This window comes from Pteronotus mesoamericanus, unplaced genomic scaffold (genome assembly GCF_021234165.1).
Source record: "Pteronotus mesoamericanus isolate MK-2021 breed Mesoamerican mustached bat unplaced genomic scaffold, CSHL_Meso_final contig_246, whole genome shotgun sequence".
Taxonomy (NCBI): domain Eukaryota; kingdom Metazoa; phylum Chordata; class Mammalia; order Chiroptera; family Mormoopidae; genus Pteronotus; species Pteronotus mesoamericanus.
This window is the reverse complement of record NW_026555104.1, coordinates 11,668,832-11,728,264: the sequence shown is the minus strand read 5'-3', so window position 1 is coordinate 11,728,264 and position 59,433 is coordinate 11,668,832. Positions and strand designations below refer to the sequence as shown.

Genomic DNA, 59,433 nt, shown 5'->3' with positions numbered 1-59,433 from the left:
AGTCGGCGCTCCCGTTGGCTCCTCACGGGCAGATGTTTTACCTTGCTCACCACTTTACTCACACATAAATGGTAAATACAGCGGGTTGAGTGAACAAAAATGCCCTATATTCTGACAGCTATTTTCAATGAAAAGTTTATACATAGTTCCAAAGTTGGCTTCCCTATAACTTGCTCAACAGGGGTGAGCAGAACTGGAACAAAGCCCCCGTGACCTTATTTCAATACTCAGCAGAAAGGTCTAAATTTCGTGAAGGTGGCCGGCATCAGGAGAGTCGAAGAGGAAGGGCAAACCGCAGAGGTTTATCCTTTGTCTCGCTGCCTGCACCTTTCTGGTTTCAAATCAGCCCAGCCCAGTGGGAAGCCCAGGGCCTTTGGACTCAGGCAGATAGGCTGACTGTGCCGCTTGGAGCCTGTGTCAACAGGGACGAGTTACTGAACCTCTCTGAGTTTGGTCTCCATGCTACTTGTATTGAAGAGTCATACTTAAATGTATTTGAGAACTCAGTTTGAAAAAGAGGAAATATATTATTTATTTTAATAACATTTATAGCAAAACAGAGCCAAAGGATTTATACTGCCTATTACCCATATAGTGGGAAAAGAACAGAAGGGAATGCAGTAATATCCCTGGTAGATGTTCAATAAATGGTAGTGTTTACTAATAACCTGTTCACACAGAGCTCCTGCAACATGCCCAGTTTGGTGCCAGAATTGAGGGTTAAAATAATTCCCTGCTCTCCAGAAGCTTACCACTTAGTTGGGAAAATAAGATGTACACACGTGAACCAGTTGAAAAAGAAGGTGACTTTTTGTGAGTGAGGTCTAGTAAGTGCCGTCACAGTTAGGAAAGGGCTTGATGTTGGAGAAGGACAGGAAACGCAAACATCAAAGACGAGGTTGATCAGTTTACCAAAAACAGACTATGGGAAAACCTCCCTATTTGCGGAGGCACAAAGTTATCTGGAAGTTAGGGGTGGGGGGTGGGGAGGAGAAGGGCAGAAGAGAATGAGTAGCGCATTAAGTCTTGAGCAGGCAAAACAAAACTGGAGGTAGGGCTGTGAGGGAGAGGAACGACTTCAGGGGCTGGTAGCAGGGGCCTTAAGTTCCTCTTGATCAGATTCTGAGCAAAGCTCGGGACTTCACCTCTTGGTTCCCAGCACCCATGCTAGTAAATGAGAGAGAACATTTGCCTCCTTCTTCGGGGTAAAAATGTTTTACAATGGTGCTGAGCAACTTGGCCCCGTTTGGGAAGGAAGCACGGCTGCACGGTGTCCCCCGGAACCCCTTCAGGGCGCCTCCCTGTCTTGTGATAAACTTGGCACCCCTAGAATGCCTTCCTGTGACCTTCCTCCCCTGCTTGTTTTTTTTTCCTATTATAACTTTAAAAAATATTGCCTTTCTGAAAAAGTTTTATAAAATTATTACCTACTTGTGGCAAATATTTAAGGAGCGGAGAAGGGTATACAATGAAAAAGGAGGGTTCCCTTCCACCGCTCACATCCCTTCCCCTCAAGGCTCTTACTATTCCTACTTTCTTTTGTGCACTTAGATTGCAATACACACATCAGTCTCTCTCTCTCCCCACCCCCAAGTTGGATTAAAACTTGTTCTGTGTTTTTCTTTTTTCTCAACTGAATAATTGGGGAGGTTCACAATGTTCTTGCCCAGATAAACCCGCCTCACTCTTTTTCACAGCTGTGTGGTACTCCGCTCTTGGATAGGCCATGATTTGCCTACCAGTCCCCAGGGCCCCGGTTTTTATGGCACTAAGTCTGTGAAGAGTAAAAGACATTTCCTTAGTCATTTGTTGCCAGTAGTTATGTTTATGGGGCCTGCAGTGCGCTGACACAGTGACAGGTGTTGAGACATGGAGCGAGGCAGAGCCCCGTCCCCCGGGAACTCAGAGCCCAGAGCAGGGGGCGGACTCTTGGGAGAAGCCATGGGCTGCGGCAGACCTGCGAGCCCACGGGGCTGCGGAGGCCCCTCTTGTGCTCAGGGCAGCTGTGGCTTCCACTTCTCTGCCGAGACGGAAAGTAAGAACAGCTGTCCTTCAGAGCGTGGCCCAGCGAAGGGTATTTACAGTTCAGGGAAAGAATCCTGTAGGAAGGCAGTAAAAATTTAAAAACTCTGGCTCAGAGATATTACAGATAGAGCATGGGGTACTCACAATACCTATAAAATCCAGGCGGAAAGGTTTGTTTAGCAAAGGCAGTGGGATCATAAAGAATGGGAAAGAAGGTGACCAAAGACATAACTGATCCACTTCCAAACGGTTTCTGTGTTCCTCAGGGCTGAGCCCGACCCAACCTCCCCTTCCTCTCCCTACCTCAAGCGTGTCCCCCTCCTGGCACCCCTAGAGGGGCTCTCCCTCCCATCCCCTGTGCCTTGTGTCATCTGGCTCAGAGGCGGCCTGCCACATGGAGGCTCCCAAGCAGACCTCTCTCTGTGGGGACAAGACCAGGGTTCACCGTGGCAGCAAATCCTGCCCTGGAGGTACCATACTCCACGCACAGATGAGCATGAATGAAGTCACCAAGATTACACCACCTCCCAGGAAAGACAAGGCAGGGGAGTGCCTAGAAGGAAAAGAGCAGGAAGACACTGCAAGGACTGGGAATGCTGAGGAAAAGCCCACGAGAAGGGGCAGGCCTCGTCTCAAATTACAGAGTAAACAGAGTGGAGGCAGGAGGACCAGAGGCCACCCGCACTTCCTGGGGACAAGGCTTGGACTCACAGTCAGCCTGGCCTGGCTCCATCGGGGAACGGTGCTGAGCCTCGAGACACCCAGGAAGCGGGTCTTCTTGGTGGTGTGTTTGTGCGCGGTGAGGGGAGAGGGCTGGGGAGGGGGCAGACGCATTAAATGTGCTCCGTCTCTCAGAGTGAAAGACTGTTTACCCTGCAGCCACACAGCAGAGGCCCTGCTGCTTCTGGGCAGGAGTTAGTGCAACAAAGAGACATACTTGCTGCACCGTGATCTCCTGGTGCATCTCTGCACCCAGTTACCCAGGTGAGCGGCATCTTTGACAGCCAGCTCCATCACGCCCCCTGCCCACCCATGACGCAATGAGCTTCGAGGTTTCTTCTGGTTCCTGACTTCCACCTCTCCCGTTTGTGCTGGTGCTTCAGCCTGACAGCTGTACTCAGGTCTAAGGTACCCTCCTACCTGCAGCCACTGCTTCCCCGCCCCGCCCCGCCTCCCCCCGCACCCCCCCCTCGCCGTACCTCTAACCTCTAGTCCAAGTGGATCAAACCATCGGCCGCTTCTCTGAGCACGCCCTTCTCGTGCCTCAGCCTTCCACGGGCAGCACTACCCCTCTCCCGACTCCTGACAGCAGGGCTTGTGTCTTCCTTGCTGGCGCCACCACCGAATAGGGGCTCAGGTCAGGAAGGAGCTACGGTGGAGGTGGACAGCTGGGGGGCTGTCCTTTATGGGACAGTAGGTGATGACATCTGTCCACTCACTTTGATTTGATGGTGGGGATGGGCAGTCGAGTGGAGCTGGACAGGCAGTGAGAATAGGTGCCAGACTGAGGACCTTCGCCAAGGAGGGAGTCCGGGTGCTGGAGAATGACAGGGCGGTGGTGGCGATGAGCAGGCGAGGGTTAGCCTGAGAGAGGAGAGAGGCCGGGCTTGCTGAGGTGAAGGTGAGGCAGCCGAGGCTAAGTGGTGTCTGTGGACGGCACCCTCAGGGACGAGAGGGAGAGAAAGCACAGGAGCAAAGAGAAGATGGACCGTCTGGGACAATTTTGTGTAAACTGCACAAGGAAGGCAGGGAGGAATGAGGAAGGTCCAGTCTGTGCAATCCTCCTGTCGTCTTCTGACAGCGCCTCTCAGCCCGGGAGCGGGAGGGCAGGAGCCTGGCCCGGGGTGATCCGGGGCCAAGGAGAGAGGCCAGGAGGGAAGTCTCCCTGGAGAGAAGGGGCCCCTCGGTGCTGCTGCAGGCGTCAGCCCCTTTACCCCAGCCCCGCAGGCGCTGCTGGCCACCCTTCCAGTTGCTATTTTACAGGAAAGGGACCCGAAGGCCATAAAGGCTGAGATTAAGGAACTCAACTTGTGCGGGAACAACTCACAAAGACAGTACAAGGTCAGAGCTGGGATTTAATCCGGGTTTGTGGGACTTCCATCCTTCAGGCACCCGCACCAAGGAAAGCAGTTCCAAGAGGGGCCCAGCGTGGCTGGGAGGGAATAAGGACAGGATCTAGAGAGAAGGCCAGGAATGGAGGAGTCAACCATTCATGGGGTGGCGGAATGGTGTTAAAAAGTCATGTTGAGCCAGCGTGGGGAACAGACTGGGTGGAGACAAGAGTCTTAACGAAAGACTGAAGTCACTCCATTGCCTCCCACAGCCTTCGGCCCCCTCCCAGTGCCCCTTCCTCCCTTTGGTGCCCCTCCATGGAGCCACACCTTACTTTTGTGTGACTCCTTTTTTAGATGGTACTTTCACGTTTGTTTATGAAGGCCAAGCAGAACCTGGGATGCAGCAGACTGTTCATCTGAAAGGAGGAGCCCCCGATGCGGGCCCTGCCACCCCAGGATTTAGCCAGAAGTTCCCAAGCGTGCCCAGGAATCTCCAACCTGGCTTTGTTTGCCACCCTGAACGCCAGCCGGCTCACCAGAGGAGCCGGGTGCTCTCTCCTTGCAATCGCCACCCTGATGCCTAGGTGGCACCAAAACCCCACACTGATTCTTCCCAGGTTGGGGAGCCGCCCACGCTGGGGTCGGAGTGGTTCCAATCTCGTCTTCTCAGACGGCGGCTCAGCTCTCGGCTCGGCGGGACATGAGCTCAGCCCTCTGGGATCTGATCCTCCAAGTACAAGGGGACTGCAAACTTGTCATTACTATTTCCTTTCTACCTTCTGGCTTCTGCTCGGTCCTTGTCTCCTCTGGGGACAGGTGGGCGGGTCAGCTCGTGCTCTCTCAGCGCAGCTTCAGGGCAAGTCCTGCACCCATTCTTTTCAAATGTAAAAAAAGAAAATTACCAAAAAGATAATGTAACGTGAATTTCCTTTTTAAACTTGTTTAAAAAAGTTATCAAAGTAACTTATTCATAGGGCTCAGAACAATAGGCTCCCGTTCAACCCCTTTGGATATTTAAAATACCGTAGTAACTGATGCACTCGTCCAACACCATAAGCACGTACGTTCTTTGCAGCTCCCTACACACACAGGATGGGGCAAAAGTAGGTTTACTGTTGTCAGTACACAAAACACAGAGCTTACTCTTGTGCTCTTATGAATCATTGAATTATTTTCCCTGCAAACAACCCTAAACCTACTTTTGCCCTACCCTGTGTATCTGTTCTTGACTGCTTTGAACTGGGGTTTGTTCACAATGTGCGGAAGAATTCTCCCTTCCTTCATTCACTCATTCACTTACTCATTCGTTCGGCCAGCATTACTGTGAGCCCCTGGGCTGGGCACGGCCGAGCACCGCTGGGGGCACGAAGGGTGGCGGGGAGTTGAACACGGCCCCTTCGGCGGAGCTCGCACGCAGCGGTGGAGCCGGATTCGCTCAGGGAGTGCCAGGTGCCGTTAAGCCCTAGGGAGAAAAATAGGGCAGGTTTCTTTAGGAAGGGGTGATGCAGAGGTGTCGGTGGTCGGGACCGATCGCTCTGAGGAGTGACAGCAGCGGGAACTGGTAGGGGAGGAACGACACCTGTCAGCTGTGGAGCAGCCCCCCTCCCCTGCAAGGTTCAAGAGCTGGAAAGTTGGGGTCCTTGGCTCTGCTTGGCCTGCTGCCAACCCCTCACCGCCCCAGGCTTTCTCTCTTCCTAGTGCGCCGTCCCTCCTAGGGAGTGTGCGTGTTTGTGTGTGTGTGTGTGTGTGTGTGTGCGCGCGCGCGCGCGTGTGTGGGGGTGTCTGCGCGCGCGCCTGTGTGTCGGGGAGGGGTCCTCTACCTCCCCGGGCCCAGCCCCGCCTCCCCTTCCCACAGACCTCCGCCCTGCCGCCCCCTCCCCCCGTGAGCCCTCCCAGGAGGTGCCCCCACCCCAGGAGGGACGCCGAGCCGGGGCTGTGGGGAAACGTGAAGTTTGCGCGGCTCAAAATGACGCAAAAATTCTTGAAGAGCTCTTTGGCCGCGGATATCTAGAGATCTGACCATGTGAGGGGCCGAGAGTACAAATACGGCCGCTTGAGCGCAGCTCCCGCACAGGCAGCGGTCGCCCCCGGTGCCTCGAGGGTGCGAGGGTCGCCCCGCCTCAGTGCGCTCTGGGACCAGCCTCTCCACGGACTCCCAGCAGGTGGGTCCGCTTTCCTTCTTGCTTCTAACCCATACTTCTTTGCAGAACTTCACCCCTGTCTGCCGCAGCGGCCACCGGCGAGGGCGTCTGTGCCCCTGAGCGGGGGGCGCCCGGATCTGCGGCCGCCCTTCGGGAAGGACGAGTGTGGACTGAGTACCAGAGGAAAACTCTGTAAGGATGGCCTTAGGCAAAGTCTGTCCGGCGCCTGGGGAAAAGTTGCTTTAGGTTCACCCCATAGCTCCTGCTTGATCTTGACTTACTGCCGTCGCGTGTCGGTGGCTTTGTGCAAAGGCATTTCTGCGGGGAGAGTTCTGGTGGACCTAAAAGCCCAACTAGAGAAATCTCTGAATGGCACTTAAGTGGGACGTGCGCTTGGGTTGTTTTCACTGGCAGAGTCGCTGCACGCTCAGACATCTCACCGGCCATTCAGAATTTATGTGAAGCCCAAACCCAGCCAGCTCTTTTATGCGGCTGAAGTGTGTGATCATCGGTTGCTTGAAAAAATGTGTGCGTTCAAGTTTCAAATTTGTTTTTGAGAAAGCTCTTTGGAGCTGAAGAAAACTAAGTATCACATTTCCTTTTGCACTGGGTCTTCTGCCGAATGAATTCCTCCTTCCATTGGGGTTCTAAAGACTTGGAGGAGGGTAGAATTTCTGAGTCAGACATAACAAAGGCTTGTGTGTATGTATTTTTATGGTCAATTTTGTCCAGAATAAAACGAACCAGGTCAATGGATTATTTATGAGCCTGCTAGCTCTCATCATAGTAAGATGAGAGCACATCTTTAATGTGTTTTGCCTTCAGTTACAAGGCAATGAGTGTCTAAGGAAGCAACGTTGGGATATGTGTTTTCTGCCAAGGAGGGGCACTCTGGGGCGTATTCGTGTTTGGGATTCTAGGAGTACAGGGAAACGCACCGCTTGGGCTTTTTGTCCCATCACTTTCTTCTGTGTGGAGCCGCTGACGCCCAAAGGTTCAAGATTGGGGTGGAGGCGGGTTCTTTGGGGCTTGTGCAAATTAACAAGCCTTTGGGGGCATGGGTTTTTCTGTTTTTCACTGAACCTGAGTGAGAGCAGATTGAGACTGCTTCACAATGAATCAAAAGACCCCTCCGCACCCTGGCGATCCATCTAGGACATTTTAGAGATGTAATACCAGCACAGATATTCAATTCATTTTTTTTCCAGTCTCCTTGCTTAAGAAATACATATATAAGCGGTGGGTGGTGGCGTGGGAGTAGCGGTGGGATACGTTGAAGTTTTAAGAAATCGGTGAAAACCTCAGAAGTTCCTCTTTTGGGGGATTTTGAGATGTCTGAGCATTTTGATGAAAGTTGGAGAGACCTGGCAAAGAGCTCACCAATGGGTGAGATGGCAGTGGAATGGGGTGCCTGGCTGGCTGGGGGTGCGGTGGGGTGTCGTGGGGCGCGGGGTGTCTCTTACATGAGGCTTGCAAAAACGCTGTGGGTGACCCTGCCAGAGAGAAATGCAGGTAATTCCCGAAGCTAAGCCAACAAGTGACAGTTCTTTATACTCGAGGAACGGCATAACTTGAGAGAACAAAGGCAGGGCTGCCTGAAGAAGTTTAATTTTAATTAAGCTTAATGAATCAACAGGATATAGTGATGACTTGACTTTTTAAATAAAAATGCCTGGATGGCCAAAGGGGAAATGCAGTCATTTTCCTGTCACTTTAAGAAATCACCTCGTACCTTTGTTATTCTGGGTCGCAGAACGGCCCCTCTGGGTCTCTGAGGCATCAGTTTAAGTGAGGGGGAGGAGGAGGAGGTCGTGCACAAGAGGATCTCCAAGTCTCCCGGACTCATTCTGTGACAGGGACCCTAACCTTTCTGCTTTAAGCAAATACAAGTCGAAGTGATGGGGCAAAATGCCTGAGGGCCAGGACTCTCTACCCAGATGTTACTGTCAAATCAGGGTCCTCTGGGGACCTCCTGGGTTTCACTCTAAGGAGGAGGCTTTGCACACTCTGACACATGCAAAAGTCAAGTTCTGCACCTCAACCATGTCCCACCACCAGGCCCAAGTTCGCCGACTCCCTGCGTCCTCTTTGCAAGATGCCCAGGGTGTGGTGCAGTGGAAATGGCCTTCAGCCAGGGCTGACGTGGGCTGTATGACTTTCTTTTCAGGCACTGGGCTGTCGCCAATCGGATACACTCCCTGAGGTTTGTACACAGAACAGGCTGGATGTGTAGTCAAAGGTCTGATAAAGTGCCCCGTCCCTCATTCCTGAGGCACATCACGCTGACTTATGCTGCTCCTGTGAGTCCAGGCGCTGCCACCCCAACCCTGGACCAAGGGTCCTTGTCAGTTTCTGGGTTTAACTGGACAAAAGAGCACCCTAAGGAGAGCAAACTGTCATCTTTCTAGGAGGGACCTCAGGTGGAAAACAGATGAAACTAGCCTTTAAAAAACACTTGATATGAAGGATTTCCCCTGAGCAGGGGCATGAGCTGCCTTTCTAGGTGGGCACAAGACCCGCTTTTGGCTGATATGGACCCCTCATTTCTAGGCAGAGCTCGTCACTCTGACTTGGGCCCCCCTTCAGAAATGGCCTCTGAGTGGTGCCACTGTGAAGGGGGCATTGCCTCCAGCCTGACCTTTGTCCATGCTCGCTCCCTGGGAAGATGACTGCCCATTTACTGAATGTCAACAACACGTTGTTAAGCCCGAGTGGTTTCCCAGCCCTGTATCTGCTGGGGTGACAAAATGAGTAGAGATAAGGCAGCCTCGTTTTCTTCTTTCCTTCGGCTCTCCTGGCTGGAGCCTGGCAGCCGCCCCCTCGCTGCCAGCCCAACCCTGGACCAAGGAAGGGTTTATTTGTTAGTGGGTATTTAAACCATAGGCTTTTAAAAAGCTGCAACTAGATAGCCTCCCATTAGCCTCTGAACTGCAGAGTGAGAGATGAACCGTAACAAAATGGAAACATGGAGACGATGACCCAGGACCAGCTCAGTGGCAGATGGCACGGGGAAGGTCTCCTGGGATCCTGAGGTCCGGTTCTTCGTATCGTCATTTGACATAGGGAGGGAAGTCTACGGCCATACCACCCTGAACGCGCCCGATCTCGTCTGACATAGGGAGGGAAGAGGTGAGAAGGGGCTTGGGACAAGGTCAGGTGGCAAATCTGAGAGAGCCAGCATTCTCTGGGAGCACCCAGACCTGGAGGCTGGTCGGTGGGCTCGGCAGGAGGGAGCAAGTTAGTGGGCCTTTGCCCTATTGTGTTTTTATGTGGTCTTTCTGGGCATATTCAAGAAAAAAAGAACATTCTATTTCCGTTGTTACTGAGCTGCTGAATGAAAATAGAATAAACTGAATCTTTTGCTCTAAGAAGCTCCCTCGATTGAGGGAGGGGCAGCGCTGGAAGGGCCTTGGAGGGGATCTGCTCCAAGTCCCCTGTGGCTTGCTCAAGCTCGCCCACAGCCGGAGGACACAGCCAGGCCTGGAACCTGAGTCTCAGGCTTGCCTTTCTTTTTTCTTCCCTGGGCGTGTTGTTTTTAAACACTAATCTAGTTAGCTGGCTCTTGCCCTTGTCTCAGAGGAAAAGAGCCGGGGCAGGGAGGAAAGGGGAGGGAGGGCTTGGGGGAAGAGGAGATAGGCTATTCTGGGCGCACCACGGCAGCAGGGAGATTTGACCCACTGGAGGTTTCCCAGCTCCTCTGAGGGCCAGAATTATTTTTCTCCCCTGACTTTTTAATTTTGAAAAATTTCAACTGAAAAGGCAGAGAAGTGGTCCGGTGAACCCTCACCCAGATTCACCAGTTAACACTGTCACATTTGTGCATGTAGTTTCTCTAATTCTACTCATGTCTAAGTTTTACACATGTAATGTACACATGATTTGATACATTGTATATATTATATGATATAATATAATAATTATACAATTTACATATGTATATAATTTTTGTGTTGAACCCTGGAGAATTTGCAGACATCCAAATACCTCTCCCTAAATACTTAACCCCGTGTCTCCTAAGAACAAGGGCATTCTCCTAATAACCTAGCTGCATTATTATCACAGTTGGGAAACCTAACATTGATAAAGTATTATTATTGACTACACAGCCCATATTCAAATTTTCCCCACTATTTCAATGATGTTCCTTTTAGCTTCGAGGGTTACTTTTTGAGACTGGAAACTTGTAGGGATTGGGAACTATCTCTTGCCCTTATTTCAGTATGTCTGACAACTACATTGGTACTGGGTCGTGATGAACTGCTTTTCATGAATGTCCCCAAACTGCGTGTGTGGCTCCTTGTAAAGCTCATTTCAGAACTTCTTGACCTAAGAGTATAGGCATCTGCAATTCAAGCAACAACATGCAACTCACAGACATCTTGTGGCTGAAGAGGTGGCCACAGGGGGCACCCATCACCCTGTCCGCTCTGCTGCCGGACCCTGTCTCTCCCCACACTTCACTCTCCCACCCGGAGAAATGGACCCCGTTCCCCCTCTCCTCTCCTCTTCACCACTCGGGTTTTATTTAATTGCACCTCAAATCCCTTTCTCCTCCTCTTCTCTCTCCCGCCTTGCTCAGCTGCCACAAGTAATTCCACCTTCATTTCGTAACACACTTTCCCTGGGGCTGGCTTTCCTCTCTCTCCTCCCTCCTCTCCCCGTCTTGGCTCCCTTTGTGGGTCTAATCCTGTTTGTTTCACACAAAAGTCCTCTTGTAATATACCTATGTTAAGGAAAAGAAAATCTGTTTGGAAATGCTCCTTCGTTTTTTAATCTCAATTTTTATTTATTGCATAAATTGCATTATGACAACAATAAAGGAGTGTTTAGAAGGCGTAAGTGACGCTCCTAATCCTGCTTACTCTAACATGTCACTGTTTGAGTTTCCCAAGTCCCCTCTCTGGCTAGTCCACATTGAAACATATGACAGGGACAGACTGAATGCAGTTTTGTTTTCTGCAAATGGTTAAGTTGTGAAGTAAAGAGTAATAAGGAATTCATGTTATCAACTTCTGAAGCTCATTTTTTAAAGTTATATTTTATTGCCTATGCTATTACAGTTGTCCTAATTTTTCCACCTTTTCCCCCTCCACCCAGACGCCCCCAACTCCCTCAGGCAATCCCCACGCCATTTTTCACATCCATGGGTCATGCACATATGTTCTTTGGCTACTCTATTCCCTATGCTGTACTTTACATCTCCATGACTATTCTGTATCTACCAATTTGTACTTCTTAATCCCTTCATCTTCTTCACCCATCCCCCTAACTACCCTCCCCTGTGGCAACCATCAAAGCATTCTCTGCATCTGTGATTCTGTTTCTGTTCTCATTTGTTCATTTATTTAGGTTTTTATATTCAATTGTTGATAGATATGTATTTATTGCCATTTTATTGTTCATAGTTTTGATCTTCTTCTTCTTAAAGAAGACCCTTTAACATTTCATAATACTGGTTTGGTGGAGATGAACTCCCTTAGCTTTTTCTTGTCTGAGAAGCTCTTAACCTGTCCTTCAATTCTAAAAGATAGCTTTGCTGGGTAGAAGAATCTTGGTTGTAGGTCCTTGCTTTTCATCACTTTGAATATTTCTTGCCAATCCCTTCTAGCCTGCAAAGTTTCTTCTGAGAAATCAACTGAAAGTCTTATGGGAGCTTATAGGTAACGAATTGCTTTTCTGTTGCTGCTTTTAAGATTCTCTCTTTGTATTTAACCTTTGTATTTTAATTATGATGTGTCTTGGGGTGGGTGTCTTTGGGTCCATCTTGTTTTGGACTCTGGGCTTCATGGACTTCTTTCTATGTCTATTTCCTTCACAAGTTAGGGAAGTTTTTGGTCATTATTTTTTCAAATAGGTTTCCAATTTATTGCTTTTTCTCTTCTCCTGTCAACCTCATGATGCAAATGTTAGTGTACTTGAAGTTGTCCCAGAGGCTCCTTACACTATCCTCATTTTTCTGGGTTCTGTTTTCTTCTTGCTGTTCTGATTGGTTGTTTTTTGCTTCATTATGTTCCAAATTGCTGATTTGTTTCTTGGCTTCCTCCATTCTGTTGTTGATTCCCTGTAAATTGTTCTTCATTTCAATTAGTGTATCCTTCATTTCTGACTGGATCTTTTTTATGCTGTTGAGGTCCTCACTAAGGCCCTCGAGCATCCTTATAACCATTGTTTTGAACTCTGCATCTGATAGATTGCTTGTCTCCATTTTGTTTAGTTCTTTTTCTGGAATTTTGTTCTGTCCTTTCATTTGGGCCATATTTCTTTGTCTCTTCATTTTAGCAGCCTCCCTTTGTTGTTTCTATGCATTAAGTAGAGCTGCTATATCTCTCAGGCTTGAGAGAGAGGTCTAATGCAGTACGTGTCTTATAGGGTCCAGTGGCACAGCCTCCCCTATCATCCAAGCTGGGTACTCAAGGCATGTCCACTGTGTGGACTGTGTACACCCTCATGTTGTAGTTGAGCCTTGATTGCTGTTGGACATCCAAGGTCAGCTACTGCCTCTGTCCTGTTCATGGTCACACAACATTAGCTACAAAGCTATTGGCAGATGGCTGCTACATGTGCTGTGCTTAGAGGTTTCTAGGCAAGACCAAGTTGTGAACCAAGGCTGGCTGCTGCTAGTGCTGGGTTTGGGGCCACTTAACAAGAGGGACAGGACTTGCTGAAGCCAGATGCTGTTTATTTGAGAGAATTTAAGAAAATCTGAAGCATGGACCAAGACAGGCCCTTTGTATGGAAAAGCTTGGAAACAGCTTGAGAGGGCCTGAAAGTTGATTGTGGAGGAGCCTCAGAGAATCACCAGGGTGTGGCAAACAGTGTGAGCCAGGCTGATGGAATCTCAGATAGATATGGCACTGGCCTGCCAGCTCTTTTGGGGGGAGGGCTCGGAAAAGGAACAATGGCCTCTACCAGCACTTCTGTCTGGAAGAAAGCTCCCCCACAGCTCTCCTCCTGATGCTGGACAATTCACTTCCTCCCTGTATGTCTTTGATGCCTTTCAATCTGCTGCCCCCATGCTGGAACTCGTAGGGAGTGAGTTGGAGTAAGTTTATGCATGGGCCCTTTAAGAGGAACCGTCTAGGATTCCAGTGGTTTCTACCTCCTGCAGTCTCAATCCTCATTAGTTTTTGCAGGCAGAAATTATAGAGACTTATCTTCTGGGCACTGGAACCTTGGGCTGAGGGGGCCAGGTGTGGGATATCCCTCCGGATTTTTATCCACCACACATGGGTTTGGGACCAGCCCTTTCCATGTCTACTCCCCTCCTGCCAGTCTTGATGTGGTTTCTTCTTTAATTCCGCGGTTGTAAGACTTTCAGCTCAATTTCTGATGGTTCTGAATGATGGTCGTTCAATAGTTTAGTTGTAATTTTGATGTGGTTGCACGAGGAGGTGAGCTGTGTGTACCGACACTGCCATCTTGACCGGAAATTTAACTTAGAAAGCACTTTGAAGGTGCGTAAAAGATACCTCCAGGTAATCTATATAAGAGTTTCTGTACTTCTTTGTCCTTCTGTCCTTCAATTTAGTTCCCTTCAAGAACCATAAAGAACCCTGACCAGTGTGACTCAGTTGGTTGGGTGTTGTCCCGCGAAGGAAAGGGTCCCTGGTTCATTCCCAATCAGGGCACATGCCTGGGTTGCATGTTCAGTCCATGACAGGGAAACATGCAAGAGGAAATGGATCGATGTTTCCCTCTCACATCGGTGTCTCTCTCCCTCTAAAAATAAATAAATAAATATATATATATTTTTTAAAAGAAGCAGAAAGAATGTTAAAAAAAAATAAAAAAGAAATAACTCCTCATCAGTTTCATTGTCAATCTACCCCTTTTGTAGTAGGTAGCAATGTGTTCTACAGCTCACATCTTAGATAATTTAGTATTTTTATGGTTAAACTAGGATTCTGCAGTTCCCGGGCCCTGTGCCGAGAAAATCTGAAATAGCCCCTCTGTGCCGGAGCTCTGCTGTGCACACACCGGCTCGGCAAGTATCGAGCACAGAGGCGTATGAGCCACGGCCCCTGCTTCCGGGGGAATGCAAAGCCAATCTATGCAGAACAAAACAAACGAACAAAATACTCATAATACATGATAATGATGAATGATGGGGTAGACCGAGATCATCTTGGACTGTGGTGGTGAAAGGAAGCTTCATGGAGGCGGGTGGATAGAAACTGAAGCCAGGCCTCCTCACAGGATGCAGGGTCATTAGAGGGAGCGAAGGTGAAGGGTGAGGAGGCTTGCTGGCCCTCCTGCCCCTGAAAACCTGGAGTGCTTGTGAAAATTCAGCACCCACACGAATCTCTTGAATTAGACTCCCTGGGAGCACAGCCCAGAAATCTGCTGTTTACAAGTTTCCCAGTAACTCCAAGCCATGGACTGAGAGGAGCAGGCACACACCAGTGAGTTCCAGTGGAAGGGGAGAGAGGCCCCAGCTTTCGGCTCAAGCTGCCCGCTTGTTGTGCACTGGGTTATGCATCACTTAGCCTTGCGCGCCTCTGCTTCCCTGACTGGAGTGTGAAGCAGAAGAGTAGAATGGGTTGCATATGCATGGTGGTGTAGTGACCATCACCTCAGAGTTAAGTGTCTTTCATACTTTAAAAAAAAAAAAAAATTTTTATTTATTTATTTTTAGAGAGGGGAAGGGAGGGAGAAATAGAGGGAGAGAAACATCATTGTGCAAGAGATTCATCATCAATCTTGCCTCTAACACATCCCCAACTGGGAACCTGGCCTGCAACCCAGGCGTGTGCCCTGACTTGGAATCAAACCAGTGACTTCAATCCTCAGGCCCCGGCACTCAGCCCACTGAGCAACACCAGTCAGGACAATTTGTCATACTTTTATTTAATTTCCACAACTGGTCTGTCCCCATACATGGTCTGTTTTATACACGAGAAAATGGAAGCTCAGAGAGGTTAAGCAACCTTGCCAAAGTCACATAGCCAGTAAGGGGTGGATCTGGGATTCCAGAGCAGATCTTTGAGACAGGAGAGCTGTGAGGTGTGGACACACGAGAAATATAAAGTGATACCTCAGGACTTGGCTGCTCATATTCACTAGAGGAGGGCTATTCATGCCTATCGAGGCCACATCCATTTCTTTTTATTTAAGTCAAAATGAATAATCCATTGTACTTTTGACCAGACTCTGGAGTGATCTCAACCCCACCACCAAAGGCCAATCCTCAAGATTTTACACTCTGTGTGGAGAGAAGCTTGAAGCTATCTTCCTCCGGGCAGAGAAAGTTCTGGACCAAGATCCTGTTTCTTTCTCATGGTAACCAGCCCAAATGGCCCTGGGGTTTTTAGCCTGTTTAATTCCTCTCCAAAAAATTAACCTGACTGTCTCGTACAAAGAATTCTTTGAGATGACTGTGATTGTAGAGCTCATTTCTACTTGTGTCCAAAAAACAAGCAGATTTTCTCTACTCTCTCCATTCATATCATGAAATCTCTTTATTTTGTTTTAAAGGTAAGACAGGAATCCCTGTGACCTCTGACCTATGACACACACCTCAAAGAACTCAATAGTCAAAATCAGATATTTATATTTTACCTTGCTTCAGTGCAGTCCATTAGTACTCATAAGAATACTATTTACCTCTTTATAATAATAGCTACTTTAGAATTAAAGCTATTCCTTGATTCTTTCAGGTTGAAAGTTTAAGTTCAGAAGTTTTAATTCTGGTCTTGTCTTAAAAAAAAAGTCCCTTCAACACATATGAATCCCCCTTCTTACACTGTAGAGCTTATGAGCCAGAATCAACTTACATTCAGGGCCCTGTGACAGAAACTGGCCAATAAATAACAACAAAAGGAAGGCTCTTAAAACCTGAGGGTGCCCTGACTGGGTTGCTCAGTTGGTTGCACCATCATCCCATACACCAAAAGGTTGTGGGTTCAATCCCCGGTCAGGACACATACCTCGGCAGCAGTTTCAATCCCTAGATGGTATGCGTTTGAAGGGGTAACCCATTGATGTTTCTGACATCGAGGTGCCTCTCTCTCTCCCTCTTCCTCTCTCTAAAATCAATAAACATATCCTCGAGTGAGGATTAAAAAAGAAAAAAAGCAGCAACAACCTGAGGGCTAGACGAGCTGCATCACATCCTCAGAGACCTTGGTTTACAGTGGGAGGTACAACAGCATGAAAAATAGCACCAGCCTCCCCCTCCTCAAGCGTCCTGTTTGTTGTCTTTCCCATCAGATTTTGGTTTGGACCCTGAACGCCATGTAGGCAGGACTGTGCCTGCCTTGCCTCCAAGGACCTAGCACATAGCAGGCAAACCTGACATCACTGCCCAGTTAGGTTGGATCCATGGCAGAATGCCGGGTTTGGTATTTACCATGTTAGCTGGTGTCTGAGCTCTGTAATTCCTGTCACCCTTGGTAGGTGTGCCTCTTGGGACCTTTAGACTCCCTTTGAATAGTGAATGCAAATTGCCACTTGGCTATATGACCTGTAATTAATCTTATCTCAGTGGTAGACCTGTAACTCACGGTGGTTTTGTTTTGTTTTTGAAATGGAAATCGAGCTGCTGAGAAATGAACTCACTTTGATCTCCCCATGTGAAGTCAAAGTCCAACATTTCTGTAGTGTTTCTGCTCAGATTGTGCTGATGAGCATCAAACAGACACGAAGGGGCAGGCGTTTCCAAACAACTGGGTGGTTCCATGACTAATCACTGTAACTGTAATTACATACATGTTCAGACACTGGTTCCCCTGGCTACAGAAACAGGGTTTGTGGAAAGAAGAATGGAGATTTGATCAGAGGTTTAAATAGAAAGTGTCCTTTTTACTAAGGGGGTGGGGCAGTGTGGCAAATTAGCCCAGTCCCAGGGCTGAGAAGAACGAGTGGGAACGGGGAGCCCACTGTCAGCCCGTCAGCTGCACCCCTGCTGCCGCTCGTGTGTGGAGATGTGGGGAAGAAGCTCCTGCCACTCAGCTGTCATCCCACCCAGGAGTGTGGCCTGGGACCACAGCGTATATTCAGGGTGCAAAGGAAGAAACCTTTTCTAGCCATGGAGACACTCCAAGCCTGAGCGGAGGAGGTCACAGCTGCCATATTGACCGTTTGCAATCTCTCTACCCAGCAGGATAAAAATATCTTTCAAAGAAGAGAGCTTTCAAGAGAGAATTCTTGGAAACCAACCTTAAGGACTCTGACTTCTCTATTCCTGGGCCAGCTTGTTCTCAGTCACTGCTATCTGCTGGCCTCAGTGGTGAGAGCTGGTCAGTGCTCCATAGAATCAGGAACCTGGGCAAGGAGTCGCGATCCACAGGCAGCATCCTGCCGGCAGAAGGGGTTCCAGGCCAGGCCATCTGCTCCTGGCAGACCGATTAGTAGCCGGTCAGGAGAGGCCTGGGAGTGAATTGGAGAAAAGATATGTGTCTCTACCAGTTTAGTGGCTTCAAGTGGCTGTGACTTCTGTTTGCAACCCAGGTTCTGTGATCGGGGTGGGAGCACAATAAGAGAACCCCGGAAAGCAGAGCTGAATGGAGAAAGACCAGCCTCTGGGGCGAAGCAACCTGAGGTGACGAATTGGCTGAGGGATGTTCTTAACATGTTTTCTTACAACTCAGGCCATTTTAACCTGCTGATAATTTTTTGTTTTTAAAGTTCTGCAGATATTTCAAGAAATGAGACCTTTGTAATGCTCAGAACAAAAATAGGGAATAGTGTATATTCTTGTAGTAGCTGCTCATGACAGTTGCCAAGAAATCAAGATCAGATGCCTTGGGCGCTGAGCCCCTGAGGACCCTAATGAACACATACTGCCCCCTAAAAGTTCACGAACACACACATTTTCAAACTTCCCTGCAGAGCGCCCCAGGGAGAAAGTCAGTGAAACCTAGAATAAATCACCCGACCCCTGAGGCAGGAAGGTGACGAGTCGCTGGTATGGCTGAATGTTCGTTCCCCTCCCAGTGTATCCTCGGAGAGCGATGATGTTTTCCTTCCATAGACCATGGCAGCCATGCCCAAGAAAGGTTGGGTGATGCTTTGCTCTTTGAGCTTCAATTTAAATGAGAGGAAAGTTGCGGTACTACAACTTTCCTCTCACCGGAAGAAGGAAATTTTGGGTATAATTTTGAAAGTAGAGAAAGAAAGATCAGGCAAGAGGGGCCTCAGCTGGGGGCGGCCTCTGTCACTGAGTGCCATCTGGCACTTATCGTAAAGCTCTTTACCTCTGCCATCTGGTCTTCCAGTTCTTGGGCGTTTAGTGTGGAAATCATGTTGCTGATAGAGGCCAGGGAGCAGCGCAGAGGCCTCCTTCTTCAAACAACACAGCCAGGGACCACCAAGTGCAGGTTCCACTTAGTTGTATATTTAAATGTATTGGCATCTTATAAAAATGAACTTTAAAAAGTTTCTTGGCCTCATAGTTACTTATAGTGAGTGAGAAGATATGTGGTTATTTTAAAACTTCATCAAGTCCAGTTGAGGTTCCAGGGGAGGGGGAAGCAGGGAGAGGCTGGGCAACAGCATAAACAGGAGAAGGATGGGGTTTTATCTAGACCATTCTTTGTCAGAAATTTGTATTCTTCTATGAGTGGTGTTTGTATCCTTGAGCTCAGGAAAGGGTCAGGCGTGGGAACCAAACAGCTAGATAAGGTAGAACCCAGGACACCTACTCGACCCCTTTACACACACACACACACACTCACACACACACACACATACACACACACTCACTAGCTCCATAGAGCTGGTTTCTGTCTTGTCATATTTTTGGCAACAATAAATTCCTTAAACATTTTTATTTTCTATTGTACAGAAAACAGAACCCAACAAACAAAACTCCACTTACCTGTGTCCCCAGGTGTTCATGTCTAATCCTTGCCAATATTTATGTACATAGTCATCAGTGAGGATCTACACCTTCGTGTTCTAATTTTTCACTCATTACATGTTTGTCTTTGCATTTCCATGTGTGGATAGTTAAATTATACTCACTGGAAGCCTAGAGCAGGTAGGATGCATACACTGCCCTGTTTATTAGCTACCAATTCCTAGCCATCCTCCCACTGTGGGATTTGGAAGGGCTAGGATAAACCTTTGCATTAGGAATGGGGGCGGGGGGCAGTCATCCCTGGATGTCTTTTGCTACAAAGGTGTATGATCTGAGCTAAGCAGAAACATGCTTCAAATTCAAAACTGTTTCCAGAGTTTGAAAAGGTCAGGCCCAGAAGAAATGAAGTTAGCTGGAAGACTTTTGTTGCTTACTGCTTTATAACAGGCCATAGGTTTAAAGTCCAAAAGGGCTCTTCTTCCTACCCCACGTTTGACATTTCAGACCTCAACCCAGAGCAGAGAAAGCTCAGCTGACTTCCCTGCACGTTAGCCCGTGGCAGTGATAAGCCCCGGGGTGGGGTGGGAGGTGGCCCCGCCTTTCTTACCTGTGGGAACAGACATACCAGCCATACCGGCATCTGTAACCACTGAGCTCCTTTCCCTGGCTCTTCTTCCATGGATGAGAGGTGCCCCGCAGCCCACTACTGCAGAATAACAAGTGGATTAGCCACAGGAGTTGCTGGGAGTGCCAAGAAGAATGAATGGTGAGCACCAGCGCCGTGTAAGGCCCAGTAGGACTTGCAGAGGAGTAATGGGAACAAAGAAGGGAGAGGCACAGATGGACTGGACACATCCAGAAGCAGCTAGAGAGTGCTCAAAGGCTTCTGAGAGCTGGGTACAGGGAGAGTGGAAAGTCTGCAGCTCAGGAGCTGGGGGTGCCTCACAAAGGGTGGTCTTTTCAATTCCATCGTTCGCTCTTTTCTTCTTTAAGTCACATCTGTAGTTTACACAAAATACACAGTGAGTGTGCAGCTTAAATGATGGAGAGGGCTGTCCTTATCTACTTGCAGGCCGAAACTGCCTCTTTGTTTATTTTTCTTTTCCCAGCACAGCAGCCAGGACAAAGTAAGTACTCTGGAGAGCCTATCTGAAGCGACCCTCTTCTTAACATTCTTCTGAATTACTGGTAAATGCCAGCATGAGATTTCAGTCCTATAGTTAAGTCAATACTTTGTTCTTAAATGAAGCCTGTGCAGGACCTTGATGGTTTGCTGTCTATTTTTGTTTCTTTTGTTTTTCCCTTTTCAAATTAATTGATTGGGGTGTGAAAGATGTAGTTGATTTTGTTGACTCTCAGATAGAAAATAGAATGTCTCACATTAACAGATGCATTTATAATCCTATTAACTAAGGTAGTTTAACGTGTACAATGAGCAGATCCAAGATGGCAGCGGAGTAGGTGGATGCAACACTTACCTCCTCCCAGGACCCAACTAGAATTACAAGTAAGTTATAGAGCAATCAACCTGAATAACAAACTGAAGACTAGCTGAAGAGAAGTCATAATCAGGAAGTTACATGAGAGGCCACATCAAGACTGGTAGGGAGGGTAGAGACATGAAAAGGCCCCATTCCCATGAGTGGCTGAGTTCCTCGAGAGATAGCACAGCTGTAAAGGTTCCCCCTGAGAAGCCTGGGGTCTCAACCCCAAGTCAGGCTCCCCAGCCCAGAGCACCAGAGCCTGGAAGACATGCCCACGTGACATCTGGCTGTGAAAGTCTGAGGGAATTCTGTCTGCCAGGGAGGGACAAGAGTCGGCCAGAGACGGAGGTGTCCTCTTAAAGGGCCAATGCACAAAATCCCACTTGCAGCTACTCACCCTGGACCCTGGTGGAGGAAGGGTGAGCGGACTGGGGTCATGTGAGGAGCAACTGGGGTTTGTGGTTCTGGGGAGAGAACTGAAGAGATAGCTGCCATGATATGTGTGCTAAGTCCATCTTCCATACCACAGATAGCATCTTTCTTGGGGGGAGTACTCCCCTCCAAACAGCATCAGCCTGGGGAATGCAATAGCCCCACATTCGTGACTGCCTGTTGCCCCTCCCTGCAGAGATTGAGCCCTGCTGGGAAGGCACCTGCCTGGACCAGAGTGTAGAGGTCTGGGAAGGCTCAGGGGGTGTCAATGACTGAGATGTATGGCTTTGGGGCGAGGGCATTCCCACACTTTCCCATGAACCTGACTGGTGCCTCGCTTTCACAGGAGATCGCTCTCCAGGCTCCTGGTGGCCCCGCCCTCCCAACAACAGGTGGCTCCACCCTACCAAAGTCTGGGCAGAACCCTGGACAGACTCAGTGTGTGGCTCTGGGATGAGGGCCACTCCTCCCACTGTCCCTCAAGCTTGACCAGTACATGCCCCTCATGGGAAATCCACTAGCCCTATTCTCCTGATTCCCAGAAGTCCTGCTCTGCTGAGCTTGTGTCCCTGGCAGAATCTGGGACAGACTGAGTTGCGTGGCTCTAGGACAGGGACCATTTTTTCCCCCACATGCCCAAGCAGCACAGAGCCTTCCTTCATGTGGTCAAATCTTGGTCTGTTTGGGCCTGATAGACTCTGTTGGTCTTACCCTGACAACACTCTAAAATCCCACCCCATCACAAAGGTGTGCAAGCACCCAGGGAGTAGCATTAGGCTTGGTATATCCTGGGACATTTGCTGAGTGGCCTCAGACCCAGCATTGGCACCAAGTCTGAACCTGTATCAATTTGGTAAACACCACTCTCCTCTACCTAGTGACTCACTGAGAACCTTCCTCATGTAAGTCAGGTACCGCCAGAGGCTCTTTCAGTGACTGAGTTTAACAGGCAGCTGCAGGCGGAGACAGGTGGAAGCGGATCTCAGGATGCATTGGGATTTTGTTGACCTGCCCCTGGGCCTGGTGCTGGTAAAAGCTGACCTAGGTGTACAGCTTGGTCCTTCCTGTGCACAACCAGATCCAGCAGAAGCAGCCACAAACTGTGGATCACTTTGTAGCTCCAAACAGGTTGTTCAGGGCTAGCCACAGACAGCATGTGACATTGGCCAGCCCCCAAATCTCTGTCCAGAGGCCCCAGAATCAACACATCCAGTGGCCAGCTTCTGAAAACATTAGAGCAGGATCCAAATAGCTTCTTAAGCAGCATATCTAAAGAGAGATCTTGGCAGGTTTCAGCTCCTGCAGAGGGGAATTCTGTTTCATGTAGTCAACACAGGCACAGCAGCTCACACATTATAGTCGAGGTTGATCCTCAGAGTCAGTCAGTCTGAGGGTAGACCCCATGCACAAATGAGCCAATAACAATCAAAACTCAATTACAATAGGAGGGACCACATAACCCGCACAAGGGACATTCGTGGACCACTCAACTCAGGTGATTGAGGAGACTGGGTCAGTGGATTCCCCAGAATAACTAGTACATAAGGCCACCCTATCAGGACTAGGAGCCAAAGCAGATCTACCTAATACATAGAAACAAACACAAACAGGCAGCTAAATTGGGGAGACAAAGAAACATGCCCCAAATGAAAGAATGGGGGAAATCTGTGGTAAAAAGCTAAATGAAATGGAGGTAAGCAATTTATCAGATATAGAGTTCAAAAAATGGTCATAAGGATGCTCAAGGAACTTAAGGAGAACTACAACAGTGTGAAAAGGACATAGAAACCATAAAAACAAATGAGTCAGAAATGAATACAATATCTGAAAGAAGAATACACTGGAAGGAATAAACAGTAGGTTGGATGAAGCAGAGAACTGAATCAGTGATTTGGAAGACAAGGAGCAGATAATACCCAATCAGAGCAGAAAAAAGAAAAAAGAATTTAAAAATTCTGGATAGTTTAAGGGATCTTTGGAACAACATGAAGTGTAATAGCAACCATATCATAGGGGTACCAGAGGGAGAAAAATGAGAGCAAGGGATTGAGAACCTATTTCAAGAAATGATGAGTGTCCTGGCCAGGTATTTCAGCTGGTTAGAGCATTGTTTCAATATGCCAAGGTTGTAGGTTCGATCTCCAGTCTGGGCACTTACAAGAAGCAACAAATGAATGTATAAATAAGTAGAACAGCAAATCGATGTTTCTCTTTCTCTCTCTCTCCCCCTTCTCCCCTCCCCTTTCTAAAATCAATTTTTAAAGAAGAAATGATGACTGAAAACTTCCCTAACCTGCTGAAGGAAAAAAACACATGAGTCTAGGAAGTACAAAGAGTCCCAAACAAGATGAACCCAAAGAGGCCCACACTAAGACACATCATAATTAAAATGGCAAAGGTTAGGACAAAGAGAAAATCTTAAAAGCAGCAAGAGAAAGATAGTGAGTTACCTACAAGGGAGCTCCCATAAGACTGACAGCTAATTTCTCAACAGAAACATCTCAAGCCAGAAGGGATTGACACAAAAGATTCAAAGTGATGAAAAGCAAGAACCTACAACCAAGATTACTCAGCGAGGTTATTATTTAAAATTGAAGGAGAAATTAAGAGCTTCCCAGACAAGAAAAAAAGCTACAGGAGTTTCTTGTCACCAAACCAGTTATTACAAGAAATGTTAAAGGGACTTCTTTAAGAAAAAGAGGAAGGAAACAAAGAAGAGGGACATAATTAAAAGAATAAAATGGCAATAAATATGTACCTATCAGTAATCACTTTAAATGTGAATGGTTTAAATGCTCCAATCAAAAGGCAAAGAGTAACTGCATGGATAAGAAAACAAGACCCTTGTATATACTGTTCACAAGAGACTCACCTCAGAATGAAAGATGCACACAGACTAAAAGTAAAGGGATGAACAAAAATATTTCATGCAAATGGAAAGAAAAAAAAGCTGGGATAGAAATATTTATATTTGACAAAATAGAATTTATAGAAAATGCTATAGTGAGACAAAGAAGGACACTACACAATGAGCAATTCAATAAGAGAATATAACCCTTGTAAACACTTACACACCCAACATAGGAGCACCTAAATATATAAAACAAATTTTGATGGACATAAAGGGAGAAATGGTAATACAGTCAGAGTAAGGTATTTTAACATTCCATTAACATCAATGGATAGATCTACCAGCCAGAAAATCAACAAGGAAATAGCGGCTTTAAATGATACACTAGATCGGATGGATTAAATTGATATCTTCAGAGCATTTCACTCCAAAGCATCAGGATATATATTCTTTTCAAGTGCACATGGAACATTTTCTAAGGTAAATCACATGTTAGGACACAAAACAAGTCTCAATAAACTTCAGAGGATTGAATTCATATAAAGCATCTTCTCTGACCATAGTGGTATGAAACTAGAAATCACAAAACTGAAAAACACACAAAGACATAGGGGATAAATAACATGTTACTAAACAGTGAATGGGTTAATAATGAGATCAAGGAAGAAATTAAAAAAATACTTTGAAATAAATTAAAATGAGAACATATAAACACAAAATCTATGGGACACAGTGAAAGCAGACCTAAGGGAAATGTATTGCATTACAGACCTCTCTCAAAAAGTAAAAACTCAAATAAACAGTCTAACTTTACACTTGGAGGAACTTGAAAAAGAACAACAACAAAACCCAAAGTGGGTAGAAGAAAGGAAATTATAATAGAGATCAGAGCAGAAATAAACAGAATAGTCTAACAATATAAAAGATCAATGAAATGAAAAGATGGGTTTTTTTTTAAAAGACAAACAAGATTGACAAACTTTTAAAAGGGGACCCAAATAAGTAAAATCAGAAATGAAAGAGGAGAAGTAACAACTGATACCACAGACATACAAAGTAAGAAAATATTACAAGCAACTATATACCAATAAATTGAACAATCTGGAAGGCATAATAAATTCCTAGAAACATACAATCTTCCAAAACTTTAAGCAGGAAGAATCAGAAAATTCAAACAAACTGATTACAATGATGAAATTGAAGCAGTAATCAAAAACCTTTGACAAACAGAAGTCCTGAACTGGATAGCTTCACAGGATAATTTTACCAAACATTATAAGAACTAACATCTATCCTTCTCGAACTATTTTAAAACATTTGAGAGAAAAGAAGACTCCCAAGCTTATTTTATGAGACCAGCATTATCCTAAACCCAAAACCAGATAAAGACACTACAAAGACAGGAAATTGTAGGCCAATATCCCTGATGAACATAGGTGCTAAAATCCTCAACAAAATGTTAGCAAACCTGATCCAGCAATACCTTAAAAAGATCATACACCATGATCAAGTGGGATTTATTCTGGGGATGCAAGGTTGATACAATATTCACAAATCAATCAATGTGATATACCACAGAAACAAAATGAAGACTAGAAATCACATGATTATATTAATACATGCAGAAAAAGCATTTGATAAAATCCAGCGCCCATTTATGGTAAAAACTCTCAGAAAAGTGGGAATAGAAGGAACATACTTCAGTGTAATAAAGGCCATATATGACAAACCCACAGCCAACATCATACTCAGTAGGCAAAAACTAAAATCATGTCCCTTAAGATTGGGGACAAGAGAGGGATGTCCATTTTCACCACCCTTATTCATCATTGTACTGGAAGCCCTAGCCACAACAATCAGGCAAGAACAAGAAATAAAAGGCATTCAAATTGGAAAGAAAGAAGTAAAACCATCATTATTTGCAGATGACATGATATGGTATTTAGAGAACCCTAAAGATTCTACCAAAAACACTACTAGAACTGATAAATGAACTCAGTAAAGGAGCAGAATACAAAATAAATATCCATAAATCAGTTGCATTTTATAGACCAATAATGAACTATCAGAAAGGGAAACTAAGAAAACAATTTCATTTACAATTGCATAAAAAAAATAAAATACATAGGAATAAATTTAACAAAAGATGTAAAAAATCTGTAATCTGTATTCAGAAAATTACAAAACACTGAAGAAAGAAATTGAAGAAGACACAAATAAGTCGAAGCATGTACCATGTTCATGGCTAGAACTAACATCATTAAAATGTCCATACTCCCCAAAGCAATCTGTGGATTTGATTCAATTCCTATCAAAATACCAATGGCATATCTCACAAAACTAGAACAAATATTCCCAAAATTTATATGGAATCTCAGAAGATCCTGAATAACCTCAACAATCTTGAGAAAGAAAAACAAAGTTGGATATCAAACTACACTACAAGGTCATAGTAATCTAACAACATAGTACCAGCATAAAAACAGACATACAGATTAATGAAACCAAACAGAGAGCCCAGAAATAAACTCACACCTTTATGGTCAATTAATATTTGACAAAGGAGGCAGGAATATACAATGGGGTAAAGATAGCCTATTCAATAAATAGTGTTGGGAAAATTGGACAGCTATGCAGGGGAAAAAAAGCAAATTAGACCACCTCCTTACATCTTACACAAGAATAAACTCAAAATGGATTAAAGACTTAAGTGTTAGACTCAAAACCATAAAAATCCTAGAAGAATATATGGCAATAAAATCTCAGACATTTCTCATAGTAATATTTTTTCTGACATATCTCTTTGGGCAATGGAAACTAAAGAAAAATAAGCAAATGGGACTACATCAAACTAAAAGGTTTTTGCACAGTAAAGGGAACCATCAGCAAAATACGAAGATAGCCCACTGAATGGGAGAACGTATTCACCAAGGATACATCTGATAAGAAGTTAATATACAAAATTTATAAAGAACTTATGTAACAACACCAAAACAAAAAAACAAACAAAAACCAAACACCCCAGTTAAAAATGGGCAAAGGATTTGAATAGATAATTTTCCAAAGAGGATATACAGATGACCAATAAATATATGTAAAAATGCTCAATGTCACTAATCATTAGAGAAATGCAAATTAAGACCACAATGAGCTATCACCTCACACCTGTCAGAATGGCTCTCATCAATAAATCAACAAACAACAAGTGTTCGTGAGGATGTGGCGAAAAGGGAACATTTGTCCACTTTGGTAGGAATGCAGATTGGTGCAACGACTGTGGAAAATGGTATGGACTTTCCTCAAAATATTAAAAATAGAACTGCTTTATGATCCAGCCATTTCACTCCTGGAATATATCCAAAGAAACCCAAAACGCTAATCCAAAAGAATACATGCACCCCTATGTTCATTGCAGTGTTATTTACAATAGCCAAGATTTGGAAGCAGCTTAAGTGCTCATGAGTAGATGAGTGAATAAAACAACTATGGGACAATCGCACAATGGATTACTACTTGGCTGTGAAAAAGAAGGAAATCTTACCCTTTGTGACAGCATGAATGGACCTGGAGATTAGTATGCTAAGTGAAAAACATGAGTCAGAGAAAGACAAATACCATATGATTTCACTTATACATGGAATCTAATGAACAAAATAAACTAACAAACAAAATAGAAACAGACTCACAGATACAGAGGACAGACTGACAACTGTGAGGGAGGAGGGGTAATTGGGGGTCTGGGTGAAAAAAGTGAAGGGATTAAGCCAAAAAAAAAAAAAGATGTATGATGAGTTAATATCAAAACCAAGTAAAAATGCCTAATTTAATTCCCTTCTCTCTATGCCTTTCAAACAGAGCTGTCCATCCCATTGATGTAAAGCCCTGAGGACCCAACAGACTGTAAACCAAGAATTCAGTTCAGGTCCTTGGCAGACGGGCATCAGTATCATCTACTAGACGACAGCATGGAGACCACACCTTTAAATTCCCAGAAGGAGCTGTCAGTGTGTAAGGATGGAGAAGACTGTCAGGAAAATGGAGTTCTACGGAAGGGTGTCCCCGCCCCTGGGGATAAGGTTGAGTCCGGCCAAATCTCCAATGGGTACTCAGCGGTTCCGAGCCCCAGTGCAGGAGATGACACTCAGCACGCCATCCCGGCTGCCACCACCGCCCTAGTGACTGAGGTTCACCATGGAGAACGGGAAACCTGGGGCAAGAAGATGGATTTCCTCTTGTCGGTTATTGGCTACGCTGTGGACCTGGGCAACGTCTGGCGCTTTCCCTACATATGTTACCAGAATGGAGGGGGTCAGTATCATGGGCCGCGAGCAGGGGCTCTGACCCGGGGGTGGTCTGTAGAGCCTCTTGGGAGGCCAGAGGATGAACCATCTTTTCTGCCTTGTTTAACTGATAAGAGTCTGGGAACACGATTGCTTAGACTTAGGAGCTTATCTAAACGAAAAAAATCTCCAGTAAGCCAGCACTGTAAGTCTCCATGTCTGAGGCTCTCTGAGCTATGAAGCTGGGTCAACTCTCCCAAACCTGACCTCAGCAGATTTTCGACATCATCTGTGCTCCATTTGTTGAAGAGCTCCCTTCTCATCCCTGCCTTATCCGAGCTCCACTCCCCACTCAGCGAGATGTGGGGATGACCAACAGCCCTGGGCTGAACTCCTTTGCTCCTGCTGGGAGGTTCTGCTCAGAGGAGTCGGAGAGGGTAGATCTGTGTAAGGCGAATTGGGAAGTAGACCCTCCTGAACCTTTGGGCCTGTGTGAGACCAGAGAAGGGTGTCAGCTCAGGTCCAGAGTCTTTTCTTGTTTCTTATTGATTTGAGAGAGAGAGAGAGGGAGAGAGAGAAATATTGATTTGTTGTTCCACTTATTTGTGCATTCATTGGATGTTTCTTGTATGTGCCCTGAGCAGGGATAGAACCCGCAACCTTGGTGTATTCAGATGACGCTCTAACAAACTGAGCTACCTGGCCATTGTCCATACAGCTATAAAGACAGTTCTTGTTCCCCAGGGAGGGAGAGGGGACCCAGTACTCCCTGTCTGGGAGGAGTACAGGTTGACATCAGCTTCTCTCCAGCATGAGAGGACTCGCCGTTAGCCAGAGCACTAAAGGGGCTGCGTCCCCGGTGCTGTTTCCTTATACTCCTTTCCCACAGTGCAGCCAGACAAGCAAACACTTTGGACAAATGCCACCACAGTAATACAACCATGGTTCTTATTCTCAATCCAGATTTCCCCAGAGTGATTGTAAATTAGCTTCACTGACTTCAGATTCCTAGGTTCAAAGCACTTTATGGGAAGGAAAGTTGTCTGGGGAAAATCAAGCCAACCCATTCTTCGAGCTAAAACTCAGGCTGCCGGTGACCAATCCTTACCTGGGCATCTCCATATTCTGCCTCAGCCGCGAGAGCCAAGGGACACCAGCAGCACCAGAGATGCAGCATTTCCGCCCTTTCTCTGTGACAAATCATCTCGTTCAGCCACACCTGCAAAAGTGGCTCAGGAGGGAGCCTTCTGGCTCAGTGGAATTACAGAAAGTAGCTAAATATCAATAATCAAGTGTCTGGAGTCAGGGATAATACTGATGAACGAAGACACTAAGTCGGTGGCTCATAGATTATCACAGCTGTTCTACAGGTTGACACAGGAGATCTGTGCCAAGGGTCCCAGACGCTTGTCCGAGTACTGGTTGCATCAGAATCACCTGGGGAGCCTCAGTTTTTTTTTATACCCATACCTGGAGCTTCTGCTTCAGGAAGGCTGTATGGGTGGGTGTTTTTAATCCCACCAGTGATTATGATGGGTGGCCCTCCCCAACCCTGCGATTTTACTGGGGAGGAAATACCCAGAAAGGGGACGGGGCCCCGGGCCCTCCAGGCAGTTAGAAGTGGAACTGGTCCCATTGCCAGTTCCGCCGACTCCCACACCCAGCTTTCTTTCAATTTCCTCTCTGCCTCCTCCAAAACCTGACCTCCGCCGTGGAGCTGTGTCCCCTACTACTTCTGGCACAGTACCACTGCCCGGGGAGCACCGTGTGAGGTCACGCAGCATAAGGTGGCTCCATGGAGCTTGAGTATCAGGTGGCTCTGTGATTCTCGGAATGGCCCCTGGTGTGCGGATCACTGGGGCCTTCCTGGAACAGATGCGCCGGGAGTAAAATTGTCTTTCATCTGCCTCAGGGGCGTTCCTCCTCCCCTACACCATCATGACCATTTTTGGGGGGATCCCGCTCTTCTATATGGAGCTCGCGCTGGGCCAGTATCACCGAAATGGATGCATTTCCATATGGAGGAAAATCTGCCCGATTTTCAAAGGTAACCAAAAGGCCTGAGTGGGCGGGTGGATGGGAGGATTTTCCAAAGAAGTGGTGATTTCCATCGGTGGACAGGGGAGCCAGAGACCTTCTGGAACCATTTAGACCTTCTGTAACCTGGGAGATAACTTGAGTACAGTAATTAAGTTTTTGACTGCTCAAGTGGTATAAGATTTTTAAAGGGAAACAGAATAAAAGGCAATTTAAACTAAATAGAAAAAAATTTAATGCATTAACCGCACACACACACATTTTTGAAACATGTAACCTTGCAAATACGGATAAGTCAGCACATTGCCACCTTCCCGCTGCCTCCCGGAGTCTTTGGGGGATGAAGTGAGTGGCAGCCCCCACCTTTCCCCTCCCCCGACTGCAGCGCCCTCCAAGGCCCTGTTTCAGTCTTTCACCGTTAGGCTGCCTTTCACACTTGGCGTCCCTCACCCTCTGTCCCAGGCATCGGTTACGCCATCTGCATCATTGCCTTTTACATCGCCTCCTACTACAACACCATCATGGCCTGGGCGCTCTACTACCTCATCTCCTCCTTCACTGACCAGCTGCCCTGGACCAGCTGCAAGAACTCCTGGAACACGGGCAACTGTACCAACTACTTCTCGGAGGAAAACATCACCTGGACACTCCACTCCACGTCCCCTGCAGAGGAATTTTACATGTAAGTGCCTGTAAGTGAGGGGGTGGTCTGTTGAGGGCAGGCCACACCCCCGGGGTTTGGCTTCTTTGGAGGGAGGCCCGGCAGGGACGGCCCGAGCCGGATCTGGAGCTGAGGGGCTCTCCCTGGAGTGCTCCGTACCCTAGCCCTCTGGGCCATCGGGCCTTTCCGATGTGTCATGCCAGGCGGCTCTAATGTGCCCAGGATGATCCTTACCTTCACATCTCAAAATTATTCCCTTGCTTCAAAACTCCCCTTCCTCCTGGACCTTCCTTTCAGCTGGGGTCATGGAAGGAAAGCCTCTGACCACTCCAGTAGTTTGAAACTATTCACATAGTTCCCTATTTTTCGTGCTCACTTCATGTAGGAGCCACCCTTTGGAAGAAGATGTGTGGAGAAGGGTGTATTCTTTAACGCTGGAATTTCAAGCAAGGGCAGCCCAAAGAGAGTGCTCGTTTGGGGTGGGGAAGGGGCCCACGACCCACACATACAAACCCTCCTGTCCTCCGAAGCCAGTCATGTCGGCCATGTTGCCTGGTCGGGCGGGTCCGAGCCAGGACAGGAGAGCCTGACTCTTGGTGTCTGCCTCTGGGCTGAGCGCGTTTCCCAGCTTGGTCGGCTGAACGTGCTGGTCTCTCCTTCAGGATGCGCAGAGCCAACCCCAGCTCTGGCTGCGGCTTAGTGACCACGTGGTGCTTGCAGTGTGGTGACCATGTCCTTTCTTGGCGCGTTCCTGCAGGCATCCTCGGCAGTGCACTCCGGTTGTGGTTCAGACCATCTCATGGGCCTTTCCTTCCCTTTCACCCCAGGCGCCACGTCCTGCAGATCCACCGGTCGAAGGGACTCCACGACCTGGGGGGCATCAGCTGGCAGCTTGCCCTCTGCATCATGCTGATCTTCACGGTGATCTACTTTAGCATCTGGAAAGGTGTCAAAACGTCTGGCAAGGTGAGGAGGACTCTGCGGATCCAGGCCTGCCAGCAGGCCCAAAGGATCTCAAACTCAGAACTCAGTAGCCCAGACAGCTGCAGACAGACAGGCGGACAGTGTTTCCTTCTATACCAGACTCGTTCCATGATACTCAGTCTCTCATCACCAAATCTGTTAGAAAGTTCTAGAAATGGGCCAATCCCAAAAACCAGTACATGATTTTTTTTTAAAAATTCCTTTAGCCCACTGGTAGTGTCACAATTAATAATAGTGGCTTTCCCCACTTCATGGATGGGGAGTGGGCGTAGAGGCGGTTAGTGCCAGCAAGCGATGAGTCAGATCCCTGTCCCATTCTAAAGGCTGTGACCTTTCTGCCGCACCACCCTGTCTCCTAAAATTACAGGAAAAAAAAGAGGTTGATCTTCTTTCTTGGAGGTTTTAAAAAATAACGGACACCAGCATCCACGTGGTGATAACTTGGGTTTCCTTGCTCACAGGTGGTGTGGGTAACAGCCACCTTCCCTTACATCATCCTTTTGGTCCTGCTGGTGCGGGGGGCCACCCTCCCCGGAGCCTGGAGGGGAGTTCTCTTCTACCTGAAACCCAACTGGCAGAAACTGCTGGAGACAGGGGTAAGGCAATGAGGGGAACGATGCGCGCCTCTCTGTCATTTTCCTAAGTGAAGCTGGTCCTCCAAATAGGACTGTGGCAACCACTAAACTTTGGGTTCAATGGCAAGTTCGATGACGATGCTTTAAATGAGAAATACAAGCATGAAAAGTACAGTTGAGGTCACTGGATTGGTTGATGCCTACGTGTTGTAAAGAGAAATCACATTTATTCGTATTTGGTATGAGGTCATCCCTAGAATGAGCCTTGAGAGCTGCCCCTTTGTGTCTGCACACAGCCACCTGGAGGCACAGGGGCGCGGGCCCTGCTGGCACCCGGCGGCGCCGGCCCGGCCCGCGGCCCTCACCCTCCGTCTGGTGTGTTCCAGGTGTGGGTGGATGCTGCCGCTCAGATCTTCTTCTCTCTTGGTCCTGGCTTCGGGGTCCTACTGGCTTTTGCTAGCTACAACAAATTCAACAACAACTGTTATCAGTGAGTATCAAGGGCCCCCCGAAGTAAAACTTAAAAGGGGGGTGAGTGTGAGCTGGCCTGGAGGAAGGCTGGATTCAGGCCGTGTTGACACTGTGACCCTCAGGGGTGCCACAGGTCCCTGACCAGTTCACCCATGACCAGAGCCTCACCCGGGGCCACTCAGGGGCTGAGAGAGGGGCCCCTCAGGGGCCCAGACCACTTCAGTTTTGTGAGAGTCTCTGTATATTAAAAAAAATTAATTAAGAAATTCTAAAGCAGGCTTACAAAAATTGCAACAGACACTAAATGTTTAGATTTGACTTATTGTATTTAATACAACTATAATGTGATAATTTGTTCATGTGTATGTACACAAAAGTGTGATTGAACTATTTTGACCAACACAAAAATGTCATAATTTTTGTGGCAAATATCTTATTTCAGAAATGTCGACAAAACAGAGTGATTTAAATATCAGTCATCATCTTTAGAGCTTTGTTTTAATGTTCTGTCTCAGACAGCAACGTGCAGCTATCAAAGTATGCTATTTGTAAGATAGTTACAGAAGACTATTTTTTTAAAAAAAGAATTCACATGTCCCCACGCAATGTGGCTTTGCGTGGGGACACCAGCCAGAAGTCCTGTGGTGAGGTCTTCTGTTAAGTGTCAGGATATCCCTATGGCAGTGTTGTAACCTCATTTGCACATAATGTCAAAAGTCTAAATCTGAGGACTTTGCCGATGTGAGGCCAAGGTCCCCTTCCGGCTCCCATGCCAAGCCAGGCGCTGCTCCGGAGCAAGCCTGGGAGAGGCCTGTGCTGTGCTGGTTCGCAACGGGGCCGTATTTTAAAACCACCCCTGGCCTGCTGTCCTCCCTGCCACGATGATGGCAGCTTATGTCTCCAGGCTGATCCAACCCATCTGAGAGGCCAGGCACCGGGGCGGGGGAAGGGAAGGGACACCAGGACCCGACCGGCTTGAGGTCCCTATGAGCTCAGCCTGCTTGCCCTTGCCACAGCTGGAGACAGATGCTCCTTAGACTCCTGATGTGACAATGTCTCCGACCCTTTGTGTTTTCTGCTCCAGGGATGCTCTGGTGACCAGCATGGTGAACTGCATGACGAGCTTCATTTCAGGATTTGTCATTTTCACGGTGCTTGGCTATATGGCCGAGATGAGGAAGGAAGATGTGTCTGAGGTGGCCAAAGACGCAGGTAGGCTCTAGGTTCTGTTTAAGTCCCTTGATCCCACTGAATTGCTTTGCTGCTCTTTGGATGTTTCCAGTGTCTAACACTGGAATAATTTCTAAATTTTTCTTTAAAAGTTTTCAAAGATTTTACAGAAATATAATGCCTTGGAGATCTCAACCCTTCCCAGGTGTTCAGGCCATGGTGCCCGGGGCCTTGAATGCACTATGGGCTCCCCCTCTCTCCCCTCTGTCTCAGGCCCCAGCCTCCTCTTCATCACATACGCAGAAGCCATAGCCAACATGCCGGCGTCCACGTTCTTTGCCATCATCTTCTTCTTGATGTTGATCACACTGGGCTTGGATAGCACGGTGAGTGAATGGGGAGGAAAATCGGGCTCTGGGAGGAGAGAGAGGAGGAGGGAAAGGGGGGGAGGAGGAAGAGGAGGAGAAAGAGGAAGTTGTACCCATTCCCTATGGTCCTGGCCACCCCAGGCGGTGTTGGCTGCTACCCGCTGGTGCTCCCCCAGCCCCCGGTTCACTCCTCATCACTGGACGTGCCACCCTCTAGTACCTAGGAGAGTCATTAACGGATTCAAGGGATAATGACTGTGTGTAAACACGCTCAAGTACAGGTCAGGGGCTCAGCATATGGGAACTGTTCTGAGTCACGCACTGTCCCTTGACCAGATGGGAGCACCTTGAGGCCAAGGCAAGGTCACTCCTGTGTCTCAGTGCCCTGCCACCCAGCATCCACCTCGGCGCCTTGCACTTGGTGTGGAATGAGTCTCGGCTTTGAGTTGGTTTTTCTGGTGCAACCAAAGTCTCCCCAAGAGACCTCACATGAAAAAGTCCTGTCCATGTGTTATAGCTTCTTTCCTTGTGTCTTTAGCATGGGTTCTAAGTGACAGTGTAGACGGGAAAAGGTATTTCCAGTGAAGGCTGGTGAGTAGGGGGAAGAGGTCATGACCAGCCTGACTGGTCACTCGGCAACCCCTCCTGTGCACTGTCCTAGAAGGTAACAGATTTGCCCCCAAGCCTCCCCTGTGACTATTTGTGTGTCCCCCTCAGTTTGCAGGCTTGGAGGGGGTGATCACAGCTGTGCTGGATGAGTTTCCGCACATCTGGGCCAAGCGCCGGGAGTTGTTTGTGCTCTGTGTGGTCGTTACCTGCTTCTTCGGGTCCCTGGTCACCCTGACTTTTGTGAGTACCATGACCCTCAGTTTTGAGTCAGCCTCCCCGAGGGCACAGGACGTACAAGCAGCTGTTCCTTTCCTTCCAACCTACATGGTGCTCTGGCTTTGGGGTCAAAAGGCGGGCTTATGAAAAGTTTGTCACGAGGATAAAAAGGAAAGTTGTTGGTGGCATCTGTTTGTAGACTCTGTGTAAGTTATTTGGAGGCTCTTCGCATTTTACAGTAGATCCAACTAAATTTCAGGCTTGGCAGAATATCTGGAGAAAAACTAAGACTTGCTTTTCCAGTTTATTTCCAGACCTTAGGGCTGCATTCTTGACAACATTGCATCAGATATACCCACGGGCAACCTAGGCTTCTGTCCTGACTCAAGGCAGATTTTGCAGATATGCCTCTTCAAGCCGTGACCCCAGTGTCTGTGGAGCTTCGGTAGGGTGCTGGGCCCCTGAGCAGGACCCAAGGGATTTGGGGGTTAGGACAGAAGGCAAAACTGTGACCAGTGTGCTCAGTGGGTCTGGTTCTGTGCACTCTCCTAGATTCAGTCTTGAGGGACGGGAATCATCCAAGGTAGAAGGAGTCCACAGTAGGTGTTTGGTAAATGGAAGAAAGTTAAGCATAGATGAAGGCCCTTTTGAGTTTGTCACTTAAAATTCAGTGGAGAGCACTGGCCATGTGGCTCAATTGGTTGGAGCATCATCCCATACACGAAAAGTCTGCAGGTTTGATCCCTTGTCAGGGTGTATACAGGGGGAAACCAGTCAATGTCTCTCTCTCTCTCTCTCTCTCCCCCTCTCCCCCCACATTTCCTTTCCCTCTAAAATCAATAAACATGTCCTTGGGTGAAAATAAAAACAAACAACTTAGTGGAGAGAGGAAGCAAGAAGAGAAGAAGAGAGTGCTCCCCGGGGGAGGGAAGAGGCCTCTGAAGGGGTGGGATCTAGCCCGTCCTGAGAAGGCCAGTCTGAGAGGCAGGCTCTCAGATACTTCTACAAGGCCCAAGGTGGGAGTTTTCCAGAATTATCCTTAGTTAAGAAGCTTCTTTCAGCCCCTATTGTAGAGAGGAGACAATGCCCCAGAGAGCCCTTATCCAAGGTCCGGATCTCACTTGCAGGGAGGGGCCTACGTGGTGAAGCTGCTGGAGGAATATGCCACGGGGCCAGCCTTGCTCACCGTCGTGCTGATAGAAGCAGTTGCCGTGTGCTGGTTCTATGGTAAGACGCTTCCTCCTGTCAGCCACAGTCTGTTCGACAGACACCAACCCAGCCCCTAGCCACCAGAATAGAGAAGGGCTGACTTCATGAAAGGGCAGAGCGTCTCACCTCCTGGTGGTTCTCTAAGGGAAGTTCAGCTGAGCGTCTTCTTCAGAAACACGTCAGTCATGGTCTCCTCCACACTCTTGACAGCAGGTTGCTTGTACCCTTGGGAGGACGTGTCTTCCTTCTGAGTTTGTTTCCCCAGTGGAGGCAGGCTGAAGCGGTTCCCTATAGCTCATCCACGGTGGATGCTTAAGACCCTGGCTGGCCCTAAGAACTGGACCGAACACAAAGAATTAGTGCACGGTGACTGCATCTGCAGAGTGGACCGTATCCCACTGTTCCATAGAGTGGCCTTCAAGTTAAGTTTCGCAAGCAAGAACTCCCTCCAGAGCCCTGAGACAGCTTAGGAGCTTATCTTCTAGGGAAGAGGCAGGAATGTTCCTGTTTGGATTGTCTGCCCTGGAAAAACCTGCTCTGGTTCTGGGATGGACTCTGATAAGGATGAAACCGCCAGGAACACGGAAAGTGAGCTGACGTGGGTCCATGGCAGAGGTCCCGGGAGCCCCTGGTGGGGGTAAGGGGTGGGAGTGGGGAGGACACAGACAATTAAGGTGAAGACAACCAGGTTCAAAGATGCTTCTCTTCATCTTTAAAATCAAGAAGTGATTACTTCATTCCGAAAATGTATTTATTTTCCTAGTTTCCATGATAATAAAACAGTGTTAGCATGTTTGTCATTATACATAATATGAAGAAGGGATCCCCATATTTTGTGTGCTATGTGAATCCAGTTTTTTAAAACGAAGTCCTCCCCACCTCCTCAGCAATTAGACATCAAAGTTCAAGTGTGTGAATCGCTGCAGACCTGCGCCAGGCATCGCTGGACACTCTCGGGGAAGCAAGCACAGAGCAACCTCCCTGCCTTTCTTAGCTTCTCACCAGAGTCCCACTTCCCACTTCTATGCCAGTCACTTTTATAGAAGAACCTTGACCGTGAACTGGCAATTGACTGGGCTGTACATACTGTGGTTAAAATTTTCCCTTGGGAAGTTTTCCATACACGGTTATATGGTCCAAGTCAGGCTCTGTTGAACAGGTCTATCATTTCTAAACAAAATTTAACTTTCTTCTCTACAGTAACAATAAAATAAAATATATGCTGAGATCTTAGAAGGACAGTGTGAGCACCAAGAGGGAGCTCCAGGTCCCTCCCCAGAGGTCCGCCTACCTGCCCACTTTGTGTAGAAAGAACACTGTTCACTGTGAAATGCAATTCTGTGACAAGTTTCGCATCCCACTTTCAGAGCAGATTGGCGCCCCAAGCCTCCCCCCGCCCGACATGAGAAATTTCAGAGCCGACCCCTGCTCTGAGAACCACGGGATCGGACAATCCCTGTCCTCTCAGTCAGTCAGTCTTTTTCTCTTCTGGATGATTTTAGGCACCACTCAGTTCTGCAGCGACCTGAAGGAGATGCTGGGCTTCAGCCCTGGATGGTTTTGGAGGATCTGTTGGGTGGCCATCAGCCCTCTGTTTCTGCTGGTGAGTTGCCATTTCCCTTCTCCTTCTGGCCCTGGAGAAAGATCCACTCAATTTATATAAAAAAATAAATTTTATTGAAGTGTAACATACATACAGAGAAGGGTGCAAATCAATGGAATTTTCTAAATAGAGCACAGTTTTGTACCCAACCATACTAAGAAACAAAGATGCAACAGAAGTCTCTGTGTCCCCTCCCAGTCACTGTGCCCTCTGGTTAACCACTCTTCTGACTTCTAACACCATAGAGTCATCTGGGCTTCAGTCACGTTATTGCTCACTCTCCCGTCCAGTGATAACGACAAATAACATTTACTGAACGTTAAGTGCCAGGCCAGACTCAGTGTAAAGCTTACACCCATTGCTCTTTTAATCTTCACAACAATTCTGTGGAGTATAAGTGTTCTCTTTTTTTAAAATAAAGTTTTTATTTATTTTTTAAATTTATAAATGTTTATTCTATTACAGTTGTCTCAGTTTTTCCCCCTTTGCCCAATCTCCACCCCACCTCTGCTCCCACAGTCAATTCCCACTCTGTTGTCCATGTCCGTGGGTCATTCATACATGTTCTTTGTCTAGTCCCTTCCCCTTCTTTCCACCATTGTCCTCCTTCCTCATCCCCTCTGGTTACTTTCAGTCTGCTCCATGCCTGTGGTTTATTTTGTTCATTAGCTTATTTTGTTGAATAGAGTTCACTTATAAGTGAGATCATATGGTATTTGTCTTTCACTGACTGGCTTATTTCACTTAGCTTAATATTTTCCAGTTCCATCCATGTTGTTGCAAAAGGTAGGAGTTCCATCTCTCTCTCTGTCTTTCTTCCTTTTTCCCTCTTTCTTTCTTAAATGCAGATTGATTTTATTTATTTTTTTAAATGTCAAAGTTAATTATAAAATATTAAAACCTTTAAAACCATTATAAAGTCTCAGCAATTAAACCAACATGACACCAACACAGAAATAATCAAGTAGATCGATGAAATATGATGAGCTTTCTAGAGACAAATGTATATATCTAACAATGTAATATATGATTAAGTTGTTATTTCCAATCAATGGGTAAAATAAAGCTTATTCAACAAATAAGGTGCATGGACCACTATTACTTGAGATAAAACAAATATAGAGTCCTATTTCACACATTATACAAGAAATATTCAGGGGAGTTAAAAATCAATATGTAGAATCTAAGGAGTTTTAGGAGAAATACAAACTAATATTTTTCTTAGCCTGAAGTAAAATATTCAAACCTAGAAGCTATAAAGTAAAATATTGAAATATGACTATATTAAACATTTAAGACTATATAATAATAGACACATAAAAAAGTGTATAATTTACACTTTTAATATAATATACTTTTAATAAAAGGACAAGTAATAGAATGGGAAAGTATTTGCCACACATATAAAAAAGAGTTAATAGTTGTTTCTTTTTTAGGGAAGAGAATTCTACAAACCTTTACTCAATATATGGATAAAGAATACCAGAAAGTCATTTAAAGTTTTATAAAAAATAATAGAAATAAGCAAGAAATATACAAAAACAGGCTTAGTTTCAATAAATAATAAAAGAACAATGAAAATAACACATCATTGTCACAATCAGATTAATATGTACTAAAAATATTGATAATATCAAATATTGGCAATGTGAAAAGAACTGGGTATTCATAGACTCTTTTTCTTCATCTTAAAGCAGTCCCTTTAGCATATTTTGCAGTGCTGGTTTGGTGGAGATGTATTCTTTTAGTCGTCTTTTGTCTGGGAAACTCCTTATTTCGCCTTCCATTTTAATTGAGAGCCTCACTGGGAAGAGCAGTCTTGGTTGCAGGCCTTTGCTTTTCATGACTTGGAACATTTCTTGCCACTCCCTTCTGGCTTGCCGTGTTTCTGTTGAGAAGTCAGCTGCTAGTCGTATTGGGGCTCCCTTATATGTTACTACCTCTTTCTCCCTTGCTTGCTTTAGAATTCTCTGTCTTTGATATTTGCCATTTTAATGATGATGTGTCTTGGACTGGGCCTCATTGGGTTCCTCTTGAATGGGACCCTCTGTGCCTCCTGGACTTGTGTGACTTTTTCTATCCTCAGATTAGGGAAGTTTTCCATCATTACTTTTTCAAACAGGTTCTCTATCCCTCCTCCTCTTCTTCTCCTTCTGGTATCCCTATTCTACGGATATTATTATGTTTCAGGTTGTCCCGCATTTCCCTCAATGCCTCTTCATTCTTTTTGAGTCTTTTTTTCCTTTTCTTTCTCGTTCTGGGAGATTTGTTCTACCTTATCCTCCAGCTCACTGATTCTATCCTCCGCTTCATCTAGTCTGTTTTTGATTCCTTCTACTGTGTTCTTCAGTTCAGAAATTGTATTCTTCATTTCCTGTTGCCTCTTGTTGATAGTTTCTATGTCCTTTTTCATGCTGATATTGTTTGCAGCAAGTTCCTCATCGTTTCCCTGTAGTTTTTTGTAATCCTCTCTGAGCTCACTGAGCTCATTGAGCTTCCTTGGAACCGTTGTTTGGAACTCAATATCTGATAGTTTACTTGCCTCTATCGCATTTAGTTCTCTTTCTGGGGATTCCTCCTTTCCCTTCGAGTAATTTCTTTGTCTTCCCATTATTTGTGAGACTCTTCTTTTTTGCTTCTGTGTCTTAAGCTGATCTGTCTTGATTTCCTGACTTTGTGGTGTGAACTTCTATGGTAGGAGACCGTTGTTTTTACTTTCTGGATCTGCCTCTGATGATGTCAGATGTTGTCCCTGTCTGACCTTAGGCAGTCTGTTTGAGACTTCCAGGAACCTACTGTCTGAGGCTGTCTCCTTCAGCTGTTAATCTAGTCACTCTGCACTCAGCAGGCTGCCTTAGACAGCTCAGGGTGTGGCGGAGTCCCTCCTGGGGGCGGGGTTATTGGATCCTCTCACGCTGCTGCCGTATGGGGGAGGAGTCAGCACTGGGATCCCGCCGGCTACTCTCTCCTTTCTCTCCCCAAAGCCTCCATGCCCAGTCTCACCTCAAGTGTCTCCAGACCTCTCTGTGTCCCCTTTAGCCAGGGATCTACTATCTCTGGCTGCCACTCTGCACTCAGCAGGCAGCTTAGACAGCACAGGGCAGGGTGGAATCCCACGTGGGTGCGGGGCTAATGGGTCCTCTGAGATGCTGCCGCTCAGGGGGAGTGGTTTCTGAATGAGCAAGATGGCTGCTGCCTCATGGGGGATGAGTCAGCACCAAGATGCCACCGGCTACTCTCAGTTCTCTCCCCAAAACCTCCTTCCCCAGTCTCTCCTCAGGCATCTCTAGCCCATTCTGCCCCCGTCTTTGCCGGAGACCAGGGTAAGTGACTGCAAATAAAAAATTATGCGGTGGACCTTTATATGGTTCTTTGCGTCTCTAGCCACCTCTCTCTGGCAGAGAACAACTTTGTCGCTTTTCGCGGATGGATGTTTTCTGTGTACTTTTTGAGCTCTGGTGCTGTAAGCTGGAGATCTCCACTTATGGTTTAGACCCCACTCTTCTCGGGGGGATCCAACTGGCCATTTCAATGTCCTTCTGGTGCTGCTGCCCATGGGCGCCCCAACTGCATTCTCAAGTTCCTACTGCACTCCTTACCAGTTAGATTGTGCTAAAGCTGATTCTTCTGTCTCCGAGTTTACAAGGCTCCCCTCTCGCTATTGTTCAGCTGTTTGTTCCAGGTGGTTTCTCCGCAATTTAGTTGTAATTCCAGGTTGGTTCTGGGAGGAGGTCAGTGTGACTTCCACTCACTCCTCCACCATCTTGATTCTCCTCTGAGTATAATAGTTCTAATACCCTGTTTTACATTTAAGGAAATCAAGGCTTAGAGATGTTAAGTAAAGGGTCCCAGGTCACATGATAATGAAAAACTGTTGAAGGCCTGGGAAGGACTTACTGTGCTGCTCATGAGGCCCTGGGAGGATCCTAGTAATTCTGTGTCCATTTTTTTAAAGACGTCCCATGGGAAGGTCCTCCGGCATGACCTGAATGAAAAGCAGAATTCATTTATTGCCCGAGGACCTGGGTGAGAAATTTCAGTTCCAAGGGTTGCCCACCCGCCAAGCTGTGCTCAGTGTCTCATCCTTGCTGCACGTGCCCCTGCGGCCCCCCGCCATGCCCCCCTGATGGAGATGTTTGCCCAGAGGTAGAAGAGCGCCCTGCTAACATCCCAAGTGCGCTCAGAGGCAGCCTGGGGTGAAGTGACGCCGTGCACATCAGCAGGGACCATGTCCTCTTCTTTCATTTGCCCATAATTTCATTTTTATGAGGGGAGGGAGGCTTTTTATCTTTTAGAGCCAGAAACTTTATTAGACTCCCTTCAGTCTAGCCCCAGCTTGTCAGGAGTGTCTGGGCCATCCGTTTTCCTTAGATCATCTCTGCCTTTGGCACCGAGCGATGCCTTCCCTCTTTTTGAAAGCAGCCCTCTTTGTGATCTGTTTGACTTTCTCGGGGCAGCCCTTTATTTTCTGTGCTTTTTATAGCGCGCATTAATCTGTGAGATGAATGATAGGCTCACCTTGCCCTTGCAGTGCTGCACGTGCCTCCCCAGAATCCCTCCTTGCCTTGCTTCCCCTCCCCAGGACTGCGGAGGCTTCCAAAACCAAAGCCCACCCGAGCAGTGGGAAGGCTCAGGGCCTGGGGCTCTGGTGTGCGCGCTGGGCTCCAGTGTCCCCCGGACCTCGGCTGGTAGTTCCTTATTGCCTTATCAACTCCCTGTTGCTTTTAGATAAGTTAAGAATGTATGTATTTTTACATCCAGGAATTTTCGGTGTTTTCAGTGAGAAGGTTGGTCTGAATCACCTAGCCTGCCATTATTAGAAGCAGAAGCCCTGACATAAGTAGGTTATTAATTTATATTATTACCAGTGCTTCTCGGTAATCTACTTAAATCCTTTCATTTGTTTTTCAAAAGGAAGGAGAGACACACTGGATTAGTTCCTTGAGGGAAGAAGACGTGTTTGTCTTCTCCACGCAGGGAGGAAACAGTGGCCAGGGCTAAAATTCGGGAGAGGCAACCAAGGCACTCGGCACGGACATAAAATTTATGGGGCGCCAAAAATCTCAGGAATCCAGAGAAATGCTATTTTAATGCAATATTTTTTAAAAATCAGAATTAATACAGAAAATATCCCTGATGAACAAAATATCAACATTTTAAAGGGACAGGATCCGACCCTGTACCTCACCCACCTTACCCTCATCTGGGCCTGTCACAGTCTGCCTTTATAACACATTGTGCTCAAATATTATTTATCTTGGTTACTGAAAATTTCCCCCCACTTCGTTAAGTGCTGGGCCTAAGCTGAGTGCCCGACGCGTCTCACCCTAATCCTGGCCCCGGGCCCCTACTATTTTCATTTCTGTGAACTGCTGGTTGTGTAGCGGACTGGGTGAACTCTTGCTGTGCAGTCAGTGAGTTTTGGTGCCCAGCAAAACCCACGCGCAGATCTGGGTTCGAGCTCGTTACTCATAACTCCTGTGATGTTCGCTGCTCACTTCCTCTGAAGGCACGTGCTCCGCGGCACGATGAGGAGGCAAGTCTGTCACCCACTTCTGGATTTACTTAACAGATCCCCTGCTCTGGGCTTTTTAAGGCTGCTTTAGGTAAACAATGAGTAGCTTACTAAAAATATTCTTTTTCACTGAAGCCAAGTTACAAAAAAAGAAAATATTATATACGAGCAAGGAGAGGCTGGGACATGCAAGGGCTGTCTGACGCAACCCATGCCGGGCTTGACAGGAGCCCGGGCCTCCCTGCACTGTGTGGGGTTGCACACCCAACAGCAAGATGAGCCGCAGGCATGGCTCCTAACCAGACTCCCCCTTTCCCCGTTCCCAGACCATCTTCCTTAGTAGCCGAGTCTGGGAGTGAGGAGAGTAAGTCCTGGGAAGGGTTCGTGGTTGGCACGGCTCCTGTTCTGAAAGCTGCCTCCTGGACTTAGGAAAACACTGCTTGGAAGATGGATGTGTGTTTAACAGTGTCCCATTTTATTACCTGCAGACAAAGGAAAAAAAAAAGATATAAATAGATGTTTAACCACACAAATAATTTACATTACTGTCTTCTTTATGATTATGAAATAAAATAAAATTAAATCAAGAGCAACAACTGTTTCGGCACAGTGGTTACTAGGCAAAAGCCGATATTTATGCTCTCTCTGGAAACCAAACTGAAATAAGAAAACTCATAAACTGAGTGTTGGGAGCACACCATGGAATTTTTCTTGGTCAAAATTTTCACTGAATATTCAAGTAAGAAATGTATTAAGCTGCTTTTCCGTTCCATCATTCCTTTCATTATGAGGGCCTGCGGCAGGCAGTTGTTCTGTGTGAGCCGCCGCGTGGCACAGCCATCCGTGTTGACACCCCAGGCCAGGGCGCTTCATGGAGAGGCCAGAGGGCCCAGGGAAGGGGACAGAAGGAGCAGATACCTAGGAGCCCGAGTCCTCCTCAGGTCTTGAGAACCTTATTATCTCTCCTGGACTTAGTTACCTTCCCTCTGACGAAAAACAATCTCAGGCTAGGAATGCAGCAGGAAATGAGAGCAAAGCGCAGAGAAGTAGGAAGCCCTCGGCCTGGCAGGGGCCGGGGTGAGGTCCCCCAGCTCATTCCTCCTGGGTCTGACAAGAGAGACCCAAACGCTTCTGATGATGCCAGTCTCTTCCCCTTTGCCCTGAAGGGAGTGCTGTAACTTCCTTAAAAAGCTTTCTGAGGTCTTCACATCCCCACTGTGGAAGTTAAGGGAGGGGTTGGGAAGGAAAAATAAAGATAAGCATCCGGCTGTTATATTTTTTGCAGATAATTAGGCACAAAAGTCAGTGAATTTTGTGCATCAGAGTTCAGTTTAAGATATGTCACATGTTGGGAATTTCCCAAAAGTATCTTTAGCTGTAATTTCGTGTTCATGGTATCAGAACTATCACCAGCTGCTCAGAGTGTTAAGATAGAAATCTTACATGATGTTTCTTGGAATTTCTGTTTTAGTTCATCATTTGCAGTTTTTTGATGAGCCCGCCACAGCTGCAACTTTTCCAGTATACTTACCCTCACTGGAGCATCATCCTGGGTTACTGCATAGGAACCTCGTCTTTCATCTGCATCCCCACATATATCGTGTACCGGCTGATCATCACTCCAGGGACACTGAAGGAGGTATGTGCTAGTGTGTGCGTGTCTTCAGTCTGGCAATTGTTTCGGGAGAAAAGGATTCTCTTCTTACGTTCTTTTCACAGGAGATAAGTCCACCACATGGAATTCATCTTATATATCCCTAGAACACACATCATGGGGACCTCTAATGGCTGTCACTGAAATCTTAAGGTGTTTCCCATAAACCTCAAATATAACAGCGAAAGAGCAAGCTGGCCATCTGGGAGTGTGGGGTGTGTCTAGTATCCTAAACCCACCAGATAGCTACTTTGCCACCTGCTTGCCATTGGCATGGACATCTACTTGGTGGTGTCTGGAGTGCTACACAAATTTTGATTTAAGTGGAGATTATGGTGGGAAATGTCCATGGTCATTTTTCTAACAGCAGTGTAACAAGGGCTATTTCGACAACCATCACTGAATAGAATGTTGCAATAATATCATAGTTTTAGCTCAAGCCACTGGACTAAAAAATAAAGTTACCATTATAGCAAGACTCATTTCAGTAATGAATGATGGGCTGTAAAAATTTTAATAACAGAAACATACAATTTGTATAAAATTTTATATTTTTCAAAGCATCTTCATGTAGATGATCCCATTTTGTAATCAAAATATCTCGTGTGGTGGATGGGCAGGTATTATTGCAGACAAAGATACTGAGGATAGGAATAATGCTGCTCAAAATGTCCTTATTTCAGTGACTTGTCCAAGAACACACAGTACAGGGAGGCTCAGAATCCAAGTCTGCTGATTCCTGGCCCAATGCCCTTTCACTTTAGTGTAGTTTTCCTTTTGTTCTCAGTTTGCCAGTAGTAGTTTGCTAATGTAGAAATTGGTACTAGAGGTTAGGGAGAGATGAGCTGCCCTTTTTTTCTTAAATCCTCACCTGAGGATATATTTATTGACTTTAGAGAGAAAGAGATGGGGGGGTGGAGGGACAGAGAGGGAGGGAGGGAGAGAGGGAGGGAGAGAGAGAGAAACATCAGTGTGAGAAAGAAACAGCATTGATGGGTTGCCTCCTGTATGTGCCCCGACTGGGAATTGAGCCTGCAATCTTTTGGTGTAGGGCACAACACTCCAACCAACTTAGCCACCCAGCCTTGTCAAGTTGCCATTTTTTATCCTATGTTGCTAGAATTAATAGTTCAGGTCACTTAAAAGTCTGTGAGTGGGTTCTTTCATAGGGAACATGTTCAAAACAGAAGAGTGGTATTTGGGGAAAGCTAGAAGGGACTGTACTCTATAATGACCTGAGAGCTGACATGGACTGGTCTGTGGGCTCTTAGAAGCAAAACTCAAACATGGGAGTAACACACTCATCTTCCTAAAATGTTTTTTTAAGAAACATGAAGCAAGAGAACATGAAGCAATTCAGCATCAGCTCTTCCTGAGAACTGAGTTCATTTCTTTTTCCAAACAGGAAAACTGAACTCTAGGTGAGCAGAACTCTAGAAGGAGTTACTAATTTCCCACACCCAAACCTGTCCTATCTCTACCTCATGTCTCCCAAAGGGCTTAGATATCTGGTGTTGCCCAACATCCTCAGACCTAGAGTCATTGAATTTGTTTCTTCAGGTTGTACCTTATGGTCATCACGATGGACACTGGCTCTACTGACTCAAACGCGGAGGCCAAGGTCAGGGGTGGGAACTCAGGTTAATAAATGTCAGCATTCTTGGGTCACAGACTATACCTCGAATCTTGGTCATCTTTCCTGCAAATCCCCCCTGCTGGCCACAGGGAAACACCACCCAAGGGCGTGTCACTAATAGAGCTCAGATCCATAAGTAACAGAGGTACAGCTGACTGTAGGGCCATCGCGATACAGCCGGTCAAGGAGGACGAGGCGGGAAAAGAACCAGTCAGCTCCAGCAAGTTGTTCACCTTCCCTGGGCCATAGTTTCTTCATCTTTAAAATGTGCTCATTGGACTGGATTAACATTTCCCAAATGTCAGTGTAGTGCGAGGAGCAGAATTTCCATGGGATATCAACAGGCAGGACTGCTGAGGGAAAAGGTTATGTAGTCAGAAAGGTTTGGAGAAAGATGGATTAAGCAAGTGAAATATATTTCTTTACTGCAGGACTTCTCAAAAGCCTCAGTATGCCCATGTGCAAGCTTAATCTCCAAAAGAGATAAACTATGCCATGTTTTTTTTCAGGAACATCAAAGGACTATAATTCCTCATGAATGCTGTCCTTGGTGGTCTGTAACATTCTATGAGGGAGGGAGGTTTCATATGAAATTTTGATATGGTTTAAAAAAGAAAGACTAAGAGAAAGGTCAATTTCTTAATGCTTTTGGGCTCTGGACATACACAAGGTTGGAGTTGTGGAGTGAGCCACCATTTGTCACCTGTAATTTGGAGGATGTCATATTCACCTGCAGCCTAGAAGTCTCAAGGTTGGAGTCACCAACTCAGGTGCTTCACAGAAGTCCCTGGTACTCTGCACAAAGATCCAGGTCCCCAGTAAATTAAGCGTGCAACGGTGATCCATGTCTTACATTATCACCTCACAGGAGGCCAGGGCTGGCAAATTTTAAAAGCAATAGTAGTCTGGCAACTGAAATGCTGCCAAAATGCAAAAACAAAGAGGGAACCAGCAACCAGAAGGGCAGGAGAATGGGTGGGTGGGGGCCAGGGCACAAAAACCAAAGAAATGCTCTACTTCACAAAGTGGTTCATCGTGGACCCTGCCTCCACTGCACCCCTTAGTGCCCTTTTCCCCTTCACAACACTTAAGACTAGTTAGTTAGAGTGACCTGAGTCCAGTTCCCAATGAGCAAGACATAATTCTGTGTAACCAGGTTACACATTTGTTTGTGGGGAAGGATAGTTTGTGAAATTTTGCTTTCTATGGCTTTACATGTCAGCGTAGCTGATGGGGACCGCAACAATTCCTTTTCAATGGGTTTCCAGCATGAGATTTCAGTGTTTGAATATTAAGGTGATCAGGAACACAATGCGTAAAATTTTGTGGATTTCATTAACTATGAGAATGGAACTTTTTTAATTCTCTAGGCCCTGTTCCTTAAAGAATGAACTTCTAGAACTAGGAAATAAAAAAGGTTGAAGAGGACTAACGTAGTTTTTCAATCCAAAATAAAAAGGGTACTTACTAGAGCCTCACCAAAAATTAGTAAATCAAAAGATGCTTTCAGATCCTATTTTGCCTGCCTACCACACGGACGGGCTTTGCCATCAAAGACCTTACAAAATAAATACTTTTCTAAGCCTCTACAGCGCTGCTGCTTTTCCTTCTCAGCACTCCGGAGCTGCTTCATGTCACCCTGGTGCTTTTACGAGGCAGACTGTACATTTCCTACACAATCCTGAGCATATTTTAAACCTGTGTTAATGCAGCTGTGCTCCACAGCTGTTTCTAATGTAAAAATTCTCAGCCTTTTGCTTGTGATAAGGACTATGTCAGCATGAGATCAGGAGTGATTTCAATGGTCACATCTTTTTAAATGTAATTATGTGATGATTTGCATCCTTGCACAAACTTGCCTGTTAGCCTTGAAAGGTGGATTCATTAAGTCAGTAGTATCCTGGTTCTTCCGTGACTGATGGCGCCTTGCACTGTCCCTGTAGTGTGTGTACAGGCCTGAGGGGAAGGTGCCAGAATCCAGCACTCACTCTGCTCCCCAAGCCCTGTGTGGCCACTGTGAAACCTCCTTCCAGAGAAAAAGATTATTTTCCCAGCTCATCAAAGGCATGTGATAGGCCAGTATAGGTTCTATTGAAGGCTCCACATTTTCTCCCATTAGATACAATGACTTGCATAATTAGTTTACAGATGCTTATGGTTCCTGAATATTCAATTTTAATTCACACTTGAGAAGGAATAAATTGGTAATTCCTTTCTTAAGGAAAGTCAATGAGCCAATTCCAATGTACTGTTAAATGCCATTAAAATGCTCTTTAAACTCTTTTAGTATTAATGTTGAAATATTTTTTCAATATTGTTAAATTACAAGAATGTTTATAACATCCTATTTTCTTCCCAATAGCGTATTATTAAAAGCATCACTCCCGAAACACCAACAGAAATTCCCTGTGGGGACATCCACTTGAATGCCGTTTAAAACACTTCAACAAGAGGAAAATGGCTCCCCAAACCTCTTCCTCCAGTTCTGACAAGTTACACCTCACCTTCTCCCTCTAAATCAACAAGTTTCCAGCCGAAGTCTGACAAAGGAAAGACCATCTTCATAGAGACACAGTCCCAAAAACTACGGTGCCCAGACTCTGAAGGGCCCCAGCCACGTCTTTCTCCTGGACATTTACCACGTTAGAGTCTGTGATGCAGTTGAACTGGACTATTTTGGATGTCTGAGGCTGTCTATGGAGGCAATGAAAACCACCATATAATCAGTTAGGATTAGGTTTAGAATCAAGTCTGTGAACGTCTCTTGTATTATTTCTCATTATGATCATAGGTATCTGACATCTGTTTCCTTCTAAAGTTTTCATTGCTCGTGGATGCATAAACCATGTAGGAGAAAACAGGGATGTTGTCTTGCTAGCCATATATTTTCTGAGTAGGATAGAATTCTGTAGCTGGATCTACGAGAACTCTATAACCCATGTGTTGTTGTGGAGTCAGGAGAGGAAGGTGTAAGAAACATTTGTACATGTGAGCATGTGTGTCTGTGTGTACCATTGTTTCAGTGTATGTTTATCTTTATTCCCATACTTTGAGTCCATTACAAACTATATGAATTCCCCTAATTTTTCTTACATTAATCAACTCTACCTACTCAAATGTGTATGTAGTTCTTATTTGAAGAGTATAATTACTACGACATGCTCTGCCATCTTGTCCTTTTCCAGGGACACTACTGGAGCCCACACACCTTGCCTTATGGACCAGCCTTTAGCATTTGCTGAACTTTACTCTTATCTTCCTGTCTCTCTCCGCCAAACACTTATTATAGTGTTGCATAGGCAAATCTGGCTTATTTCATTAGTTTCTGTGACTTGACCATGAACTGTTTTGAAGATGGATATTGACAAATGCATCTCCAGTGTTCAGTTTGGCTATCTGATTTAAGCTCTGTATACCTCAAATGGCTTGAGTTTGATGGTTGAGGTTACTTTGTGAAGAAAGGATAAATCCAGTTCTCACATATAAGGTACATAGATTTGGCACCCTGACCTAAGTCAAGGTCATGTTCACTCTGAAAGTAATGGAGAGTCTGGAGAAAGGCTTAAATGAACACTCCTCCTCCCCCCAACCCCTGACTCTTCCTGGTCGACTACCAGGATTGTGAGCACTCCAGATAATTTTCAAGACTGCGCCTAAGTAAGACTGATGGGAGAAGGGTCAGTTAGATGAATAACCTTTCAAATTTCACTAATAGTCCGTAATACAAATCAAGTAAATTTGACCTTCAGTGGCTTATGGCTCTCAGATGCATGAGCAAAGAAGCAAATTTTACCTTGTGTGAGATTTCCTTATCAAAATCTTAAAGGGAATAAAGCCTAGTCAATGGTAATACAACTTAATTATCTAGCTCCATATTCACTTTAGTCCTATATAGAAATCAAATTCAATTCTAACAATCTGATAGAAAGAAGATCCATGTAGCAGAGGCCTGGTTTTAGTCATTTATAGTTCTTTCCCACCGGCTGCCTTTCCCCAGCAATCTTCCCTGGCCTTCTTGTATTTCCTCTACATCCTTCTATTTCTGATTCTTTGTTTTTTCCAACAGGATATTTTTTTTCTCCTTAGAGAGGAGAGTGGCTGAGTTTTCCAAAATATTACAGGAAAAGAGGAGGGGGATTAAAAATATTCCATACTGACCTATCTTTAATTTCCTTCTTTTATTCCTTCTTGCTACCTTATTTCCATTGGCTTTGCTTTCTAACATGCTTAAAGGTGAGAGTTATATAAGGGGCAGCATACTTAGTGTGGATAGCTTTGCAAATTTTAAAACTTGGTTTGGATATGGATTCTCACCATCCCACATGCACTTATTCTGCAAAGATATTTTTTAAAAATCACCTTTTCAAACAATTAAAAAAAACAATTAGAGTTTTGCCAATATGGGGTGTTAAGGGGATTACATGCTTGTTTTGAAAAGTTTTCAAACTTCGCTAGAATAAAAAAAAACCCAAAATTTCTGTTCTGCATAGTTTGCATTTATTTAGTCCCTATTTATCAATACTACATGTGTTTTTTAAAAAAATTATTTATTTTTAGAGAGAGAGGGAGGGAGAGAAACATCAATGTGGGGCAGAAACGTTGATTGTTTGCCTCTCACATGCCACCAGCTGGGGACCTGCCCCACAACCCAGGAATGTTCAATGACCTGGAATTAAACCGGTGACCTTTCAGCTTGCAGGACGAAACCTAACCCATTGAGCCACACCTGTCAGGGATACATGGATTAATTTTTTAAAGAAAGACTTAAAAGTAGGTAGACACACTTTAAAATAATCTTCTAAGACTTTTACACCTAATGTAGCATTTACATAAAAGTAAAAATAAAAATGGAATTGAGTTGCAAAGTTACTTAAGTACTAAAGTTAACTTTTTCTGTTTTTATTAGTAAGAAGTACCAAGGAAATAGGCAAGACACAAGACAAAGGCATGGAGGTGATTCAGCTGATTGAGGTTGTTTTCCATGTTGCTATGCAATGAAGTGCAAAGAATTATATTCCCTTCCAGAAAACTTATAGCCCATTTACAGCTCATTCCATTTTTTGTATGGAATACATATAACTTGTAACCTAAATTCATTTCCCTAGCTGCCCCATCTAGAGATGGATGCAAAGATCCTTAAAAATCCAAAGTCAATTGAATAGCTCATAAATCAAATAATGAAAATCAAATAATGAAGTCTCAAAATAATGCCAAAAGTTTTTGTGCAAGATGAATCACTCCTCCACCAGCCTCTTTTTACTAAGCTGGTTACTTTGGTGTCACTAATCTCAAAATTTAAGTGTATTCATTTCCACTTAACTCACATGCCCACCCCACCCCTTCAAAGGGAGATTCTTCTGCTAGAATTAGAATTGTATTCTTTCTGATAAGTAAGAAAGACTGACCTGATTTTTCTATCTGTTGTTTTCTATCCAAATTGCTTTGGAGTTCCCTGTCAAAGCAAAGGTTAAAACTGTGTAATGCAATGGCTTAACCGTGCTGTTCTCAGACACCTTAGACAATGCTTGGTTACCCAATGGCACGATCCAAGCCTGGTTCCTTTCTCAGCATGTCTCCTTACTCATAAATAGTTGGTGCTTAAGATACCATTAAGCACAACAGTAATCAGAGGGCATTTTTTACCATTTGTCCCTCCTTTTTATTGTCAGGGCCCAGTGGAGAAGAGATGCAGTAGGTTCCTCACAGAAACTGTGCTACAACCTGTCATCCCCATAGGTGACGTAATAAAAGCAAAACAATCTTGTGCTAAGTGGGAAGAAGTTGTACATTTTCAAGTCATCATGGAGGTCATACCTAATTTAAAATGCAAGGAGAGTTACAAAAAAGGTTCTAAACTAGGCAGGTGAGCTTAGATAATACTTGCTTGAGAAACATGTTAGAGAATGAAATTTATAAATCCAAATATTATGAAAAAAGAATGTTAAGACTGGGAATATCCCTATACTGAAGAAAGCTTTTCTGGTCTACTTGAAACAGTCTGGATTTTTCCTTTAATATCAAAGACAGGTCAATGATATTTATTAAAATTTGTTGTTTAGTTGTTTAATTCCATGGAAGGACTATCTTAAAGTTCTAATTTTTTCATACTTTCTTTAGTATCACTCTTTTCCCTCATTGCTTAACGGTCTCTAAGTTTTATTGAGAGAACAATATTTGAAAGTTGAGGTAACTCCATTAGAGGCAGAAACACACCTGGCAACCAAGCAAATGCCTCTGCTCTTTTTAGATCTGGAAATTTCTAAAGAAAGGTGAACTTAAGTTTTATTTCCTCTACTGGAATAAAATAACACTCCTTTCGGTTGGTCTAGTAGGCATTTCCCACATTGAACAAGATAAATATTTTAGGATGAGACCGTAAATATGTCTGTCCTTTTTGTTCCACATAGTTGCAATCTATTCAGTATTGTTTCGACATTAGGTGTTTTCAAAGCAAAGGAAGCTCAACCATCAAACTTGGGAGCCTTTTTTGGGAAATGACTGTCAACATGTTTCGATTGGAATTTCAGATGGTATTTCTCTTACCAACACATCACAAAATCTGCATCAACCTGCTGGCCTACCACCAATGCAAGTTTTTGAGGAGAAGGAGCTACCCCATCTTTATGCTAAAACATCTAAATTTCAATAGAGCATTTGCTAACTTTAAAAAAGATATTTTGAAAGATTATTTTTATTCAAACTCTAGTATTAGAGGTGTACCTTAAGAAAACTTGACATATGAAAAATGCATATTTTAAAAGATAAAATTAGGGACTTTAAAAAAGAATTTGCAGTTATTTCTCCAATGGCATTTAAAATATGCATTAATCTACAGTTTTTCAGGATACTTTGTGTGTTGGACAATGAAGTGCTTCAAATTCTAGATTATGGTTAATTGAATTATATACACGGTATTTCTTTGCCCTCATTTTATTTTCTTCTTTCACACTACTTACAGCTAAGAATAAGTACCATATTTTGCTGTGTATAATGCACACCCACATTTTTAGCCCAGACTTTCAGGGGGAAATCTTTTGTTTATTTATTTAAAAATATTTATTTTTAGAGGGGAAGGGAGGGAGAGAGGGAAAGAAACATCAACGTGTGGTTGCTTCTGGAGCACCCCCATTTTTTGCATGGAATACATATAACTTGTGATCTAAATTCATTGCCCTAGCTGCCCCATCGAGAGATGGGGCACCTAGGCAAGTGCCCTGACTGGGAATTGAACCAGCAACCCTTTGGTTCGCAGGCTGGCACTCAGTTCACTGAGCCACACCAGCCAGGGCTCTTTTAATTTTTTAATTCAAATTTTTATTCATTTATATTTAGAAACACAACAGATTTATCATATTCCAGGGTAGTATTTTCCATATGGATATTGTTATTGTTTTCTAGAGTTACACTTTTAAAATGTAAGCATAAATAAAAGAATTCAAAACATTTATATAGATATGGAATTAGTACTACCCATGTATGATGTGCATTCTTATTTTTCCCTCAAAAATTTGGGCAAAAATGTGCGCATTATACATGGCAAAATATGGTAAATTTCTTCCAGTATTCCCCTCTGTCAATAATGGTAAAGTGAAAATCACCAATGTTATTTTATACACGAAACATTTTATTTTTAAGCTTTAGCAGAATTAAACATGTTTTATTTGTATAAAAGTAAAGAGTCCCCTTTCTTAGTGCATAGAATGCCCCTATATTCATTTATGCAGCAATTTGGTCATAAGCGCTCCTGGTGAGATTGTGAGACATCTGTAAATGCCTTATGTTGTGAACTGTTACCGTAACTATTAACTATTAACATCATGATAGATTTGTTCAGTCTCATTTAAAAAGAAACTTCTGAATGCTTAAGATTAAAATAAAAATCTTAATTTTAACTGTATATTGTCAAAATATTTAGGATCTCCAAAATATCACTGCATGTTATTTGCAAATATTTAGCATCAAAACTACATAGAATTAGAGACATTAAATTTCAGTAAAGCTAAATAATTATAATTCTTTGCAATGTGTGCAGAGCTTCAACTTACAATGTGCTTCCACATATATCATCTCATTTGACTCTCAGAGCTCAGGGTGACAGGTGTTATTTCCCCAATTTGCAGACGAGGAGCCTGAGGCTCAGAAGAGTTAAGTAATTTGCCCAGGTTCACACAGCTGCAAAGTTCCCAAACAAGTCTAGGTGTTCTGATTGTTCTGATTGCTGGCCAAAGGTTATTTGTACCTTTAAAATCATCTTTATAATTATCATCTATCTTTAAAATCATCATCTATAAAAGCCTAAATACACAGATCCTAAATTCAAAAAAGAAAATCACAAGGGATATGTTCTCAACAGACAAAGACATGCATTCTCCTACACAACCACAACACAACCATAAAAATCAGGAAAATAACTTTGATACATTACTCCATTTAATCTCAGACACTATTCAATGCCATTTTAGCAAAAGGATCCATTCCAGAATCATACTTTTCATTTAGTTTCATATCTCTTGTTTCCTACAGTCTGGAGAAGTTTCCCAGTCTCTTCTTGACTTTCATGAACTTGACACTTCAGATTACAGGCCAGTTATTTTGTTGATGCCCTTCAATGTGATTTGTATGATGATTGATTCCTCATGATTAGATTCAAGCTCTGTATTCTTGGCAGAAATATCACAGGAGTGAGGTGTTCTCACTGCATCCTATCAGGCAGAACATGGTTTGACTTGTTCCTGTACTGGTGATGTTAACTTGAATCACTTAAGGTAGTGTATGCCAGGCTTTCCACTGTATTCTTTTGTAATTAATTAGTATTTTGGAGGGAGGGACTACTCTGAGACTATTCAAATGATCCTGTTCTTCATTTAACTTTATCTTTTTACAGATTCTTATTAATTTCAATGTTCGTATCATCCCATATTTAGCCAGTGAGAGTCCTTTAAAGCTGGCTTTTGTATCCTTTTGACATGTCCTTGTAATTCGTGGAAAACCTCCTTACCTTCTGGAGTAAAATATTTCAGTAACTTATACTTTCTCTGCCACAGCCATTTCTCCATGCAGCCCCAATTCCTTCTAGTGAAGAATGTATTTAGAAACCAAGATCTAGAACCTAGGTTATGCTTATTGCTATTGGGGTGTTACTGATACCAAGGCCTCTCACTGGACAGAACTAAAGTGTGTGTTTGTGTATATACACACATTTGCATCTACAATTATTTCTGTCATGAAAACTATGCCTTGGTTGGTATGGCTCAGTAGGCTGGAGAATTGTCCTGTAAGCTGAAAGGTCATGGGTTCAATTTCCAGTAAGGGGCATATGCCTGTGTTACAGGTTCAGTCCGTGGTCAGGGCACGTCCAAGAGGCAGCCCATGGATGTTTCTCTCCCTCTCTTCCCTTCCTCTCTAAAAATAAACACACCAATCCCCCCTGCTTATTCCAACTTCCTTATTCCTGTTCAAGGTCTTGGGTGGCTGATGCCTATCCCAGCAGCTTACGGCAGAAGCAGGGAATCAAGCCTGGACAAGATGCTGTTCTATTGAAGGGTACATGCTCACACACATCCACACTCCTTCAGACTGGGGCAATGTAGACACGCCAACTCATCTAACGTGCACATCTTTGGGATGTGGGAGGAAACTGGAGTACTGAGAGTAAACCCTCAGACATGGGGAAAACTGCAAACCACAGACGGTGGCTCTGGTCAGAAATCAATTTTTTCCCTCATCAATGGTATAACAAAAAGACACTGAAAGAAACATTATTCAAAGACCTGCTGTATTAGTTCATCTGCCACTGGCAGCATATATGGCTTAGCATTGCTCCACAACCTCATCAACACTTGGATTGTAAGTCTCTAAACATTTTTGCTATTCTTGGTGGATGTATAATAGTATTCACTGTGGATTTAATTTGAACAAATTTGATTTACTTCTACTTACTATCCATATGGAGAAAAATCTATATTATACCACACACAATAATTCATTCCAAGTTGCATGGCAAATCTAAATGTAAAAAGGAGACAGTAATGCTTCAAGAAGTTGTCCAGAACTTTCTACAATCATAGAAATGTTCTATATCTGCATTTTCCTTTATAGTAGCTGCTGGCAACATGTGGCTATTGAGCACTTTAAATGTGTCTAGTGTACTGAGAAACTGATACCTTTTATTTAACGTTTTTAAAATTTTCTGTTTTTTTAATTTATAAATCATGTTTATTCTATTACAGTTGTCTCAATTCTCCCCCCCCTTACCATCCTCCACCCATCCCACCCCCACCCCCTGCTCCCACAATCAGTTCCCACTCTCTTGTCCATGTCCATGGGTCATTTATACATGTTCTTTGTGTAGTCCTTTCCCCTTCTTTCCACCATTGTCCTCTTTCCCCATACCCTCTGGTCACTTTCAGTCTGCTCCATGTTTCCATGCCTGTGGTTTATTTTGTTCGTTAGCTTATTTTGTTGAATAGAGTCCACTTATAGGTGAGATCATATGGTATTTGTCTTTCATCAACTGGATTATTTCACGTAGCTTAATATTCTCCATTTTCATCCATGTTGTTGCAAAAGGTAGGAGTTCCATCTCTTTCTCTCTTTCCCTTTCTTTTCTTTTTCTTTCTTTCTTTCCTTCCTTCCTTCTTCCTTCTTTCCTTTCCTCTCTCCCTCCTTCCCTTCCTTCTTTCCTTTCTTTCTTTCATGCAGATTGATTTTATTTTTTTAAATGTCAAAGTTAATTATAAAATATTAAAACCTTTAAAACCATTATAAAGTCTCAGCAATTAAACCAACATGACACCAGCACAGAAATAATCAAGTAGATCAATGAAATATAATGAGCATTCTAGAGACAAATGTATATATCTAACAATGTAATATATGATTAAGTTGTTATTTCCAATCAATGGGTAAAATAAAGCTTATCCAACAAATAAGGTACATGGACCACTATTACTTGAAATAAAACAAATATAGAGTTCTATTTCACACATTATACAAGAAATATTCAGGGGAGTTAAAAATCAATATGTAGAATCTAAGGAGTTTTAGGAGAAATACAAACTAATATTTTTCTTAGCCTGAAGTAAAATATTCAAACCTAGAAGCTATAAAGTAAAATATTGATAATATGACTATATTAAACATTTAAGACTGTACAGTAATATACATATAAAAAAGTAAAAGGACAAGTAATAGAATAGGAAAGTTTTTGCAACACATCTAAAAAAGCGTTAATGCTTTTTGGGGTTCTTTTAGAGAAAAAAATTCTACAAACATTTATCAAAAAATGGATAAAGAATATCAAAAAGTCATTTAAAACTTTTTAAAAATAATATTGACAAGAAATATGCAAAAAGGTTTAGTTTCAACAAATAATAAAGGAACAATTAAAATAACACATCATTGTCACAATCAGATTAATACGTATTAAAAAAATTGGTAATATCAAGTATTGGTGACTGTGAAAGGAACTGGGTATTTATAGACTCTTTTTCTTCATCTTAAAGCAGTCCCTTTAGCATATTTTGCAGTGTTGGTTTGGTGGAGGTGCATTCTTTTAGCCTTCTTTTGTCTAGGAAACTCCTTATTTCGCCTTCCATTTTAATTGAGAGCCTCGCTGGATAGAGCAGTCTTGGTTGCAGGCCTTTGCTTTTCATGACTTGGACCATTTCTTGCCACTCCCTTCTGGCTTGCCGTGTTTCTATTGAGAAGTCAGCTGCTAGTCCTATTGGGGCTCCCTTATATGTTACTACCTCTTTCTCCCTTGCTTGCTTTAGAATTCTCTGTTTGTCTTTGATATTTGCCATTTTAATGATGATGTGTCTTGGACTGGGCCTCATTGGGTTCCTCTTGAATGGGACCCTCTGTGCCTCCTGGACTTGTGTGACTTTTTCTATCCTCAGATTAGGGAAGTTTTCCATCATTACTTTTTCAAACAGGTTCTCTATCCCTCCTCCTCTTCTTCTCCTTCTGGTATCCCTATTCTACGGATATTATTATGTATCAGGTTGTCCCGCATTTCCCTCAATGCCTCTTCATTCTTTTTGAGTCTTTTTTTCCTTTTCTTTCTCGTTCTGGGAGATTTGTTCTACCTTATCCTCCAGCTCACCGATTCTATCCTCCGCTTCATCTAGTCTGTTTTTGATTCCTTCTACTGTGTTCTTCAGTTCAGAAACTGTATTCTTCATTTCCTGTTGCCTCTTGTTGATAGTTTCTATGTCCTTTTTCATGCTGATATTGTTTGCAGCAAGTTCCTCATCGTTTCCCTGTAGTTTTTTGTAATCCTCTCTGAGCTCACTGAGCTCATTGAGCTTCCTTGGAACCGTTGTTTGGAACTCAATATCTGATAGTTTACTTGCCTCTATCGCATTTAGTTCTCTTTCTGGGGATTCCTCCTTTCCCTTCGAGTAATTTCTTTGTCTTCCCATTATTTGTGAGACTCTTCTTTTTTGCTTCTGTGTCTTAAGCTGATCTGTCTTGATTTCCTGACTTTGTGGTGTGAACTTCTATGGTAGGAGACCGTTGTTTTTACTTTCTGGATCTGCCTCTGATGATGTCAGATGTTGTCCCTGTCTGACCTTAGGCAGTCTGTTTGAGACTTCCAGGAACCTACTGTCTGAGGCTGTCTCCTTCAGCTGTTAATCTAGTCACTCTGCACTCAG

General features: G+C 44.8%; 1 protein-coding gene across 1 annotated transcript; it reads left to right on the top strand.

Annotated features, from left to right (window-relative positions):
• The first annotated feature begins 6,055 nt into the window (after positions 1 to 6,055).
• Positions 6,056 to 51,763, top strand: SLC6A4 (solute carrier family 6 member 4). Its single transcript, XM_054573261.1, has 14 exons — positions 6,056 to 6,241; positions 27,642 to 28,094; positions 29,979 to 30,113; positions 30,566 to 30,785; positions 31,592 to 31,730; positions 32,210 to 32,344; positions 32,710 to 32,813; positions 33,879 to 34,006; positions 34,238 to 34,350; positions 35,050 to 35,181; positions 36,285 to 36,384; positions 37,869 to 37,969; positions 44,956 to 45,123; positions 49,137 to 51,763. Exons 2-14 carry the CDS (start codon positions 27,752 to 27,754, stop codon positions 49,209 to 49,211), a joined length of 1,893 nt encoding a protein of 630 aa, XP_054429236.1. The 5' UTR covers positions 6,056 to 6,241; positions 27,642 to 27,751; the 3' UTR covers positions 49,212 to 51,763.
• Positions 51,764 to 59,433: the final 7,670 nt, after the last annotated feature.

What these genes read in the sequence shown, in the direction of transcription:
- SLC6A4 (XM_054573261.1), top strand. Translation starts at nt 27,752, where the DNA reads ATGGAGACCACACCTTTAAATTCCCAGAAGGAGCTGTCAGTGTGTAAG. An exon ending in AGAAACTGCTGGAGACAGGG is followed by an intron (nt 32,345 to 32,709) that starts GTAAGGCAATGA and finishes GGTGTGTTCCAG; the next exon opens with GTGTGGGTGGATGCTGCCGC. An exon ending in CACTGGGCTTGGATAGCACG is followed by an intron (nt 34,351 to 35,049) that starts GTGAGTGAATGG and finishes TGTCCCCCTCAG; the next exon opens with TTTGCAGGCTTGGAGGGGGT.